This window comes from Peromyscus californicus, unplaced genomic scaffold (assembly GCF_007827085.1).
Source record: "Peromyscus californicus insignis strain IS unplaced genomic scaffold, ASM782708v3 Scaffold_39__1_contigs__length_375310, whole genome shotgun sequence".
NCBI lineage: Eukaryota > Metazoa > Chordata > Mammalia > Rodentia > Cricetidae > Peromyscus > Peromyscus californicus.
The window spans coordinates 96-71,666 of NW_026294550.1; the positions used below are offsets into that span (position 1 = coordinate 96).

The 71,571-nt window shown below is 43.8% G+C and overlaps 2 protein-coding genes and 1 pseudogene across 2 annotated transcripts; all 3 read left to right on the plus strand.

The window, feature by feature from the left end:
• Window positions 1–1,098: 1,098 nt before the first annotated feature.
• On the plus strand, window positions 1,099–31,971 carry LOC128121207 (BLOC-2 complex member HPS5-like). The gene is made up of 10 exons (XM_052755620.1): window positions 1,099–1,342; window positions 5,682–5,837; window positions 10,193–10,303; window positions 10,429–10,493; window positions 11,181–11,373; window positions 12,815–12,948; window positions 16,403–16,615; window positions 27,567–27,680; window positions 30,428–30,534; window positions 31,779–31,971. The coding sequence occupies exons 2-10, from the start codon at window positions 5,730–5,732 to the stop codon at window positions 31,955–31,957; spliced, it is 1,224 nt and encodes a 407-aa protein (XP_052611580.1). The 5' UTR covers window positions 1,099–1,342; window positions 5,682–5,729; the 3' UTR covers window positions 31,958–31,971.
• Window positions 31,972–42,125: 10,154 nt separating this feature from the next.
• On the plus strand, window positions 42,126–46,829 carry LOC128121209 (serum amyloid A-5 protein-like; annotated as a pseudogene).
• Window positions 46,830–70,376: 23,547 nt separating this feature from the next.
• Window positions 70,377–71,295, plus strand: LOC128121210 (serum amyloid A-3 protein). The gene is made up of 2 exons (XM_052755621.1): window positions 70,377–70,631; window positions 70,984–71,295. Exons 1-2 carry the CDS (start codon window positions 70,504–70,506, stop codon window positions 71,120–71,122), a joined length of 267 nt encoding a protein of 88 aa, XP_052611581.1. The 5' UTR covers window positions 70,377–70,503; the 3' UTR covers window positions 71,123–71,295.
• Window positions 71,296–71,571: the final 276 nt, after the last annotated feature.

Below are 71,571 nucleotides of genomic sequence, written 5' to 3' on the forward strand. Positions count from 1 at the left end.
TTACTAAATTCAAGCATGAAAATCATCACGGAGTTATATTTCACGGAGAGTGGATGTGAGGATGTCAGCATGCTGCAAGTGTGGCAGCTGGTACCCAGATGCGAGTTTCTACATGGTCTTCCAGCCACAACCAAAAGAGAAATATGTCAAATTATAGACTCTCAAAGTTTTATTTTCCTAATTAGTAGAATCAAAGCAGTCTGTTCCACCTCATACAGTTATCATGGGAGTAAGACACAGTAAAATCTTTGTAAGATGTGCAATTGTAGCTTGACATCATGGTGGTTGTAATTCACAATACGACTGATTTATGCTGATAATCTCAACTAGTTGTTGAAGATGTTGGTACCTATAAAATTGAATATATTTCACTGGTCATACAAAATACTTTCCTCAGTAGAAGAAAAAGAAAAAAGAAAAAAAGAAAAAAGAAAAGGAAGGAAGGAAGATGCAAATAATTGAGGGCAGGAAACACACACATATGCTATATATATATATATATATATATATATATATATATATATACACACATATGTATATATATGTGTGTATATATATATATATATATATATGTACGGGATCTGCAGTCCTATATATTTAGTACATATAGTATACACTTTAAAGATTAGAGATAAGGGACTGGAGAGATAGTTTATCAGTTAAGAGCACTAACTGCTCATGTAGAGAACAGGAGTTTGGGTCTCAGCATCACAGGATAGCTCACAAACCCCTGTCATTCTAGCTCCAGGGGATTTAACAGCCATTTACAATTTCAATTCTGAAATACTATGAAATAGAGTGACTTCAGAGAGTGAATGACTAATCAAGATTTATAGTTTCCTAGAATAAGTCTTTTTTCAAAGATTTGTTTTTACTTATGTGCGTGAGTATGTGTCTGTGTGAGCACTGGCCATGTGAGTACACTGTGCACAGTAGCTAGAAGATGTCCAATCACCTGGAGCTGGAGTCCCAGGTGGTTATGAATGCCCGTAATGTAGGTGCTGAGTCTTTTGGAGGCGCCCCTGGATGACGTTTCAAGGGCGGGGCGGGGCGACAGCGATTCTGAAGTTCAGGTTCTGCTGTCAGTGTTGGGTGTGTGCGGGGCCTGCTTAGGGAAGTGGCCGCCTGGCTTTGGGGGCGCCGCAGCTGGCTTGTCAGCCTGCGGTTCTGTGAGCCTAGCTTGGAAAACCTGCTTCCCAGACTCCTATCCTCCACAGCGACAGATGCAGTTTAAAGTCATGGCGGCTTAAAAGGTAGTTGTGATTTACTAGGAGCTTCTTGTGGTAAGGGACTGCTCTGTTCATCCTGCATCTCCAGCGGCGCCTCCAGGGCCTAGAACACGGTAGGCACTCACAATATTGAATGGATGAATGAATGCATGAGTGAGTCGTTAATTTTTCTGAGACAGATTTTCCTAATCATTATTTCTTGAATAAGAAGATTCTCTTCTGGAAATAAAGTCTATTAATTTCCCTTTGCATAAAATTTCTTCAATTTTTGTTACCTTTGTCGAGTCTTTCCTCCCATGCATCTAGTGGGACTAAGCACGTTGTGATTTGCATTGGCTGTGTGAGCAGCAACCATTGTCTGCCATTTTTGAATTATCATCAAAATAATCCCGGGAAGTGGAAAAAAACGTTTTGATGTTTTGTGTGTTCTACTTTCATTTATTATTGGGGGAAGAGGTGACATGACACGGCACACACTTTGTGTAGTTGTTCTGTCTTTCCATTTTCTGTGAGTTCTTGGGACCAAAGTCACCAGGCCTGCACAGCAATAAACCATCTCTTGGGCCCTCCCTTTTTTCCCCTTCTTTTCTCTCGTGTATTCTGCTTTCAAACCTACATTTTGTGAGCGTTGTGACCCTTGGGAAAGCCAATCTTTTAAAAGATGTTAGAAAAAAAAAAAACAACCCAGGTGCTGTTGGCGCACGCCTTTAATCCCAGCACTTGGGGGGGCAAAACCAGGCGGATCTCTGTGAGTTCGAGGCCAACCTGATCTACAGAGCAAGATCCAGGACAGGCACCAAAACTACACAGAGAAACGCTGTCTTGAATAACCAAAAAAAAAAAAAAAAAAAAAAGATGTCAGATGTTCACTGATTTTTGGCAAGCATTTGCTGCCATCTTTTATGAGGTTAGCATCTTTAAAAGTTTGTTTTGTTTTGTTTTTAAATCTGCCAGCACACAGAAGTAATGTTTAAACTCAGCTTTTTAGAAAAGTAGAGCTTATTGGTCTGAGAATATTCAATGAACAGCATAACTAAAACTACAGTAGTTCATATTTATGGAAGGAAAGCAGAACAGGGTATTTGAATAATAGGAGAAAGTAAGATGGGAGATGAAACTAAAAAGGAAGTACAGGTGAGATCACATTATATGGAAAAGGAAGCTATTCTTTGCTTTTAGATACTACTAGTTACAAATCAGTTTTAAGTCTTCTCTACTCAGAATGTCAAGAGAGAGGCTTTCTTCTTTCCTGTGGACTTTCTAGGTAATGGGAATGCTTCATCGTAACTTCTTTATAGCTCACTCCTTACTTTTAAATCCGTGTTTTCTAGCATCTGCCCATAGTACTTTATAGGAATTGTATAAACTCTCCACACTACATCCTTTGGTTACTTTCTGCAGCCTACCAAATTAAGTTTAAGTTCCTTGGCTTAAGGTTGGAAGTGTTTTGTACCTTGAGCCCTATATGGCTACAGCTTTATTATTCCATTATTTATATTTTATATTTAACTGAGGACAAAACTTGTATTCTCTGAATACCTTCAGCCCTTTTCCACCCCTACTGTTTCAGCTGTCTGTCCCCTTTTCTCATGAGAAAGGCTGGCTTGGGAATAGTGTTACTCCTTTTAGGACATTTTCTTTGACTTACTGTGATCCCTTACGAGAGCTATGTGTGTATTTACATATGTATGGTATTTGTGATTTTTTTTTATTTGACTAGAACTGATTTCTGGAATTCTTTTATTTATCATGTCCTCACAACTGTCCCTGTTATTTTACTAACCACTTAATAAGGTAAATGACTTGGGGCTGGAGAAACGGCTTTGTGGTTAAGAGCTCTGTCTGCCCTTCCAGAGGATGCTCTTCCAGATGACTCAGGTTCTATTCCCACTCACATGGCAGCTCACAACTGTCTATAGCTCTACTTCCAGGGGATCTGACAAAACACCAATGCATATAAAATAAAAACAAATTAATTAAAAAGAGATAAATGACTGAAATTTTTTTCTTGGGTAGGGAATTGTCAAATATTTTGAGTATAGTCATGCTAAATTTTGTTTGCTTGTTTTAGAATACAATTCTTATAGAGGTCAAGTTATATTAAGAACATATTACTACTAGTAGAGACTAAAGCTGTATTACATGTATATAATTTAAAAAAATATCACAAGGGAGGGCAGTGATAGAACACATGTCAAGTATTAAAGATTTTGGGTTTGATTGTTTCACACCACAAAAATAAGAGAAACCTCTACATATTTCTGTATGTTTTACCACTGGAAGGTATGCTCTGAGAAAGTTAGGACTTTTTTTTTCCTTTTTTGTTTTTTCCTAGAACAATGTCCAGCATATGAGTGATGCTCAGTATGTACTTGCTGATGGAATGAATGTGCTTCTAAAATAGTGTCAAAAATATAAAGCATAGACAAAAATACAAATAGATGCTTCTGAATTTTTTTCATGGTATCTGTTTGCTTTAGGATTTTTAATTCGTTTTTGTGTATGTTGTTGTTGTTGTTGTGTGTGTGTGTGTGTGTGTGTGTGTGTGTGTGTGTGTGTTCAAGCCCATTTGCATGTGGAGGCCAAAGGTAAAAATATCATCATGTGTCTTCCTTGATGTGTTACCATGTCAGGCTTTTATGTGGGTGCTGGAGATCCAAACTGAGGTCCTCATGTCTGTGCAGCAAACCCCTTACCTGTAGCACAAATTCTAATTGGTCTTAATAATAAAAACCTGTAGCCAGATATTGGGGGTAAATGCTGAAAGTTCAGTAAAGGAGCCAGCCACTACAGAGACTTTTTTTTAAAAAAAAAAAAAACTTTTTCCAGACAGGGTTTCTCTGTTTAGCTTTGGAGCCTGTCCTGGAACTCACTCTGTAGACCAGGCTGGCCTTGAACGTACAGAGATCCACCTGCCTCTGCCTCCCAAGTGCTGGGATCAAAGGCGTGCACCACCACCGCCCGGCTGGAGAGACTTCTTACCTCTATCAAATCCTCAGCCTGAAAGGGCTTGAGCTCCTGTCTCCTCCCGCCTTATATTCCTCTCTCAGCCCAACCATATCACTTCCTGTCTCCACCTCCTTAATGCTGGGATTAAAGGTATGTGCCACCATGGCCTGGCCTCTGTGGCTAACTAGTGACTTGGCTCCATACTCTGATTTTCAGGCAATCTTTATTTGTTACATCACAGACAAAATATTACCCCATTTACCCCCTGTGCCATATTCTCAGCTGCTGCTGCTGTTCATCCTTCTTCACTAACTTGGTAATGAAGATTGAGAAGTTAAAATTAATGAGTAGCAGGTTTTGAAGCTACCGATGTGCCTTGTAGCTGCTTGACATCTGCCATGGTCAATTCCACTGTATTCTTTGACATTGCCATTGATTGGCAGGACCTTGAGCCCATCTCTTTCAAGCTGTTTACAGATAAAGTTCAAAAGACAGCAGAAAACTTTTGCACTCTGATCACTGAAGTGATTTGGTTATAAGGGCTCCTGCTTTCACAGAGTTGTACCAGGACTCAAGTGCACAAGTGATGACCTCATGTACCATCATGGCACTGGTGACAAGTCCATCTGTGGAGTAAAACCTCCTGAGGATGGTAAGAACCTCAACTTGAAGCCTGCAGGTCCTGGCATCATGTCCGTGGTGAATGCTGCACTGAACACAAGTGCTTTTTTGTCTGTCATGTGTACTGTCCAGACTGACTGGATGGCAAGCATACGGTTTTTGATCATATGAATGATGAGAATTTTTAAGTCCAACAAAGACCAACAAGATCACCAACTTCTTTTCTCTTTTCCCACGTAAATTGGTGACATTTGATAACAACCCCCCAAAAAATGTACTTGAGAGTAGTTAAATAGATAAAATGTTTCATTTGGCCTTTACTGCCTTATATTCTTACCTTACTCATTCCTCTATGGTTTCTTTTATTAAAGCCTTTGTTCTTTATTGTTTTTTGAGACAGCTTTGGAGCCTGTCCTGGAACTCACTCTGTAGACCAGGCTGGACTTGAACTCATGGAGCGATCTGCCTCCCGAGTGCTGGAATTAAAGGTGTGCGCCATCACTCCCAGCTCGAGGTAGCTTCTTAATGAAAGCTTCCTATAGACAGGTGATTCATGACACAAAGAAACACAGTGGGATTGCTACCTTACCTTTGAGGAGCTTGGCCAGTTTTCAAGTCCTACTTTTTTTCCTTCCTTAAATTGCTCCATAGTATAGTGGGATAGGACTATGGAGGGACTTGCAAATCCTGACCTAAGAGAGTCGGGGAATGACACAGTGTGAATAAACTTTTTCGTATAATTGGGACCTAGGTGTGGCCCCGCCCCCCGCCCCCCCAACACCCGACTTCCAGGGATGGGCCGCCTTTTTCTCTGTTGATTGTTATTATATGTTGAATGGGTGGTAATTAATATTTTGCAGTTTTTTTGTTTGTTTTTTTCAGTGAGAAATCCTGTGTCAATTACAGAACAACCTTCGTCTTTCTGGCTAAATGACTTTTGTGCCAGTGATACCAGAAGCCTACAGCCATGTTCTTGCAGAGTTTGAGTCCTTGGATCAGTTACTCACAGCTTTGCGGCTGGATTCCAGTCGTCTAAAGGTGCTTCTGCTTTGAGACAGTCTCATGTAGCACATTACTTTCACTTCATATCCATGTGCTTGTGTGCTCTGCTATTCTTGCCCCTGCTCTGTTCTTGCCTCTGCTCTTTGTTTTGTGGACTCCTGGGGCTTTTGCCTGTTTTACCTTACGTGAAAGTAGCTCATTCTTTATTTTTTGAGCTATCACTTGAATTTTTTTCACTTCTGGAATACACTACTGTTGATTTTTTCCTCCTTCCTGGTGATCTTGCTGTCTTCTCTCAGGAAGTAATGTAGGTTATTGGCATTAAAATAGTATAAATGAGCATACCCCATTACATTTTGAACAACATGAGCCACAGCAGTTACTTCAAGAGGAGGACTTTGATACAACCCTGTATAGGGAATAAAGCAAAAGCCAGTTAGCTCTGTGGAAAGGACATGGCTCCCTGAAACCTTAGATTCTTGATTAAACGCAGGGAATTCACAGTGAAGAATAAAGTTTTAATCACATATGATTTTATTCTTTTTTTTTTTTTTGGTTTTTCAAGACAGGGTTTCTCTGTGTAGCTTTGCACCTTTCCTGGAACTCACTTGGTAGCCCAGGCCAGCCTCGAAATCACAGAGATCCGCCTGGCTCTGCCTCCCGAGTGCTGGGATTAAAAGCGTGCGCCACCACCGCCCGGCATGATTTTATTCTTAAACTTTTGCTGTTGCCTTGAATTACCCCCTTCTCCCCTCCCCTCCCCTCCTTCCCTTTCTCTTCCCTCCCCTCCCTTTCTTCCCTTTCTCTTCCCTCCCCTCCCCTCCTTTCCCTTTCTCTTCCCTCCCTCCCCTCCCCCCTCTCCTCCCCGTACTCTTCCTCTTCTTTCTCTTTTTGGAGACAGAATCTCACTCTATAGCCCAGACTTGTTGGAAACTCACTGTGCAGCCCAGGCTGGCCCCACATTCCTGGTGAAATGCCCGCCTCAGCTTCCTCAGTGCTGGGATTGCAGGCCTAAGCCTGATGTGCCAGTACAGATTTCTGTCTTCTGAGAAAAGGGAGAAGAGGAAACAGCAGTCAGGCTAGTGCAGTCAACAGTGGTGAAGATCAGTATCAGAAATGTTTTCAGCTGCAAGTTATACCATACCTTACTGTTGGACACAGTCTAAGAGTGGAGTTGTGTGAGAATTCTGAGTGTTTGTGAGAACACACCAAGAAAACATGACAGTTTTTTCAAAGCACAGAATAGTTCTTGGAATGTATTTTTGTGCTCCTCCCAGGTGTAGCAGATAGAAATGAGTTTCCTTCAGCTGTTATTATTCCTGTGCCTCTATGGAAACATGTTTTTACATGTGTGGCTTGTCCTTGTGATTGAACATCTTACTCATATTATTCTTTTTAACCCTCAGAGTAAAAATTGTCTGATGCTCTGAATAAAGTTGGCTAATGCATGAGACTTTAAGTCCTCCTCATTTGTAGGTCCAGCTCTTCCAGGTTCGTGCTGCCAACTAGAGTAGTAAACACTTTACAAATAGAAGTTAATGCAGGGAGGCAGAGGCAGGAGGATCTCTGTGAGTTCGAGGCTACTCTGGCCTACAGAGTGAATTCCAGGATAGGCTCCAAGGGTGCACAGAGAAACCCTGTCTCAAAAAACCAAAACAAACAAACAAACAACAAAAAAAAACGCCTATTGGACCTCAGCATTACTAGGTTTAGGGTAGTGGCCCATTGAGGGTACTGAGGACACAGCGTTCTTCATCTTCCTTCTCCCATCATACATGTTGGCTTAATTACAGTAGTAGTAGTATAATATCCTGCCTGATCTTATCAGCTTGTCTACATTAGTAACTGCAGCAGGAATGAGGGGCCAAGAACAAAGTTTTGGACATTTTCTTGTCTCTACTTTTCATTAGAGAAGACAAAGCTTCCAAGAAGTTCCTAGCAGCTGAGTCTGCTGGCTGGGACTGAGTCCCTTGGCCACCCAAGTCAGCAAAGGAACCTACAAAAGCGAATATTTGGACTCATCAACTTCTGTGTTGGAAAGACACAAAGTTGAAGAGGATTAGGAAAGAAATGAGCAGGCTGAGGTTTTGAAGAGACATGGTGATGTGGGACCTGCCTCTGAGTCCTCCCAGTCTCATTTGCTATAAGGGCTTTGGATGTATCTGATGGTTCTGCAGATAGAAATGATTTGAGTAGCTGTTTTGTCCCTCATAGTTATTCAGTTTTACCTCTATTGTGGTCATCACTGGAATGACCTGGCCAAATTATACAAACTATGAACCGTTTAATAACTGGCTTGTAGCAAAGAAATTACTCATTTATACAAGTGAGCCTATTCACCTTTTATCAAAAACAATAGAGGTCCAGCCCTTATTTGTTTTCTGTCAGGGTCCCTGGAAGACTCTAACAACCAGCTGGGAATCTAATTTGAGGAGTATCAAATGAATCTAAGCACACTGAGTTCTTTAGTCCATACACTTTATTCTTCTAAATCAATTCTCTCTACACAGCTTCTTTTCTGTTCTCATACTTAGCTCCTCTCAGTCCCTCCTGCTGTTCTCTCATTTCTATCTAGTTCTTTCCATCTTCATTCTCATCTTTGTTCCTCTAAATCAATTCCTCCAGTGCTGTGGGGGCACCAGTTTATAAACACAAGCAGTAATTCTTTGGCAGTGCAGTGCGAGGCTTGAAGTTTTCAGGGTTGCAGAGAGAGTTGATAAGATCCCCACATAGAGCAATAGTTGTCAGCTTCGATTAACACCCCAAAGAAGGAGTGACAAAATGGGAGTTATCTGGTAGGTTCAACTAAAGGCTAAGATCAATTAGGGAATCCTAAAAAGGAATTTGTGTGCTCAAACTATAATCTAGAAGTGGTTAGGTAAAATATTAGGAGTCTATATATGTCAGCATAAGCCACTAGTAAAACTATTTTATTCTTAGGTGCTGCCCCCACCCCCACCCCTGCCCCCACCCCCATCCCCAAGCTGCTTTCTAGTAGGGCAGGGGATGTATGCTCGGTTGCTAGGCATACGTCATTGCATGTAGCATTTGGTTAGTAAAATCACTTTCGCTCTGAGTAATTGCTAAGGAGGAAATCTAGGAATAGCATCTGGCTGAGATAAAGGACATAGGACAAAGCTTGGCACCTATCATCTTCCTGGCCTAGCCAGAAATCTCCTTGGGTCAGTCAGTGGGAAATAACTACTTTAACTCAGTAACTAGAGGGTGGCTAAAACACCATCCCAGAAATGTGAGCAATAAATCTCTTAAATTAGGGTCTTGTGTAAATAAACCAGGATGAAGGTAAGGAGTTGAGGACTTAATTGTTAGTGGTCATTTTCTCTATTTGTGGGTGAGATGAGCTAATGTTTATCTATGTGCAGCTTGTCCTTAGATAAAAAAATATCTTTGAACCAGGCAGTGGTGGCACATGCCTTTAAACCCAGCACTCGGGAGGCAGAGCCAGGCGGATCTCTGTGAGTTCGAGACCAGCCTGGTCTACAGAGCAAGATCCAGGACAGGCACCAAAACAACACAGAGAAACCCTGACTCGAAAAGCCAAAAAAAAAAAAGTATCTTTGTTGAAATACTTTTGTCCAGAGAATGGCCCTGGCCAGATGTAAGCTAATGAAGAATAAATACAGCTGGGGAAAGTTATCCAATTACCCCAAAAGTATAGGGGAAGTTGTGCTCAATTAATGATCAACCACACTGTTATAAGTTCTTTGTTTGTTTGTTTGTTTTGGTTTTGGTTTTTTGAGACAGGGTTTCTCTGTGTAGTTTTGGTGCCTGTCCTGGATCTCGCTCTGTAGACCAGGCTGGACTCGAACTCACAGAGATCCGCCTGGCTCTGCCTCCTGAGTGCTGAGATTAAAGGTGTGCGCTGCCCAGCTCTGTTATAAGTTCTTGAGGGAAGAGTCAAATGGGGAAACTACAATAGCACATAAGAAATTCATTGCAGGATACAGCTAATACATTCAAAAGCCAATATCACCAAGACTCCTTACGTCTTGGTTTTCCTCTGGAAAAGTCCATAACTTTTTCCTTACCAATATCAGCTGAATTCCTACTTCATATCTTTGTGGCTCATAGAAGCTTTTTGAGATTCCACTAAAAGTTTAAAAGCCAAATGTTCTTTGGTATAGTTCAGTATTCTAGAATTATAAATGAGTGCTGTCACATTGTGCCCTTCTAGGCAGGGTAAAGAAGGAAGGCAGGCAGTGAACACAGACTTGCAGTACTTATTCCAGTGGCTAGGTTATTTTTAACAGTGTTGGGAATGCAGCCTAGGTTCTTGACCATGCCAGGCAGGTGTCCTGCAACCAAGCTGCATCCCCAGTGCATAGTGGGTGTGGCACAATCATCTCAGACTTGTCTCTTCATGCTCTTAGTGTACCAGCATAGCTGTGTCTCGGAAATGGTTGGCATTAGGCAGCACAGGAGGAGGACTCAACCTTATTCAGAAAGATGGCTGGAAGCAAAGGCTGTTTCTCTCTCACCGGGTAAGAACAAGGACATTCACACGTTGGTTGGAGTATGCTTCATGAATGTGAATTTTTCCAATGTCATCGATCATGTAGAGTAAAAAAAAGAATGGAAACAAACTGTTAATTGTCTGATGTCCTAGGAAGGTGCAATCTCTCAGATTGCCTGCTGTTCTCATGATGATGATTATGTCGCTGTAGCTACCAGGTAAAACACTCTTAGAATGATGATCTTTTCTAAATGCATGTTAAACTGACAAGTGTGCTTGTTAGGATGACTAACCGTTTCATTTCACCTAGCACTGTACTGGTTTAGTACTGAAAGTTGTATCCTGGGGAACCAAATCTGCTCAGTGCTCAAGCCATCTGGGAGGGTTAGTTGGTCACCTTAGTGTTTGTGGAAAATGCTGATTCAAGGCAACAACATCTAAAAGGCCGTAAAAGAGAATGGGAACAGGCACCTCTCCTTGAGGAGCCCCTACTCACACCTGGGTATGTCTTACTTTTCTCTCAGAGCCTCCTTTTCCTAATCTTCATGCATAAGCCTATATTAAAAGATTTTTAACAGTATCTCCAATCTTGCACACACACACACACACACACACACACACACACACACACACACACACACATACATGCACATGCACACACAGAGAGAGAGACAGAGAGAGGGAAAACAGAAAGAAAATTTAGAACATTTAGATTCTCCTAATTTATTGATTTGATGGCTAAAACAAGGAAGTGAATGCTTTGATTTGTACCTTTTTCCCCTTACGAACAAGAGTTTACATTGTATTTAATATGGTTAATATTATGCTGTAATTCAATTGTATCTTTTTTGTCATTGCCATAACTCTTTTTGTGGTAATTTGATTTGCCTGAAACTTATCTGCAGTCAAGGTGTTGTAGTTGTTTGGGAGTTAAATCAAGAGCGTCGTGGGAAACCAGAGCGAATTCATGTGTCTTCAGAACACAAAGGCCGAAAAGTTACTGCCCTCTGTTGGGACACAGCTGTTCTGAGAGTCTTTATAGGTGACCATGTGGGCAAAGTATCTGCCATCAAACTCAACAGTTTGAAACAAGCAAAGGTAAGGAACCACTCCAGCTCCTTGTGCATGTGCTGTGATGTAAGGTGTTAGCTTGTAGAACTTTGAATGGAAAAGGATACAGTTTTATTTGCTGTATTTCCTAAGCCTTGGAGAATTTCTCTCTTACTGACTGCTTCAGTGTAGAGTCCTGGCAGAAGAAATATAACTTCTATTGTCTAAATGGACATACCAGAATATTCTGACTTGTCCCTCATGATCCATCAAAGTTATTATTTGTTTCCCGATACATATTTGATTCAAAATACAACTGAGCCAGACAGTAGTGGTGCACTCTTTAATGCTAGCACTCAGGAGTCAGAGGCAGACAGATCTCTGAGTTCAAGGCCAGCTTGGTCTACTGAGCAAGATCCAGGACAGCTAGGGCTACACAGAGAAATCCTGTCTTAAAAAACCAAAAAGAAAAATACAATTGAAGCTCTACATATAGCATCGACTTAATTTGCTTTTTATTCAAAAGGAGAAATACTGTCAATGGGTGAAGAATTCTCTTACATATTTCAAAATTAATACTTTTTTTTCCATTCCAAGTTCACAAATAATTACGAACAGAACATTGAGAAATTTCTGTAGTTAGGTATCATTATTTCACGGATTTTTATTTATTTATTTATTTTGTTCTTTTGAGACAGGGTTTCTCTGTGTAGTCTTGGCTGTTTTGGAACTTAATAGGTAGACCAGACTGGCCTTGAACTCAGAGATCCCCTGCCTCTGCCTCCTGAGTGCTGGGATCAAAGGTGTGTGCCACCACATCCAGCCTCACAAATTTTAAGTGAGGGAAACTTTAATGTCATTGTAGACAAATTAAATTCTGGTTTATTTATTTTTAAATTTTTAAGATTTATTTATTTTATTGCAAGTGTATGAGTATTTTACTCAAATGTCTATGTGTTGTGCATTCTGGGATTGGAGTTATGGACAGTTGTGAAGAACCATGTGGGTTCTGGGAATGAAAACTAGTCCTCCACAAGAACAACAAGTACTCTTAACTGCTGTCTGTCTGTATGTCTGTCTATCTATCTTTCTATCTATCTTTCTATCTATCTTTCTATCTTCTATCTATCTATCTATCTATCTATCTATCAATTATCTATCTACTTATTTGAGACAGGGTCTCTCTACGTAGCCTGACTGTCCTGGAACTCATTTGTAGACCAGGCTGGCCTCAACTCACAGAGATCTGTCTGCCTCTGGGATTAAAGGTGTAAGTCACCATGCCAGCTTCATTTTTAAGTTTTTTGAACTTTTTTTTTTCTCTTTTCTTGGTTTATCAAGACAGGGTCTTACTTTACAGCATGGGCTGACATTGATCTCACAGAAGTCCTCCTGTTTTGGTTTCCTGAGTACTGAGTATTTGAACAGGTCAGGCAGAAGAGATTGTGTGCATCATTGTGAATGTATTTCCTTCTCACACCCCTTTTAGGCAGCTGCTGCCTTTGTGATGTTTCCTGTTCAGACAATCACAACAGTCGACTCCTGTGTTGTCCAGTTAGATTATTTGGATGGAAGATTACTTGTGTCTTCACTGACTCGATGCTTTTTGTGTGACACTGAGAGGTATACTAACTGACCGCAACATCAGCTATCTAGAATTTCAGAATTTTCAGGTCAAGTACTGCTAGTCATGGAGTCAGAACCCTTCGAGTAATTTTGTAGATGTTAATAAGAAACGAGTTAAATACAAGCTAACGTTAGAAATAGGAGAAAGAGAAGACAAAGACAGTCTAGTGGGTGACTACGACAAGCAATCAGTGAACCCTACCCTGTGGCATCACCTAAATGCCATGAGATCGCCAAGCACTTGCTTCAGTGTGTGGAGTCAGAAAGGCTGCCCTGATTTTCTCTATTGCTCTTTTTAAAATTTGTTGTGTATTTAATGGCATTTTACTAGTGGGCAAAATTGGTTAAGGAATTACTAGAGGCTTTATGAAGCTGACAAAATCCCATTGAAGTCTAAAGGTGGAGACACAGGTGCAGTAAATGACAAAGGAATGTTTCAGAGGTGAAATATCAGAGCAGATTAGGAAACAGCTTAAACGAGTATTACCTTTCACTGCCAAAGTTCCTTAGCTGTTTTCCATGCTCAGAAGTCTTCAGTGGCCATTCTTTTCATCCTGGCCCTGGTTGGTTTGCTGGCCACCCTATTTCTTAGGATCATTCTTCTTTAAAAATTTGTTATGCATCCATCTTGATGAGGTCAACAGTCAAGCTGTTGGCCAACAACAGTTACTGAAAATTTTTGAACTTTGACCCAGCTGCCTCCCACAAACACACATGCATGCACATATGCATAACACCACACAGCCATGCATAGGCACAGGTGTACACAGAGGCACACACAGAGACACACAAATACAATTTGAAATTAAAGTAAATGTACAATAAAGTAATAGAAAAAGAAATTAAGGGCTGGAGAGGTGGCTCAGGGGTTAAGAGCACTGCCTGCTCTTCCAGATGGTACTGAGTTCAATTCCCAGAAACCACATGTGGCTCACAACCATCTGTAATGAGATCTGGTGCCCTCTTCTGGCCTCCAGGCATACATGCATGCAGAACACTGTATACATAATAAATAAATCTTAAAAAAAAAAGAAAAGAAAAGAAAAGAAAAATTAAAAACTGACAGTCAGAAAAACCTTCCTGGAGTTAAAGAAATAAAAGGAAACTGGGTGTGGTCATACATGCCTTTAATCCTGTCACTTAGGCAGAGGCAGGTGAATTGGAGGCAGGTCTTAATGAATAAATGAATGAATAGAAATAAGTAAATGAATAGAGAAAATTGTTATGGAAAACTTCAAGCATGCATAAAAAAGTGAGAATTATGCAATAAACAAGGCCTGAAATACTCATTTCATGGGGTACAGCTAGAGTTGAGTTGCAGTAATGTAGAACCTGATGCAGAAATAGTATGTTGAATTGCCTCCTTTTATTAGCTGGGATTCAGTTTGGAGAATCATGGATAGTATAATAATAATTTAAAAGTTCACATAATTTTTTTTTTTAGTTTTAACCCACATTCTGTCCAACAAATGGCATTCTCTAAAAATTGGGACTCCGATGGGCAGTGATGGCACACACCTTTAATCCCAGTACTCAGGAGGCAGAGGCAGACGGATCTCTGTGAGTTCGAGGCCAGCCTAGGCTACAGAGTGAGTTCCAGGACAGGCTCCAAAGCTATACAGAGAAACCTTGTCTTGAAACTGCACCCCCCCAAAAAAAGAAAAGAAAAAAATTGGGACTCCTAAGCTGGGCATGGTGGTACATACTGTAACTCTAGCACTTAAGTAATGGAGGCAGGAGAATTAGGAATTCAAGGCAACATAGCAAATAAGCAGCATAATAAATACAATTATAACTTCTTATAGTGCTCTGTATATTTCAAAGCATTTTTACATCCATGTTCTTACAGTAAAACAGTTTATTCACAAAGCAAATAAGTGGAAAAATATTTATTGATTCATTGAAGGTCTCAGAGTCGACTTCTGCTAAAGAGCATATTAAATCACTTTCCAAGAACAGACTGCCATCATGAGCTGAGTGAGCTGGAGCATGCCTGTAATCCTAGTACTTGAGGACAGAAGTGGGGACTAATGGACTGAGTTTGAAGCTATCCTGGACTGCATAGTGAGACCTTGCCTTAAACAAAACAAAACTACTGAGTGCTTTCTGTGGGCCAGACACTGTATTCATAATTCATAACCTACCATTCAAGTAGATACAAGTGTCATATGTAATGTGGTACTTGCTGTGAAAGCAGCATATAAGAAGCAGGTAATTGAGCAAACAGAGGCCTAGGGCATTTCTCAAAGGAAGAATGATGCAGCCAAGTCATGAAGAAGACTTATCAGGAAACAAATAGACAAGTGTAGAATCTAGACTTGAATAAAAATGTGTATGCACACATGCCTATACATGAATGACCTGAAGCAGAAGGGGGACTGTTAGAGGGGAGGAAAGGGACAAACACTGCAGTTTTCACTCATGTAGATTCTAGAATTATATAGAGATGTGTATTAAAGAAGCATATGTATTTGTTTAACTGCATCTGCATCATTTGACCTGATCGGTAGGTAGATGTCAAAGCAGCTGGGGAAGGGAACTAGTAGAAGAGGAAATCAGAGGCTGATGGGGAGGTAATTGCAAGCAAAGTACATGACAGACGTGTGTGAAATGTCAGAGTGAAACCCATTATTTTTTTTGCCAGCTAAAAACAATTGTAAAAAGAAAGTCATGCTTGTAATCTCAGCATTTGGGAGGCTGGGGCAAGAGAATTGCTGAGAGTTCAAGTCTAACCTGGCCACATAATAAGTTCTAGGTCAGCCTGGGCTACAGAGGGAGGTCCTGTTTCAACAAAGAAAACCAGAACCCAAACAGACAAGAAACAAAAAGAGAATAAGTAACAGGAGTTTTTAGGAAGAAGCAAGCTGGTCATTATCCCTCTGTATCCCATGCAGCTCAGCTCTCATATCTAACTCATGGACTGCTAAGGGAGCAGAATGTTCCAAGACACAGAATTTCAAAAGAACCTGGATTTTAAGAAAATGAAGAAGAGTTCATTGGAAGTTTGTAGGGTAGTAGGGTCTTGGAGACAGTTGGAAAGGTAGAGTAAGAGCTTGCATGGAATGTCCAAAGAATTGTGTTAAACATAGTGACTTGGAAAGCCAGTTGGAAAGGTTCACAGGTGAACGGAGTGGTTTTTAGCAGTAATGCCTTTTGGATCTGAAACAGGCCCTCCTTTTCTGTTGATAATAAACAGTACTGATGTGAAGACCTTGGCTTCCTGTCACAGAGTGGTTATGGTAACCGGCCCTATTTGGACCAGTCCGTGCCATTGTTTTCTGGTACAATACCAACAGACCAGAAAGAGGAAAGGGCGTTTGTCAGTGGGGGTGGAGGGGGGTGTTATATGGCTGTGCTGATTTGTAGTGGCACTTTCAGTTCTTTAATACAATTGTTTTTAACATTTTGTTTTTGTAAATAAACCTATTTTGTCTTTGTTTCTGGAAATTAGGGAAAAGTTTTGGAAAATTGGAAATAAGGAAAGAGATGGAGAATATGGAGCTTGTTTCTTCCCCGGAAAATTTGCTGGGGGCCAGCAGCCTTTGATCTACTGTGCACACCCAGGCTCCAGAATGTGGGAAGTGAACTTTGATGGAGAAGTGCTGAGTACACACCAGTTCAAGAAGCTCTTGGCATTGCCACCCCTTCCTGTGATCACTGCAAGGTAGCCACTCTCCGCATGGAACTTCCTGGAGGCATTGGGTTAAAATCTATAGTATTGTGGAATGTCCGAGATTTGATTAGATCTTTTAAGAATGAGGTGTAATTTTTATCAAAAGATTTAGAGATGCCAGAACAGTCCTTAAGCAGTTGTCTTTCTTGTGATTAAAATGATTGAATAAGGGGAATGGAATTTAGGCTCTTGAAGTTGCTTTCATGTTGAAATTTTCTCTATATTGCAAAAAGTACACTTGTAAGTTGTGATTAAATCGTCAGCAAGTGTGTTTACCTTCTAGCTTAGAGCCTCGGTACATCATACAGTTGGATCCTCCCAGTCTTTGTCATTCCCCAGACTCTTGCATCTTAGGTAAGTTTTTCCTTTGCCCTTTTCTCTTTATTCAGAAGCATTTGCTTTTATATTTATTTTTCAGTTTTTGTTGTTTTGTTTTTTTCAAGATGGTCTCACTGTGTAGCCCTGGCTGTTCTGGAACTCACTCACTCTGTAGTTCAGGCTGGCCTCGAACTCAGAGATCTGCCTGCCTTTGCCTCCCAAATGCTGCAATTAAAGGGGTATACCACCACTGCCTAGCCTATTTTTCAGTTTTTAAAAATGACATTAGAGTTTGAACACAGGGCCTTTTACAGCTGAGTGATTCTTCTACCCATAAGCTAGACACCAACCTGTCAGCTTAAATTTTTTTTGTGTGTTGCTGATAATCAAACTCGGTCTTATGCATGCTAGGCAAGCAGTCTACCACTGAGCTGAACCCCAGGATAGAATTTGTTATATTGTTCAGGCTGACCTCAAATTCTCGGGCCCAAGTAATCCTCCTTTCTCAATCTCCCAAGTAACTGGACCTATTGGTGCATGTTACTTCATCCAGGCCTTTCAACTTTAAAGTGTGTGTGTGTTCTTTAAAATTATTATTTTGTCTTATTTTACACATATGAGTGTTTTGCCTGCATATATGTCTGTACACCATTTGTGCCAGATCTCCTGGAACTGGAGTTACAGACAGTTATGAGCCACTATGTAGGTGCCAAGAATTGAACCTAGGTCCTCTAGAAGAGCAGCCAATACTTTTAACCACTGAGCTGTATCTCTAGCCCCACTTGCAGCTTTTAATGTTTTTATGTTAATTTATTTTGGGGAAGTTTGGAGATGACTATGTTGCATACAGTATTCAGTAATAAGAGAAATGAAGAGATCCTTTTCATTTTATAATTGTTAGGGAGATTTCTGGCAGGTTAGTACTCACTGGTGAAGGTACTCATTCTCTTATAAACTCCCTACTTGGTGGGGCACTGTAATGATCTAGTGTGTCCGTGTTAGTATACAGGACATAAACAGTTGTGGAGCCTGCTTTTGAAAGCTCAGTGAAACTTCAGCTTTCTGCCTTTAGGACTTCCAACAAGTAACTTGTATGAAAGATCTGCTCCATGCCTACTCAGTCCATTCTCACTTAGGATTAGCTCACCTAGTTGCATTAGGTCCAGAGTCAAATACTAAGCAGCATGGAATGCTATTGTGGAGTTTGTCAGCAGCTTATCCTGCATGAGCAGAGGTGCAGTGTGGGATCTGTGCTTGTGCTCTGCTTACTTTACAGTGAGAAGTTATTCCTAATATCCCTTCTGCCAGTTAATATAATCAAATGAAAACTCAGAGAATGATAGTGATTTTTATAGGCACCCTGCAGTGTGGTCTACTAATGGGCTTTTCAAAGGGTAACTAACTGCTTTTTTAAAATACAGTGAAAATGTTAACTTATTTCCCCCGAAGGTTAAATTAACTCATGTCACAACATCTATACCAAGGTATTTAAAGTGAATTATAGCTACTTTAACTCTTCAGTTTGCAATTTATTCTGAAAGTTGCTGGAGAACGGCAGCCACTTACTTGCTGATGCTTACATATAGCTTATTAAAAACTCCCTCTATTAGTGGTCTCCTTGCACAGCATTTATCACTGTTTATAATTTTATGTTCATAAAATATTTATACCTTCCTTACCCATAAACAGTAAGCTCCATGTGGACTTTGTGGCTACTTTATTCACTGCTCTGTTTGTAGTGCTTGACATAGTATCTGGTAGATGGTCGTCATTTCGTAAGTATTTTTTGAATATGTGATATGTGACACCATGGCCTAGTTACGTTAGAGATTGTATTCTTTCTCAGGTTAGGGGTTTAGCTCAGTGGTAGAGCACTTGCTAGACAAGCAGAAGGTCTTGGGTTTGGTCCTCAGCTCTGGGCGGGTGGTGGAGAGGGTGGGGGGAAGAATGTATCCTTTCTTAGGAACATGCTTGGTTCTCCAGGTCATGCTCTGCTTCCTCAGCTTATGCAGTAATTGATGCTGCTTTGCCTTCGTGACTGCTCTGGCATCGATTAGATACTTGTTTCTGCGTCCTTTCTTCAGACTACATCTATCCCTCACTCACTGCCACTGTCAGTACCTTTGGAGCTTCACAGTGCTAGGTACACATTAGACTGTCAGACAGTGGTTCCTTCAATGAAGACTGCTTTTGAAAAACAAGAGCAGGCAAGCTGCTTCTGTTCTGTTTGTTTATTCCTGCCCCCACATTTGTGTCCGACGGTGTTTTTACAGGTACAGTCTCCAAATCTCACAAGGAGACATTCTTTAAAAAAAATATTTTTGGATATATTTACTTTATGTATATGAGTGGTTTTTTGTTTTGTTTTGTTTTGTTTTTCGAGACAGGGTTTCTCTGTGTAGCTTTGTGTGCCTTTCCTGCAACTCACTCTGTAGCCCAGGCTGGCCTTGAACTCACAGAGATCCTCCTGCCTCTGCCTCCAGAGTGTTGGGATTAAAGGTGTGCACCACCATCGGCTGGATGACTGTTCTTTCTATATGGATGTATATGACCCACATGTGTGTCTGGGGCCTGCAGATATCCTGGAACTGGCGTTATGGATGTTTGCCAGCTTCTTATGTGTGATATTTTCTGAAGGTACATTGGTGTCATTTTCTTTTCTCTGACTTTGTTGTTGTTAATGTTTAAGATTGTTACATAGCCCTGCTTTGTCTGGTACTTGGTTTGTAGCACAGTCTGGCTTTGAACTTGTGGCAGTCCTCTTGCCTTAGTTTCCTTACTGCTGTAATCACAGGCATGTGTTATCATGCCTAGCTTCTTTGACTTTATTTATCTGTTTTTGAGACAGGCTTTCTTTATGTAGTCCTGGCTGGCCTAGAACTTGCTATGTAGACCAGGCTGGCCTCAAACTCACAGAGATCCACTTGCCCCTGCCTCCTGAGTGTTGGGATTAAAGATGTGAGACACAATGCCCAGACTTCTTTGTTTGTTTGTTATATATATATATATATATATATATATATATATATATATATATATATAAATTTATTTATTATATATATTTATTTATATAATTTATTATATATTTATATAATTTATTATATATATTTTTTGACTTTTTTTTGTTTATTTATTTTAATTTATTTTGCAATACAATTCAGTTCTACATATCAGTCACGGATTCCCTTGTTCTCCCCCCTCCCGTCCCCCTCACCTTCCCCCCAACGCCCCCCCCCCCCCATTCCCATCTCCTCCAGGGCAAAGCCTTCCCCACAGACTGAGGTCAACCTGGTAGACTCAGTCCAGGTAGGTCTAGTACCCTCCTCCCAGGCCAAGCCAAACAATCCTGCATAGGCCCCAGGTTTCAAACAGCCGACTCATGCAATGAGCACAAGATCTGGTCCCACTGCCTGGATGCCTCCCAAACAGATCAAGCCAATCAACTGTCTCACCCATTCGGAGGGCCTGATCCAGTGTGGACCCCTCAGCCATTGGTTCATAGTTCATGTGTTTCCATTCATTTGGCTATTTGTCCCTGTGCTTTATCCAACCTTGGTCTCAACAATTCTCGCTCATATAAACCCTCCTCATTCTCGTTGATTGGACTCCCAGAGCTCCACCCAGGGCCTAGTCATGGATCTCTGCATCCAGATCCCTCAGTAGTTGGATGAGGTTTCTAGCACAACAATTAGGGTGTTTGGCCATCCCATCACCAGAGTAGGTCAGTTCGGGCTGTCTCTCGACCATTGCCGGCAGTCTGTTGTGTGGGTATCTTTGTGGATTTCTGTGGGCCTCTCTAGCACTTTGCTTCTTCCTGTTCTCATGTGGTCTTCATTTACCATGGTCTCCTATTCCTTGTTCTCCCTCTCTGTTGTTGATCCAGCTGGGATCTCCCGCTCCCCCAAGCTCTCTTTCCCTCGACCCTCGCCTTTCATTACCCCCACTCATGTCCAGGCTGTTCATGTAGATCTCATTCCATTTCTCTGTCATTGGGCGATCCCTGTGTCTTTCTTGGGGTCCTGTTTTCTGGGTAGCCTCCCTGGTGATGTGAGTAGCAGACAATTCATCCTTGTTTCATGTCTAGTATCCTGCTATGAGTGAGTACATACCATGTTTGTCTTTCTGAGTCTGGGTTACCTCACTCAGGATGATTTTTTCTAGATCCATCCATTTGTCTGCAAACCTCATGATGCCATTGTTTTTTTCTGCTGAGTAGTATTCCATTGTGTATATGTACCACATTTTGTTTATCCATTCTTCAGTTGAAGGGCATCTGGGTTGTTTCCATGTTCTGGCTATTACAAACAATGCTGATATGAACATAGCTGAACAAGTGCTCTTATGGTGTGGTTGAGCATTTCTTGGGTATATGCCCAAGAGTGGTATAGCTGGATCTTGGGGGAGATTGATTCCCAGTTTTCTAAGAAAGCGCCATATTGATTTCCAAAGTGGTTGTACAAGCTTGCATTCCCACCAGCAGTGGAGGAGAGTTCCCCTAGCTCCACATCCTCTCCAGCATAAGGTGTCTTCAGTGTTTTTGATCTTAGCCATTCTTCCAGGCGTAAGGTGGTATCTCAGAGTTGTTTTGATTTGCAAAGCATTTAGACTCACATTCAACATTTACACTTTTTTACAAACTCACATATAACGTATTAATATCTACTTATTTATACTCCTTAAGGAAACTATAGAACTACTTTAGCAAATATATTTCTTATTACTTCTTATATACTTCTTATTTTATTTCTTATTTAAACTTACATTTACAACTAGTATCTTCACTTCTTACAAGCTTATTACTACATGTCTTAAGACTACTTAGATATTTCTTGCAAGCTTATATTCTTAAAGGAACTCTATAGATCTATTTTACAAACTTATATAGGGCTACCATTAGCATATATTTAACTTAGCAAATACCTAAAGATTTCTTAACACAGATCTAACAAGAGAATTTTTATAAACTCACATATCTTATTTTCATCTTTTTCTATTTCTTACTCTTAATTATTATCACTATCTCTATTAGAAAGATTCTCTTAACTAGACAGGAAGTACGTACATCATTTCTAAAGTTTAGAGTTTATAGTCAGCTTTGTTATAAAGCACTGGGAATTTAGTGAGTGGTGTTGTCATAGAATTGTGATAGTTGTTGCTAGGGGACTGTAACCTTCCCAGGATGATGCCACACTCCAAAGTTGCCAGTTCTCTCAGCTGTTCCGGAGCAGCAGAGATGCACTGTCAGCGGTAGACGGTTTTTAACTAGAGGCTGTCCCTTCACCCAGATTCATAATAGCTCCCCTAAGTATTCAATTCAGACAAACGTTTCTATTACAGCAGTACTTTTGGTTTGTTCTACCGAAAAACTTCACTTCACACTGAGGGTGAAATTACCGTATTTAGCTGCTGTAAAGCTCTTTGCCAAATACCGCACAGCTATTAGGTGATATAAAGTATTTTTCTAAAGGAGCTAGTAAAGCCAAAAGCAGCACAGCTCCTAACTCTGTTTCCTCACTGTTTGCATTAACCAGTGACAAAACCTCAGAAATACTAATCGAGCCACTTTCATTCTGGTTCCTTTATAGGAACATCATTGGAGCTGACCCTTCCTTAGTTCCACGCTCCTTACCAGACGCTCCGGTAACCACCGAGCTTCATTCTCCTCTTGTGAAAAAACACAAACATGTCCTCGACCCCATATTAACACAGGATCGGGACCCTTCCATAATCCCGAGCAGGGATCTTTCCATTTCGCATTACCCTCAGCTAAAGGACCAGGAAGATTGGAGAGAGCTCTAATATGGCCCACAAAGCATGGCAGCTTTCTTTTGTGGAATAGCATCTTGAATATATTGAAACATTTTGACTTGGTTGTTGTTAGTTCCAATATTTTTACTAATCAAAGGAGTCAAGAACATAGATGTTCTTTCATGAAACATATCCTTCATTAGCTTACTCAAAGCATTTTCAGGATTTAGTATTTTCACTTCATTAGCTTTAACTCCTGATATTATTAGCAGCTGTAATATTTATCATTGATTTTTTTACAAGGAACTTTCAGGTGAAGCAACTCTTTTGTAAGACAGCTAGATTTTCTGAAGTTTGTTTCCCATCTATAAAGCAGTCATTTCTTTTTGAATGCCTGTTTCCTTGTCTCCTTAATTAGATTTGCAAAGGAATCACTCATTGCAGGCAGTTTGTTCAAAAGGCAAAGAACTTTTTTAATTGCAACATAAGTTTCTTCATATCTAAGAAAACATTCAGTGTATAAACTGCTCTCTTGCTTTCTTAAGGATTTTAAAGTGGCTTGTTTGCTCTTAAAGGTAGCTTTTTGTCTTCCAACTACTGTAAAAACTTTGCACAGCTATTAGGGTAAATAAGGGATTTTACCAATGGAGCCCCAAACCAAGAAGCACCTAGCTCCGTATCCTTTCAATTTTTCATTGGAACTGACACTTAAACTCTTAGATGTTTTTCCTCCTTATTCTTTTAAAAGCTGTATTTTAAGTTTACCAGGAACGTATTTTCGAGCTGACAAAAAGTGTTTCAGGGCAATGTCGCCATCTTTAGCGGAAAAACTACCTTTCCCAGAATGCATTTCCCTTATATCAGTCCATAATAATATCAGTCCCTTTATATCATTTCCCTTATATCAGTCATTTCCCGTATTTTTTTGGGGTCTGAGAGTCAACTGGTTCTCTTTTACCAGACTTGCTTACAAATTCTTGCCCGGGAGGTTTGAACAAAGTTCTTTGCTTTTGCAATGGGAGATTTGAACAAGCATTTTACATTTTCAGCTTTGCCACGTTGGGAGATTGCCATTCTCTCCTCAGCTGGCTTCAACAGGTGTTTCTCCTTCATTTAACACTGGCCCCAGATCAGAACTGCACCTGCCTCGTTAGCGCGCATTGAGGTGGGCAATTTCTGATAGCAACTTTCCTCGGGGCTTGTGTTTGTCTTAGCCAGTCAGTGAAAAACAAGATCACATACAACAGCTTTTCCATAGCTCCTTCAGAGAGATTTTCTCCCACTGATTTTATTCTCATTTTGCTTGTTCCTCCCTTCCCCAGATGCAGAGCTTCAGGTATCTGTCTGTGGCTCTGTTCCTCTGCTAGCTGCCTTTGGAGGTAGGGGCTTTTTTCTCTCCCCAAATCTGCCTTAAATTCTAGCAGCTTTTTCAGGTCATATATTTCTGGGGAGGATTATGTCCCTTCTGTTTCTTCAGAGTCTTTCTCCCAGACAGTTCCCAGTTTGGTCTCAGTTTATCCCCTCTACCCCAGAAACAGTTTCCGACACTACAGAGATGGCTTTCCCAGCCACTGAAGGTAGGGGCTTTTTGTCTGTTTCTGTTTTTGGGGTCTGTGTGGTTTGCGTACAGACTGAAAATCTAGCAAGGGAGGTTTTTGCCATTTCTAAACCCCCATTAGGACAGGTGTTTTGCTTCATCAGGCCTTCACCTGGCCCAGTCCCCCAGTGGGTTGCATTTGCTTGTCTGGGTGCTCAAGGACAGAGCTTATGCCAGAGGCAATCACCCCTCAGGGCTACACTCCCTCATTTCACCAGGAGTTAGTTGAAACAAAGCTTTTCTCAAAGAGATGCTTTCTCTGACAGAAAAGAAAGCTTTACTCCTGGATAGTTCTGTTCTGCCCTGGCTGGGCTCTTTCCCCAGACAGCGTTCTGACTCAGCAGCACAACTGCTTCAGACACAGTTCAGCTTTACTGTTTTCCCAGAAAGGTCCTTACTCTGATAGGAAAGCTTTTTCTCAGATTTCCTTTTTACAGCTGTGGATCTATCAACCCGGGACTTGTAGGAAAGTGGATAACTGTGCCGTTCCCACCGGCTTTAGCTTTGGTTGTTCATTAGCAATCTTCCCCTGGGTCCTGCACCTTCCTGCCTCAGCTCTGTGCTCCAGGAAGTTTACCACTGCAGGAACCCTAGTATCCCTGAAATGCACTCCAACTCAGAGACGCTGGCCAGTCGCCTCTGGGTTTTTGGTCAGAAGCAAGGATACAATGCTAACAATTTGCATGCTTCAGGGGATCTTTGCATTAGGACAATTAGGAGCACCTTTTCATTCTGAAATGCTCAGAAACAAAACCCTTGTTGCCTCAGCTGGGCATAACTGAAAAGCTTGGCTTTTTTGCTTTTCTCAGGTAGAGTTTCAGGCCCTTTTGGGCTCTCTGTAGCTCTTTACCCACACTCTCCCAAGTGTTTCCCTCAGGGTACTCTGACCCACTGTCTTCTACTAGTTTGAAGAGACAGCTTAGAAAAGGTTTTTAGAAACTTGTCCCTGCCTCCTGCATTGCAGGGAGGATTTTTAAAGCTTGAAAGAGAACTTAGGTTTTGCTGTCTTAAGAGGTTTGTTGTTTTCCCTTTGAGCTAATCACAGGTGGTCCCCATACTAATATCTTCAGGTGATTCTAATTTTTGTCCTTCTGAGAAAGTTAAAGGCTTTAGTTTTTAAGTTTGAGAGCTTTTAGTTTGAGAAAGATTAAGGCTTTTTTAGAGAGATTTTCCCCCAAAATTTTCCAAGAAAAGCTTTATAGTTTGAGAAAGATTTTTTCCCCAGGAGGAAGACCAACTTTTCCCAAAACTTCCCAACTTTAAACTTTTTGGCTTTTTACACCCCCATTTTTGCCTCAGGGAGAAATCACTTTCTCCTGCCGCTTGGACTTAGCATTTCAGCTGTCCCCCAGGTCAAAAAGCTTCCATAGGAAACTTTTTCTTCCCCATAAGCTCAAAGAAGAGCTTTTTTACTACCCGTAAAGCCCAAAGAAAGATTTTTCCCCCCAGTTTGCATTCATAGCCCCCAAAGTTAGAATATTGGAGAGTTTTTCTGTCTAGTTGCCTTATTTTTTCCTACACAATCTTAAACTTCTAAGTTTTTCCTATACTATATTACTACCCTATGCCTTATACTTATTTTTCAGATAGAAATTGAGAAAGGGATAGAAGGTAGAAAATTTTGACAGAAGAGAATTTCGCTGCAGCATCGGACATCCTTCCAGTCCGCTTTCCTTTTCTCTCGAGGATAAAACCCCTGCCTCTCAATAATATATATAAAATATATATTTTCCATAACACCGGCATGCATTATCCACTGGCAGGGCTGAACTCAGCACTTTCGCCAAAAACTCTGTAATAAAACTATTATTTTCCTTTATCTTTAGTCCCTATTACTTTCTCTTTAGTCCCCGTTCATTTGTATTTAGTCCCCCCCTTTTTTAGGCGCCCTTTTTTTCTTTAGTCCCTGTTCGTGGCGCCATTCTGTGGGGCGTTTACCCAACCACCCCCACAGTTCCCCAGAGTTTTCTTGAGTGCGAGCAGCAGGAAATATTAGATAGAAGGATTTATTGCGGAGAATATCACGGAAATAAACAGATAGAAAATAAAGGATAGCCTCGAGAGGGCCTGGAACCTATTCCAACGGCCCCGACTGTCTCTGCCCCAGGGTTTTTATAGAGATGCCAAGGGGTGGAGCAAAAGACCTCCTCCCCCAGCACAGCCAAGTGCAGACCATCCCAGACACCTGCACTTAGGCCCGTGGTCTAATCATCCTCTATGCGGACCTGCTGGGTAAAGCCATGAGGAACCCGAGAACGGGCTCCCACAAAATGTGCCCTGAGGATTTAAAAAATAGAATCTGTGAAAAAATGAACACCAGTACATGACTCGGAAACAGTCCTGTATTCTCCTCTAAGGGAAGCCTTTTGAAAGCACTGCCTCTTGCCAAATGCCTATTTTATTTGATTTACTCCTCAGCAAAACCCTAGGAAGACAGCAGTGGCTGTGGGTGATGGAATCAAGGTATTAGGATTAAATTGAATTAAATCGGTACAGTAGTAGCATTAAATTTAGTACCTGCATGCTAGGCAGTCACTGAGTTACACCCCAGTCCCTATTTCTGTTTTGTTATTATTGTTGTTGTTTGTAACAAGAATTTCTAAATGGTCTTAATAAATAAATAACACGGAGCCAGAAATTTGGATTAAAGTCTGAGAGAAAGATCTGAGGAATAGGGCAAACTGTGAGCTAACCTCACCTTGCCAAGTCAGCAGCTTTCAAAGAAAGCTTCTTCCTGTATACTTACGTTTATATGTTTCTGTTCTGTTCTCTTATTGGCTCTTTTAGCCCAGCTACATCACTTCCTCTTCCTACACAGCTCTGTCACTTTCTGTCTGTCTGTACAGACCTCCAGACCTCTGTGGTTAGTACTGGGATTAAAGGCATGTTTAATACTGGGATTAAAGGCGTGTGTCACCACACCTGCCTCCATTCCCTAGTGTGGCCTTGAACACACCTGTGCTACAGCTCCCTGACTTCTTTACTTATAATGGCTGGCCTTTTTCCTCTGATCTCTAGGCAAGCTTTATTTATTAAAGCACAAATAAAATATCACCACATTTCAGCACAAATAAAATATCACCACAGTTGTTGTTTTTTCATTTTGAAATGAGCAAGTTATAAGAAAAGGAGCTATTTTTAATTTTTTAAAAAGCAAGATAGAAATATTTGGAAATTATAATAATGGTATACGCTTCAACTGTAGTCTCCCCATTAGATGACTACAAAGTACTTTCTAGAGATTTCCTATCTAATTATCTTTACTTTTTCATTTCATAGGCCACATTCACACTTGCTTTCCTGGGGTTATTGTCAGTTGATCCTTCTTCTGATTAAACTTCCTGCAGACTTTACAACCAAAGAGAAAATGACTGACATCTGTAAGTCCTATGGGTAAGTGAGGATGTTTACATATGCTGGTCTGGAGGTTGAGATCCACAAATAAGCTTCTAGTCAAGGTCCAGCATTGGTGTGCTTTATTATGCAAGGATTCAATATGATACTTAAACATCAATGCACTTTTTTTTAACACTATAGTTTTTACTTTCTGTGTATGGCCATTTTGCCTACATGAATGTCTGCACTACAGAGGTCAGAAGAGGACATCAAGACTTGCTGGGACTGGAGTTATAGACAGTTGTGAGTCACCACGTGGGTGCTAAGTGGAACCCAGGTCGTCAGCAAGAGCAGCCAACAATCTTTTTTTGTTTTGTTTTGTTTTTTTGAGACAGAGTTTCTCTGTGTAACTTTGCACCTTTCCTGGAACTCGCTTTATAGACCAGGCTGGCCTCGAACTCACAGAGATCCGCCTGCCTCTGCCTCCCTAGTGCTGGGATTAAAGGTGTGCGCCACCACTGCCTGGCTCAGCCAGTGATCTTAACTCCTGAGCCATCTCTCCAGCCCTATGTTTTAAGTGATAGTAACCATTATCTTTCTTTGAAATTTTATTCCTGTATTGTAAGGAGAGGATGGCCCATGTGAGTTCTTTGTATTCCTTCTGCCCAGTTGCTAGAGCCAGTTAGTTCTCAGGCCATTACATATTGTTTCCACACCAGTTAGAATAGATAAAAGATTTGCAAGAAGGGGGAGATCAGAGTAGGTTTTCTGGTGAAGGGCTCCGGAGGAAGGGAGATTGGGAGTCAGCCCTGAAGGCTGTGGAGTGGGGAGGGTCTGCTGAGGGAGGCAGCAGGAGGATGAAAAACTGACACCACTGATGAGAGGGTCAGTCACTGTCTGGTAGTCTTGACTTCTGCTCCACCTGAAACAGTGTCTTTTAGAGGGACCTTTGTCTTTCTTTTCCCTTAGAGGGAATTCATGCAATGGCAACTATGTGGTACTTATTTATTCATTGATAATGAAGGATGAGACTGGTGGCAGGTGGTGAGATCATGAGATACTCTTTGGACTTAAATAATAAATAGTAGTTTGTTTTATTTTTAATTTAATTTTGAGGAGGGGGCAGGTGCATGCATGTCGTCTGTGTGGAGGTCAGAGAACAGTCTTCTAGAGTTTATTCTCTTCTCTGCCCTACGGGTCCCGGGGATAGGACTTGGATTGTCAAGGTTGGCAGCAATGCCGTAACCTGCTGAACTATCTCTGGCCCTCTTTTAGACTCTCCTGAGATGATTCCTAGTGTCATCCACGAGAAAGGAAATCCTACAGGAAGAGATTGTGTGAATTATTACAGGATGAGGGGTTGGTGATTAGGGAGCCCCCCAAGGAGAAAGTCCATGGAATGAGATTTGGAGACAAACATTCTTTTTTTGTATTGAATGGTAAAACTTAAAAAGGAGGGACTAACGATATGGTTCAGGGGTTAAGAGCACTGGCTTTTCTTCCAGAGGATCCAGGTTTAATTCTCAGCACAACCATCTGTAGCTCCAATTCCAGTGGATCTGACATCCTCTTCCAGCCTCCCGAGGCACCAGACTCACATGTGGTACATATATGTATACATGCAGGCAAAGCAGCCATAGACATAAAGCAAATAAAATTAAAAAACGAAACTATTTGCAAAGTACATAAAGCTTTATTTATTAAGTGCACTAGATCAAGGCTCTGGAGTAGAAGTTTGTGTGATAATGGAAATATTCTACTGCACTGCCTCCTAGCCACTAGCCACATGCAATCACCAATTTTTAACTACAAAACTGATTTTTAGGGACTGGAGAGGTGGCTCAGTGATTAAGAACACTTGTTGCTCTTGCTAAGGATCTAGGTTCAATTCCTAGCATCTACATGAAGATTCACAACTGATGTAATTCTAGTTCCAGGGGATCTGATGCCCTCTTCTGGCCTTTGGGAACACCAGGCTTGTACATTATGCACATATATGTAGACAAACGCACATACAAAATATAAAAATAAATCTTGGGCTGGGCTGGGGTGGTGCACACCTTTAATCCCAGTACTTGGGAGGCAGAGGGAGGTGGATCTTTGTGAGTTTGAGACCAGGTCTACACAGTGAGTTCTAGACACTCAAGGGCTACACAGAGAAACCCTATCTCAAAACAAAACAAAAAAACCAACAAAGCAAAAAATAAATGAATAAATACATACTTAAGTAAATCTTGGGATTGGGAAGATGGCTGAGGGGTGAAGAGTACTTTCTAGAGGACCCAGGTTCAATTCCCAGCACTCACATGGCAGCTCACAACTCTATAACTCTAGTTCCAGGGGATCCATTACCTATTTCTGGGCTTGTTGGACAACAGGCATACATTTGATACACAGACATTCGTGTAGGCAAAATACCCATATCCATAAAAAATTTAAAGTTCCTTTAAATAAATAAATCTTTTAAAAAAGACTTAACACTAGCTGGTGGTAGTGCATGCCTTTAATCCCAGCACTTAGGAAGCAGAGACAGGCAGAATTTGAGTTCAAGGCCAAACTGGTCTACAGAGGGAGTTCCAGGATAGCCAGGCCTACACAGTGAAACTGTTTTGAAAAAATCCAAAAAAAAAAAAAAAGAAAAGAAAAAAGAAAAGGATTGTCTTAACAACAACAAATTACCTCTGAGTTTTAATTTTTATTTACTTTGACCTTAAGCTTTAATGACCACATGTGGCTAATATGGTCAGTGCAGTTCATGCACATCCACTGCACTTACTCCTTTTATCAACTTTGTTCCCTTTAAGTTTCTGGCCTGGATATCTGACACTCTGTCTGGAGCTGGAGAGGAGGAGGGAGGCCTTCACCAACATTGTGTATCTGAATGACATAAGCCTGATGGAAGGGGACAATGGTATGTAAATTCCAAATGTAACTCCTCATTGTGGTGTTCTGGAAGTCTCTCCTCACTTTTCAGTAAGCAAATTTGAACATTTTAGAGGTTGTCTACATAGTTTAGATAACTGTTAAAATTGTGGGGGCCTTGCCTAGTCTTTGGTATATTATGGTTTTGTTTCTATTTAACAACTGCTTACTGTTTTAAGCACTATACTCCATGTTTTTACATGCTGTTGTGAGATAACTCTTGGGATAGGTAGTCTCAGAACTGCACATCTGCCTTTCATTCTTGCCCACTTTAAAGCTCTTTCTGTTCAGCAGCTAGAATGAGTCTTTAAAAAAAAAAAAAAGAAAAGAAAAGAAAAAGAGGGCTGGCAAGATGGCTGAGCAGGGAAGAACACTTGGTGTTCTTGCAGAAGGCCAGAGTGGTTTCCATCACCTCATGTTGGGTGGATCATACTTGCCTATAATCCTAGTTCCATGGACTTTAACACCCTTTTCTGGCTTCTGTGGACACCTGCACACATGCTCTCATATACACATGCACGCACGTGTGCGTGCGCGCACACACACACACAAAACAGTAAATTAAATCTTAGAAACAACTGAGCGATGTAGCTTCCTCCCTGAAAGCCCTTGTATGAACTCATATACAGTTTATACTGTTAAGTATTCTCGTGGACCTGACCTATCGTCTTATCCTCACTGCACACTCTTACCTTTATGCACTGCAGCTTTTCAGATATCCCCTGAACTCAGCAGGTTCTTTGCTGTGTCCCATCATCTTCCATGTCTCCTGGGTCAGAAATGCAGCCCTCTCCCCTCCCCGCTTGCCCCTGCTCCAAGTTTAGATGTCATGCAGGCTGCATGCATGTGCCCTCTTGCCTGTCTCATTCTTTAGCTTTTGTTTGGATGTTGCTTCCACGTTAGAACCTCTCTCAGATCCTCTGAACCACGCCTGCAGTTCTATAGTTCCTTATTATTTTCCTTCATATACTTAACATGATTCATAAGTAGTGATTTGTTCATCTATGTAAGCCTTTATAACCTGATTGCTGCAGGAGTGTGGAGGTTGATTCTGTTTTGTTCCTTGTTGCATATCCAGGAAGCTTGAGGGTGATTTTAACTCTGTGTGTTCGAAAGGTTTGTGCTGAAGTGAAGAGACTCTGTTCTTGAATGTCTTTGTTTGGTCTTAAGTGTTCTTACAGTTCTCATGTTTCATGTATGGAGCCTGTATGCGCGCTGTGTTTCTGCGTGCAGGGTGGATCCCTGAGACCTTGGAGGAATGGAAGCTTCTCCTACATCTACTACAGAACAAGAGCACGAGGCCAATTCCTCAGGAGTCACTGAATGCGAGCCTCAGTGATGGGCCTGCCCCCATCAATGTGGAGAATGTGGCACTCTTGTTAGCTAAGGCCATGGGCCCAGATCGGGCTTAGTCACTGCTACAGGAATGTGGTCTAGCCCTTGAGTTGTCTGCAAAGTTTACCAGAGCCTGTGACATCCTGAGGATCACTGAGAGAAGATAGAGGTAATGCCAGGCTGCCGTACACTGTCTGTGGTGCCTGCACATGTAAGCTTGCACAGACTTTCAGCAGTAGGTAGATGGGAGTGCAGAGATCATGTAGTCTCAACCCCTCACTAGCACACGAGGAGACTGAGACACATCTGCTGATTATGGTTTAAATGAAGAGGCCAAAGTAAAATTTTACTCATCAGCATGATCAAGGTACTCTTCAGCTTAGTGTGAGTGTCCCACTACCATACATCCTCAGTTCTCTAAGAATGGTATTGATACAGGTCTGTGAGCTTGCTGCCTAGTAGGCCAAGGCAGGAGAACCATGAGTTCAAAGACACAGGGGATTTAGTGAAATCCCATCTCAAAAGTAAAAAGAGGCGGGGCATGTGGCTCAGTGGCAGAGCATTTATTTATCATGCATGAAGCCCTGAATTCAATATCCAGTTTAAAACACAAAGCAAAACTATTTACTTAAATATTACACACACACACACACACACACACACACACACACACACACACACACACTTATTTTACTCAAGTTTTTCTTTTTCTATTTGTGTTAAAATAGATGTTGTAGAAAAAAAAACAAAACAACAACAACAAACCATAGGCAAGTGTGATGGCACACACCTGTAATCTCAGCTCTGGGGCGGCTGAGACAGGAGGATCAGCAGTTCAAGGCCAGCCTGGTCTGTATAGCATTAACTACCTGTCTTTTTTTTTTTTCTTTTTTTTTTCGAGACAGGGTTTCTCTGTGTAGCTTTGCGCCTTTCCTGGGACTCACTTGGTAGCCCAGGCTGGCCTCGAACTCACAGAGATCCGCCTGCTTCTGCCTCCCGAGTGCTGGGATTAAAGGCGTGCGCCACCACCACCCGGCAACTACCTGTCTTAAAAAAAAGGAAAAGAAAGAAGCATGTGAAATTTGCTGTCTAGAGCATTTAGTGATTCAGTGTGTGCAGGTTGCTGTGCAGCCAGTTTCTAGTCTATTTTCCTCTGAATTGATGGGCCAGAGCTATTAAACAGGCCTTCATTCCCATACCCCTGACAACCATCATTCGACTTTCTGTTGAGTTGGAGCATCCCAGATGCCTCATCAAAGTAGAATGATAACAATATAGGTTGAGTATCCCATAGCTAATAGACCTGGGAACGGAAGTATTCCAGGTTTCAGAGGTTTTAGATTTGAGAAGAGCTTCTCAACTGGTAGTGATGCTGAATAAATATTTGTGCTTACCAGCTTTGAAATCATCCTTGGAGAAATAGCTAAGTCTATTGCCATTTTAGAGTCAGGTTGCTAATTTAGCTGTGGAATTCCACCATATTCTAAATATCTAGATGCCTCTTACCAGGTAGGATTTGCATGTACTTTCTCCCATTCCAGATTGCTTGTTCATTTTGTTGATCACTTCCTTGTTTCCCAACACTGGGCATTGAACCCGAGACCTCATCTATGCCTGGCAACATTCCAGTTCCCGAATGATGATGTTCCCAGCTCTCTGCTGGTTTCAGCCTTTGTCTTTTATCACAGTGTTTTGAGTCCTCTTTAGTCTTTAGAGTTTTTGCTTTGCTATTAAGAATGAACTAGGACAACTGAATTTGCTTGTTTCCTTCTGTGGAATTTCAGAGCGCTGATACAAGCCATGCTTGAGAAGTGTGACCGGTTCCTCTGGTCACAGCAGGCCTAGTGGGAGATCTGTCAGGACATGGTATCATTTTGACCAAGTGGAATCCTGCTCCGGAAACTTCAGAGGACTTTGCCACAGAAGGAAAAGGGATACCTCAAACCATGCCAGGAACAGAACCTGCCATGCTGCTGCAGTTGCTCTTGCCACCATCTCCACCTTGGCACTTGACTCTTGTGGCTCTGTGACCTCAGTTTGTCAACCACAGTCGTCTCTTGGGAGAAGTTGGTCATGGTTCAGTGGCCCGAGCATGGGACTGCTCACCGCCATGTGGTGTTCAGTGCGTACACAGTAGTGATTGCGATGTTAGTGCATCAGGGAATCGTTTTCTACTGTGGCAGATCTGTTGGGGGCAGACGCTTTGCTCCATGAGGACAGATAATATTGTGAACTGGAGTTCAGTACTATTTACACTTGTCTGAGGCCATCTAGAAATTACCGAGTTAAGACTTAGAACAATGACATTGTTTTTGTTGACATATGTAATAAACATTGAAAAGCACAGCTAGGTTGTGATCTCTGCTCTGCCCCCTGCTGTATGCAGTGCATTTCAGGAAGTCTTGCCAGAGTCCCTGGTCCATCCTGACAAGCAGGACAGTGAGTCCAGCTCTTCTGAATGCTCGGGTGTTGTATAACAGGTGGTGTTAATGAGGGTCCATGGAATGAAGACACAGAAGCACCTCAAGGATGAATCTTAGCCTTTTCCAACTGCAAGGTGGATTCATCTCTCTGGACTGAACCACTGTAGCTTAGCAAAGGGCCCTTTTATTGTTATACAATTTACACCTTAGTAAGTCAATTCCATTTACCAAAACCTCTTATCTAAGCCCCCTAAAGGGACAATGCCAAATGCAAATTCTCAGTAAAGGAATACCACAGTGTTTTGGCTTGGTCCTAACCAAGTTTGCATAGGCTTTAAACCCCTTAGGAAACTCTCAGATAAGACTTCAAACAGAGGGTACCAGAGACAGGAGCTAGCAATCACAAAAGGCAGATCAAAGCTAGGTGCTAACACTCCGGAATCTGCAGGAATTCTCCCAACACTCAGGAGACCCCTAGAGGCTGTGCCTCTCTGCCCCCAAAGCCTTACCATGGTAAGCCTCGCTAAGGAATGAAAACCAGCTTTCACTGCTGACTCCCAGGACCAAGGAGCAGAAAATGAGTCCAGTGAGAAGCTTCATCCTGCTGAAATGAAAGGACAGGCTGAAGGAGACGCCCACAGTCTGGCGCCTCCTTCTCGGGTGTCTCATCCACAGACACCCTGGTTGTTCTGTCTTACTGATGTTCAGTAGTGTCCTAGCAGTGGCCCCTGGAGACCTCACAGCAGGACCCCGCTCAGAGCCACAAGGTCTCAGTTCTGACCCCATCCTGCCTGCTGAACTGTTTATGAAGGCAGCAGGCAGCTCTGATGAAGCTGCAGGAGCAGAGATCACCACTCCCTCCAGGAGCCTCTGATTCAGCAAGAAGCATTGTGCCCCCTCAGCCGGCACAAATCCCACACCCGGTGAATGAAAGTGAGGAATTCCCTTGGGAGGAAAGCACACTTGCTGAAACCCAGCACACACTAAGTATCTGTGCATAGGTTTGTCCCTCACCTGATGTCTGATGGGCAGAGATGGGTGGCTGTGGCTGTCAGTGAGAGGAGGCTGGTATTTATGCTGAGCCTCCCTGCTGGGGTCAGGGGCAGAGAGAGACTGGCATGGTGCTTGGGGAAACTCCCAGCAGGTCATTTCTTCTAAAAGGCTGCAACAGAAATCTTGCTCCATCCACAGGTCATTTCCTGTAATTGTGCAATGTGAACACACTATACACCTTTGTCTTTTCAGTCTTCTGGGTCAGAGTACATACTTTTTAATACTGATGGAACTGAGGATGCTGAGAGTCAAGGAGTGGCCATCTCAGTAGAGGATCAGGACTCCTAAGGATAGGAGACTAATTCCTGTAGCCAACACTTGTTTTCCCAGGCATTGCCTCAGGTTGGTTTTTATTTTTTTAACCTGGAACTGACACTTTACCTTCAGTCAGTCAGTCTGTCAGTCTGTCTGTCTGTCTGTCTCTCTCTCCCCCTCTCTAGTTTTTGAGACAGGGGTTCACTGTGTAGCCCTGGCTCTCTTGGAACCTACTCTGTCAACCAAGCTGGCCTAAAACTCACAGATTCACCTGCCTCAGCTTCCCGAGTGCTGGGATTAAAGGCCTGTGCCACCACCACCCAGCTGGCCATAAGTCTCTTTTTCATGTCTAAACTAAAATTGCAAAACTGACCAGCCAGCCCCACCAGACATTGCGTGTTTCCAAGGCACCTGTAGCATTTTCACTAGCATACTCCGCTCTCAGCTCTTAGGGAGGCACCTCTGTCTGTACGTTCTTTGTGATGTGACAAAAAGATTAACTAAACTGTCTCACAGGGACAAGGTACTAGAGGGGCCCTGCTCCTTCCTTAACTCAGTCCTAGGAAGGAGCATAAGGTCAGGGCTAAGGCTTTGGGGAGTAAGGAACTAGGAAACCCATAGAAGGGAGGAAGGAAGTACCATTTCTCACAGAGAAGAGCAGCCAGCAGAGGTGGTGGTGGTGGGGTGAGGGAAAGCTAGGTCAGGCACTGAAAGATGAACCCAGCTCTCAGGGCTGTATTTCCCAGAGGATCACTCTTAGCCCTCTCATCAGTGTGAGTTGGAAATCTCAGGGTCAGCAGGGGTAGGAGATGAGGGCTGGCATTACACCAGCCTGTACATGTAGGAACACAGCCTGCTGCCATCCAGAAAATAAGCTCTCTTGCTCTTCTTAAGCAGAAATATTCTAGGGAGAGGGTTCTGGACACCACAGGCAGCCTAGACAAGGTGACATCATTACAAACTGAAGATGGATGGAGGAGACGGACTGATTCTCTGCCTGAAACTAGTTTCTCGTTCCTCCTCCTCTTGCTGGGCTCGGTTCATCCCAGCAGAAAAGCTCATTTAGTCTCTTCTTTCTGATGTTCACTCTCCTGTCATCCTGCTCTTCTTCCTTGGTATGAGTTTGAAACAGACTTTCAAACTCCCCAGGGTATGTAGCATGTGGGAGGCGAAGAGGGGGCATCAAGATTCTATCTGACTTTACAGATGTCTTATGTGCACACATGCCATTAGCGAATAAAAGAGGTCAGTTACGGCTCCTGTGGCCTGGCCAGCAAGTTAGGAATCTGACCAATCTACCTTCTTTGTTTGAGGTTAAAGATTCAGAAAGTAGTAACAAAACAAAAAGTCAAACCCAACTATAGCCTTATGACAGATGATGTTTTGTTTACATAATGATTCCAAGGACTCCCACATTGTAACTTCAGAGTGACAGCAGAAGTTGGGTCTGTACTGTCCCTGCATGTATGTGGTGTTTGTCACACCACCTGGAGGGTGGTCAGCAGCCACTCCTCACCACGTTTGTCCTGGTGGGACTTGCAAAACTGGTACACTGGGCTAACACATTCCCTGTACTGAAAGGTCCAGCCTCGTGGTGTTTACATTGCACAGACCAATAAATAAGCACACGACACAAAGCAGGCCACCCTCAGTGTCTGGATTTAAATTATCCCTGGTGATTGTTGGGAAGAAATGGTTTTATGATCAGCCATAGCAACTTTTTGAATACCAATCATTTTCACTCTTTCACAAGATAAAATAATAATAATCTCAGGCTGCAATGATGGCCCAACAGTTAAGAGCATTTGCTGCCATTTCAGAGGACCTGAGTTTGGTTCCCAGCATCCATGTTAGGCATCTCACAACTGCCCATAATTCAGTTTCAGGGTATCAGCACTCTCCTGTCTCAGCAGGCTCCTGCATGTGTATGATGTACATAAACTCACACAGACATACATACGTACATATTAAATAATAAAAACAAATCTTTAAAAATAATCTCTAGTAAATTTTTACAAATATTATCAGAATCAATTTTTACAAATATCAGAATGACTTGAAAATACATTCAACAATCCACCAAGGATTTTTATATAATAAAATGACTAACTACCCTAATTGTCATCAGAGAGCTTTTATCCAGTAATTGATGGAAGCAGATGAAGAGATCCACAGCCAAGCACTGGGCTGAGCTCCTGGAGTACTGCTGAAGAAAGGGAGGAGGGATTATATGAGCCAGGGGGGTTAAAGTCATGAGGGGGGAACCCACAGAGACAGCTGACCAGAGCTTGTGGGAGCTCATGGACTCTGGACCAACAGTTAGGGAGCCTGCATGGGACCGACCTAGGTCCTCTGCATGTGTGTGACAGCTGTGTGGCTTGGTCTGTTTGTGAGGAGGCTCCTAGCAGTGAGATCATGACCTGTCCCTGGTGCTTAGCTGGCTTTTGGGAAACTGTTCCCCATGCTGGGATTACTTCATCCAGCCTTGATGCTTTCAGAGGAGCCCGGTCCTTCCTCAACTTGATGTGCCATGATTATTCATGCCCAAGGGAAGCCTGCCCCTTTCTGAATGGAGATAGAGGAGGAGTGGATGGGGAGGGGGGTAGATGGGAGGCTGGGGGTTCGGAACGGGAGGTGAGGAGGGAGGGGAAACTGTGGTTGGTATGTAAAATAAATAAATAAAATAATAAAAATAAATAAATAAAATGACTAAAATAGTAATTACCTAATTACTGACCAATGAACTCACTGATGAATGTTTTGTGTACAATCCACCTTAACACAGAGAGGGAGGGGCTAATTCCATCTTCTCTCAATGATACAACAACTATGCATGATAAATTCCAAAAGTAAAAAATTGCCTCATTTATCTATGTCTGTGTGCCACATGAATGCCTAGTGCTTCTGGGCCAGAAGAGGGTGTCAGATACCCTGAAACTGGAGGGAGAGATGGTTGTGACCCACCATCTGAGTGCTGCTAACTGAACCCAAATCCTCGGAACAGCAGCCAGTGCTCTTAACTGCTGAGCCATTTCTCCAGCCTAGGTGGGTGCCTGGCTCCAGGAACAGAAAGTTTAGTTCGAGTGCATAGGATGGAGTTATTCTTGATCCTTTGACTTTTAACAAAGCTTCAAAAATGACTTGATAAATTGTATCTGTAGCCTGGCACTGGTGGTGTTCTGCAGTGCAAGTTCCAGGACAGCCAAGGCTACACAGAGAAACCTGTCTTGAAAGAACCCCAAAAAAATATGTCTAGAAGTGAGTTTTTATTTGAACCAATTTTTATGGTTTCATAGAACAATTTGGTTTGAGCACTCTGTAACGCACTATCCCTTTCACATATGTTTTCAGAGGAGAGTACCAGCAATTTGTGTATAGGACGCAGTTATCTGCTGGCCCACACTGCAGGTGGACTCCAGATTCCAGTCACTGTTGCAGACAGTAGGGTGGAGACTGAATCTTCCCTCTCTCTGTGGTGTCCTTTGTTCTGATTCTTTCCATCACATAAAGCCCAGCAGGCTGCAGAAGGCAGGAGGACTGTGGAGAAGAGAGAAGTGCAGAGTTGTGCACACAGGGTCTGCTGGTTTCTTCTGATGCTCCTGGGTACTTCTCACTCACCAGGTCAAAAGGATTTACCCTTCACTGTGGGTGCCAGCTTTGGAAGGGACACGTCTCAACAGAGCTAGGAGTCTATTCCCTTCACCACGTCCTTTAGAACAGCACACATGTGACTGGCTTGTGAGAAGAGGCTCAAGAGGGACACCCTTCCCTCTGTCCCTCATGGCTGTAATGGGCTGCCTGCTGCCAAGAAGGGGGGAGGAAATGGACAGTGGACTTGACTGCTAAGCCCCTGCTCTGAATTATTTTATTTCTTGTTTTTTCTTCATGGGAGATAGCAATCTTAGGCTGTATGTATCCTCTGGTATAATAGTTCCTTAACTGAACTTTTATATATACACTCCTTCATATATTTTTCTATTTATTACCCATTTTGTTATTAAATACCTAGGAGAGTTATCTTAAGCAAGCATCACCATCCCCTCATTATAAGTCTCACATTCATGAAATCATAGACTGGACTTGGCCTCCACTGTCTGTCCAACATCTACTTCAGTGACTGTTAAATAAAAGACCAGTGAATACTTGTCCTGTGATTAAACAGCCATGGGATAAAACCCAACACCTTAGTCACTGACACCCATGAAAGTATAATGGAGCAGAAGAACTCCTGTTGCTGACACCATAGCCTTGGGATCGCCATATACCAGGGTACTGCTCACATGTGGATGGCACTGCTGTATGGAAAACTACTGTGCTGCCATTCACATGAAACCGCAGCACACAGAATTCTATACAGGCTTTGATGGTGGTAAAGAATCTCTCCATTCCTGGTTTGTACTTACTCCAACACACTTCTTTTGGTTAACCACGTTAGTGTACAAGAGTGTTCCCTGTTGTGCCAGCAACAGCCTCATGCACCTGATACTCACTCTTTCTTTGTTGTACTTGGAGACAACATGGGTGAATTAGCCTGTATTGTCTAGCTGTGTGCAGGTGCATGTTCACACGATGACCTGGGTGCCTTCTGCCATATTGTGATATTGAGGAGCTATGCCCTCCATGAGTAACCAAGATGGTAGAGCTGTTAGGACAATTGTGGGTCCTTTGAGAGTTGGAGCCTTACTATAGAAAGTGTGTCACTGGGGGTGGGTTTTGAGTTTTTATATCTCATTTGCTGTTTACTCTCTGCTTCCTGCCTGCCTTTGAACTTCCTGTCACTTCCTGCCATGTCTTCCCGCCATGATGGATTCTTATTCCTTTGAAACCATAAGTACAAAACCATTCTTTTGTAAGTTTCTAAGTTATGGTATTTTTGTCTTGGCAATAGAAGAGTAACTAAGATTCTGCGTCTCTCAGAGCACATCCGGGTCTTTAAGCAGTGCATGCATGTAGGTGAACATGCCACTGGTGCAAATTCAGAAGGCCCAGGAGTACAGAGGCATGGACCCCTGGATGCACACTTTCTTGGCTGTGAAAACAGCAGAAATGCTACCGAACATCACTGGGGCCACTCCATCCTACACTTTTTCTTAGACACTATCCCCTCTACCCAGGACTTTGAGGGTCTCCCAGTTTCACTATGGGGCATAGCTGAAGTCACTCTAGGTCCTGGAACCCAAGGTGACTCTTCCCCTACGGACCATGCTGTTTCCAAGCCCAAGGTGCTGGATTTTAAGATCTATGATGGGAACTCAGGTTCAAGGCCTCTCCTGGACAGATCCTCTGGTGTTTTGTAACAGGGCTTTCACATACGGAGAAGTATGGCAGGGTACCAAAGGGACAATGTCCAGGTTTTTGTCTGAAGCTGGATTGCTGTGACCCATGGCCTTTTTCCAAACTAAGCCACCCACCCTAGAATTCCTGTAAGCCACCATTCATTTTTATAATGGATGGGCCAATTGCCAGAAAGTCTTCTTAGGGAGTTCTGAGGTAGAGCTGGAGTAGGCAGAGTGCTGGCTGAGGGCTGCTATGTTCTGGGTGCTGGTCATTGAATGACTCTTACAGACTCTTAGGCTCTCTGTAGACTCTCTACAGGCTCTTTCAGAGAAATGGATTTGGACATAGATGGTTTCTTCTTCCTGTGTAACAGCATTCTTCCCAGAAGGGGTCCTGCTCATGACAGAAGGAATGGGCTGACTGTGGCTCTCTGATACATGGATCCCATTCCTTCGGGTGAAACTCGAACCCTCTGTCCTGTATTTAAGGTTTTCCAAGTTCAGAATTAGTCTGCAATTCCTAATGTGTGTGCTTTTGTTTTGTTTATATTGCATTGTTTCAAACTACTCAGGACTTCACACATGCGAGCAAGTACTATACCAATGAGCCACATTCCTAGCCCCACATTCACTTTTGTGTGCTGTATGTTATCTCTAAAAAGAAAATCTTGTTTATAAGCACTTTTTATGAGAATGCCTCAAAAATATATTATAGACATATCTATTCCTACTAGTCAGACTTTTTAGTTTTTTTTCACTCTTGACCCTCCATTCCCTCCCCCACTCTCTCTCTCTCTCTCTCTCCCTCTGTCTCTCCCTTTCTCTCTCCTTCTCTGTCTCCCTCCCTTTCTATCTCTCTCTTCCTCTCCCTCTCTCCCTCTTCCTCCCTCTCTCTCATCTCTCTTCTTCCTCTTTTCTCAATAGATTGAAGCCTGTTGGGAAAAACCAGCAAGACATCCCCATGATTCACCTTACAGTCTACTTGGTCTTTAGGAGAGAGTGTCATCCTGGTTTCTGGGTATCAGCCACTCCACAGAGCCCCCAACTAGCGAAGAGGGGAGGCTGCTGCCTCTGTCTAGAGTTCTGAATATTCCATTCCTAGGCTCCCTCGCTTGGATTGGCTTTCAGTGCACAGCCTTCATTCAGTGACCAGAACCAAGCCTCCCAGGATCTTCCCTCTGCGAACAAGATCTCACTAGTCCACCTTACCATGCTAACCATGCCAGCATCACTGACAATCCTTGGTGCTCTACATGCAGCTTTCCTAGTGTTCTGCCAGAGCATGATTTATGGTCCATCCAAAGCTCTCTGTGCTGGATCAACAGCATTGGCTGCTGCTGTAGACTGGTTCTAGCAAAACCTCTCCCTGCAGTTGTGAATCAGCACCCTCACCCATTCAAATGTACTCATAGGAATCTTGACATCTTCAAAAACAATTCCTCTCATATCGAACATATCTGGCCTTTGTGCCATTCATTTTCCCCACTAATCCATCCTACTGGGTGCCTGCTTCCAAGTTTCCTAACATGAGCTTAGCTTCTGCATTGGAATTTGACAATGAAAAAAACCCCCAGCAATTATGCATCTTCTGACCATTCACAATGCACCATCCCCTTACCTCTCTATTCTGGTCTTTAGCCACATCAGAATCTGCTTCACAGTATGTACACATCATCATCTCCTCACCCGTCCCTTCAAAACTCTTGTAATTTGATGATCATTTCCACAAATAATAACAGACATTTGTAAGAAAAAAGACAAAAAAGAAAGAAGGAAAGAAAGAAAAAAGGAAAGGAAGAAAGGACTGCAGCATCATTCTGAACAAATGTACATCCACAAGCCATTATCCAATCATCAAATAACCAAAAGTTCAAGACCCCCTAAATTCAGGTGGTTTCAATGGGTGGGAAATGGTGTCCACCAATTGGATCATACTCTGCAGCCACCTGGGTTTTTTCCCTGATTCACAGATTACCAGCTGTGGCTTAAAATTCTTTCTGCTGTTTACTGTCTTAATTCTGGATATTGTGTTTGAGAAACTTAACATGTTGTAATCTTTGCTGCAGAGGGGAAAATTCTCAGGCCCCACAGCTCCTGAACTCTGCTGCCAGGTTGACTCTCCAGACTGCAGGCTACTGGCTGCAAGTGGGTGTGTCTGTGAGGTTTGCTCTAACTCAGGCTCATAGGTTCCCACACAGTGGGGGACCCATGGACACATAAAATAATAATTTCAATCACAAACTATCATAATTTTCTATATATTAGCAATGTCCATTATGACTTCTGAATAAATGAATACTCATAAGAAATCTACCAACTTTATTGCATTTCAATCATTCTGACAGCCTTCAAATATACCACCTTTGCAGGTTACTTCTCTTCCTGGCTATGTGCATTGACTGACTGATCAAACATTAGAAAAACTGTCCCCACCCCATCACAGACAGGAGCATTGTTAGGGAGCAGAGATTCAAGACATCTGACTCTACCTACCAAAGTTCCCCATAGGCCAACAGCAAGGAAAGCTAGATGCTGGATAGATGACACCTGTCTCTGCACACCTTAAGGAACCTCCTTACCCCAGCGAACCCTTCCTAACCCAACAGGCAATCAAAAAAATCAAAACTGTCCTGTGTCCTCTGGTTAAGCTGACCTGTGAATAAAGAGTATCCTGGAGTCCAGGGAGATTCCTTTGTAGTCTTTCATGGGAAATGACATGGTGGGACTTTCTCCAGGAACCCAGCCAGGCACACATGCCATTGGCCTCAATGGGGAGTCTCAACATAAATACCAGCATCCTCTCCCTGACAGACACAGACTATCACCTACTCTCCAGGACTCAGGTGAGAGATGACTCCATGGACTGACCTACACAAACACTTCTGCTCTTTCTGTCCCAGAGTGTGATTTCCTTTTAAAGTAACCTTTGTGTTCTAAGTATATACGGTGTGAAGTTTGTGCTGTGCTGCAGGGACATGTGGGAAATGCCTCTCAGTGAATTGTGGGTTCCTGTAGGGGGAGACAATCTGTTCTTGAAGTCTCTCTTCCTCCATCAGTGCTGTCTTGCTGTCCTCCCAGACAGACTTGGATCAGGGCTGATGGGATCATAACTGAAGGTTTGTGATTTTGAAGAAGGTCCTGTTGCAAGGTAACTTAGGCGTCCCACTGGGATTCTAGTGAGTTGCAGTGGGAATGGACAACTAGCCTCTTCCTGGATTACAGATGTTTAAGGAGGAGGTACAAATTTGGGTGTGACTCCTAGATTCTCTTTTGATTTCCACAGGATGAAGCTTCTCACTGGCCTCATTTTCTGCTCCCTGGCCCTGGGGGTCAGCAGTTGGTTTTCATTTATTGGTGAGGCTTACCGAGGTAAGGCTGATGCATGAAGTATGGCTTGTGGGGTTCAGCCAACCATTTCGAAACTTTTCCCCACTGCCTTGGTATGTAATTTCTTGGGTTTTTGTAGGGTGCCATACAAATACAAATCTTGTACTAGTGACTGTAATGGTCTGAACACAGCAGGTGGCAGAGCTGTGTTTGAACTTGGCTGAGCCTGAGACCAGTCTAGCCTGGTTGATGTGTCTGCTTGCTGTCTCCCATGTGAACTTGTTAGGTGCCTGTGAAATCCCCCATAGGCTTCAATGCTACTGAAGCCTGTGTCCTCTTAATCCCAGAGTCTCAGGAATTGATCTTGGGTGTGGCTGTCATGGCAGCTTTCAGCAAATCCCTATGTGATTGAACCTACAGCCACCACTGAGGACTGTAGCTCTAGTGCCTCCTCAAGCATCCACCCCACTGCAAGGTCTGTTTAGAAGGACTAGAAATGCCTGTTTACAGTGATGTGCATGCACACTGTCGAGATGGATTGCTTAGAAATCAGTACAGAAGTGCTCCCCATGTTCAGCCTTTCTCCCCCTTTCCTGTGTTTTCTGCATTTGGAAGTCCCTCAGAAACTCAAATTCATTCTTGAACACTCATTGTGGATTAAGGTTAATGTGACAGTGGCTCGGGACATTTTCAATTTGGGAAGATACATTAGACGACTACTAGGGGATTGTGCTGTTGGGAGGAGGGCCGGATGCTGGAAACATATTCAGTGCTCAGATCAGCCCTGGAAACGAGGGGCCCAACACAGCAGTAGGGCCAAGGCTGAGAAATTCTGTTCTGTGATGATAGCTCCCGTGTTTCTTTTCCACATTCCCATTGTGTAAAAGGAGGCAGCTCACACGTGCACAGTGTTTCTCACACTAACACATCACAGGTGGACCATCTTGTTTTTAAGGATTTTTAATTCATTAGTTTTTAAAAACATTTCTTTATCAATTCTTTGGAAATTTCACATCGTGCCCCCCAGTCTCTCTCACCTCCCAGTCCCTCCATACCCACCATCACCCCTGCAGTATGCTCCCCCCCAATTAATTCAAAACAAAGCAAAACAAAAAAACTCACCTCACTCCTCCGTCTTTCAACACGTCCTCCTTCATCCTAGTGGTATCAGGAGCTGCAGTGTGTCACGAAGTATGCCCCTTTTGTCCAGTCAGCCCCACCCACCAAATATTCATTGTAATGAGTCATTGGTCTGGTTCAAGGCTTCTGATCTGGTACACCATCAACCCTGGGCCCCCACTGAAACTCCTCTTGGTCATCCTGTTGTTGCCCCGAGTCATGGAGATCCTGCAGTCATTGTTCTGAAGGTCCAGTGCCCTTGTGCTCTCTAGCAGGTCATAGATGGGGCAGCTACTAGGGTGGGCCAACCCAAGGCCCGGCAGGTGGGTCTGGATGGTAGATAATCTGGTCAGTCTGGGCCACTGGAACCACCCCCTTAGGGAAGGGTCAGAGCCAGCACTCCTAAGCCCATGCCATCTGAGCCAGCTCTCCCTTGCCAGAGGCGGGGCCATCTCTCCCATGGGGGGCGGGAGTTGTGGCACCAGCTCTCACAGGAGCACCTTCTAAGAACTCTCAGTAGTAACCTGGAGAGACCAACTAGGGTTAGAAAATGTTCTTCTCCACCATGTCTCAGGCTGCTCTGACCACAGGCTCAAGCCATGAGTTTTTCCATCTCTGTCTTCCTCTCATGTTGTCTTTCCCACCCAGGGGCTGGGGACATGTGACAAGTCTACTCTGACATGAAGGAGGCCAACTGGAAAGATTCAGACAAATACTTCCATGCTAGAGGGAACTATGATGCTGCCCAAAGGGGTCCTGGGAGAGACTGGGTTGCTGAAGTCATCAGGTAAACATAGACCGTTGGGACACTGGGCCTGGTTAAAAGGTATTGACTGTGCTAGGAGACCAGGGGCAGATGAGCCCCAGAGAAGGTCATGCCAATCTGTGGCCCCTCCCCCTCCTGCTCATGCAGTTACTTCCTCCATTCATGCTCAGTGTGGATCCTGGGCTGTGGGCAGAGCCAGCTCTCAGCTCATGCTGGGTAGGCCTGTTTCCAAATGCAGACAGGGAGTGACTCATCCCTGCCTGTCTGGTGATGGTCATTCAGTGTAGGGTGGCCAGACTGGCCTAAGCATTGCTGGGCTTGGCAGGGTCACTGTTTCAGGCCCTCTTTCCTGGCCCTTCCTAGTTTCCTCCTAAAGCCATTCCATGCAAATGAGAGAATTGAGGGTGTCAACTGTGGCGATGAAGCTTGGTGATAGATCTCCTCCATGTCTGCTTCTCCTAGTGATGCAAGAGAGGGCTTTCAGAGTCTCATGGGCTGTGGACATGAGATACCATGGCTGACCAGGAAGCCAACAGATGGGGCCTCAGTGGCAAGGACCCCAATCACTACAGACCTGCAAGACTGCCTGACGAATACTGAGCATCCTCCTTACTGCCTCAGGAGGCTGTGCTGCGGGCTCCGGGGTCAGGACATGGGGTTCTTCACTTTAGTGTCCACTGTGGGTGTGGAGGGCATACAGTGCACAAATAATAAATTCGTAAGAGATGAAGTTTCCTGTCATTGTGTTTTAGTGGGTGAAGCTGTTTGGTATAAAGGGTCAATACTAAACATAGTCCGGAATAGAATATTTAGGCTTAGGACTGATGTTCTCAGAAGTTACATAGAGAGATAGTTCTTGATGACGGCCCCATTCCCCATTTAGGCTCATGTGACTATTCCAGTCCCTGAAGTTACAGAGATACTGTTTTCAGACCTTTCCATATCGTGACCTCCACCCTCTGTGCCTACTGTTCCAGAAATTTCTCTTCTCTCGCTGCATTAGTCTGATATTTCTCTGCCTCTATGGACAGCAACACAACTGTGGGAAAATTGCCGTGGTGAATTCTGCCTCAGCCACTGCCATTTTGATCCTCTGTCTCAAATATACATTTCTCTCCCTTCTTCCCTCCCTTCCTCTTTCTCTCCCTCCTTCTCTTTTTCTTTCTTTCTTTCTTTATTTCTTTCTTCCTTCCTTCCTTCCTTCCTTCCTTTCTTTCTTTCTTTCTTTCTCCCTTATTTCCTTCCTTCCTTCCTTTCTTTCTTTCGTTTGTTTCTTTCTAGATTTATTTATTTATTATATATATAGTGTTTTGTCTGCATATATGCCTGCATGCCAGAAGAGGGCACCAGATCTCATTACAGGTGGTTGTGAGCCACCATGTGGTTGCTGGAAATTGAACTCAGGACTTCTGGAAGAGCAGCCAGTGCTTTTAACCTCTGAGCCATCTCTCCAGCTCCCCAGGGTTTTCTGTATAGGTATGCCACTCTGCTTTATCCATCATGTCATGGGTCTGACTCAAGGCTTTTTCATTATGACCCCTTTTCATAGAGAGAAGAACATCACTTTGAGAAAGCCTTATCTTAACCTTAGGAATCCTAACCTAGACACTGCACTGGGGACCAGGGATATAGCTCAGTTGACAGAGTGTTTGCTTAGCTTTCATGAACCCTTAGGGGATCCTTAGAACTGTGTAAACCTGGTGATGGAGCACATTTATATTCCTTGCACTGGGGAAGTAGGGGCTGTCAGACCAGGTTCAAGACCAGTGCTGCCTATATAGTGAGAGTTGAGGCTAGCCTGGGATAAATGAGACCCTGTGTCACAATAAAACACACACACACACACACACACACACACACACACACGCATGCGCAGATATGGATACATATGGATATATATCCCTCACATTAAAATAATAGTAGCATTGTAATTTCTAAAGTACTGGGGGTATAGATCAGTTGGTAGAGTGCTTACCAATATGAATGAAACCCTGGGTTCTATTCCAAGCACTGCATAAATTGGGTTTAGTGTTTCTTACAAAGTGCAGGCAGGAGGATCAGAAGTTCAAAGTCCTCCGTGGATACATAGGGAGTTGTAGATCAGCCTTTGATAGTTGAGACAATGCCTCAAAAACAAAAACATTTCAGGTAAATGGATGGAGCTGTAAACAATCATCCCAAGTGACCTAACCTGGTCTCAGAAAGCCAACATCACATGCTTTATCTCTTTTGTGGATGTTATCTCTGAATTTCTGTTGCAGTTAGAATTCCTACAGAGGGGAGGGATAGGAAGGCACAACAGGTGGGGGTAACTTTCAAGGGAAGGGGGCAGTCAGTTTTCTCTGAGGGTGTGAACCATGGTAGGTGGAAGAACACACATCCGAGATTTGGAGGACACAAACGGGACATGGTGACTTTAAAAAGAGAGAGAGCATGGAGATGGGTGCACAGGGAGGTGGGAGGTGGATCTGGGAGAAGCTGGGGGGGGGGAATATGATCAAATAAATTCTGTGAAATTCTCAAAGATTTCATAAAAATATTACTTTAAAAAGAAGAAGAGCAGGTTGGATGGATGAGCAGATGAAGATTCCTGGCACACAAGTCTTACAGCCTGAGTTCGATCCCCAGAGCCCATGCACAGGTGGAAGAGGAGAACTGACCCCACTAGATACCCTTGGATCTCCACAGCTGTGTGGTGGTGTGTGCCACACATACACTGGCCACCAATAAAAATGGTGGGGTCTGGAGAGATGGCTCAGTGCTTAAGAATGTAGTGTGTTGCTCTTCCAGAAGACCTGAGTTTGGTTCCCAGCACCACATTGGGAGGCTCAGAACCACCTGTGATTCTAGCTCCAGAGGATCTGGCTTCCCCTCTGACCTCAGTGGGAAGCTGCATTCATGTGTTCTCCCACATCCATGTAATTAAAAATAAAATAATAACAAAGGAGAAAATGAACCTGTTTCAGGCTTTAGTGAGGCACAGTTTTAAATGTGTCTCTAAGGAAGTTTCCAGAGAAGAAGAGGGAAAGTTTCTCCCTAAATGTGGGTGACACCATAGCATGATCTCAGATGGGCACACATAAAAATAAACAATGAAATAAATCTAGTTTAGGTAAGTAAATCTTAGTGTGCTTCTGTTGTTGTATATAATATTACCCTCTGGAAACTTTATAAAATGTAGAAATGTATTTACCTCATGATGCTACAGGCTGGGAAGTCCAAGGATGGAATCTGGTCCCTGGTGAGAGTCTTGTATCTCAGTCCCTCTGAGAACATCATACTGAGAGACAGATCAGGTCTGGTAGCTCAGGTCCCTTCCTCTTCTCACAAAGACATTAAAGCCATCATGGGGTCCCATCTTTATGAACTTTTCTGATCCCTACTTACCTCTAAACCTCCAAAACCCACTGCTGGCTGAAGCTGGGCATGAAATTTCTAACATGTGGACTTGTAGGGGAGACATCCACATCACAGAGGCTTCTGTCTCTGTTGGGATTCTGTCAGGAGAGAACCCAGTGAGACAAGGTGGCAACAGCAGCGTTCCCCAAGGGGTGACAAGGTGCAGAGACACTGGGGCACCCCTGGACACAAAACACTGAATCCTATCAAAGGCTCTCTCATTTTCTGCACATTAGCAATAGAACAAGGCTAGAGGAAGGACAGAGAAGTATGTCCCTGGGACTGGGTGTTGAGTGTCTAAGGTCTCATTCCACTTTTTGTTCTCTCTGTTTCCTGCTTGGGTTTGAGCTGTCTCCTCCCGCTGCCATGCCTTCCACTAGCTGCCATGTCTCCCCAGAACAATGGAATTTTTTAAAACCTTCTTTATTCTTCACGTCTTTCACATCATGCCTCCAAACCCCCCCCCCCATCTCCCTCTCCCACCAAAACAAAATAAAATAAAATTTTAGAGAAAAAAGGGGGAAATGGAACAAAGTGAAAATCCAGTCATGGAAGCTGCATTGTGACACAGTGAGTCATGAAGCAAACCCTTTATCCATACATTTTTACATGTGGGTGTTCATCATAAAGAATTGTTGGTCTGGTTCAAGGTCCCTGGTCTCTGCTACATCATTGACACTGGGCCATCACTGGGATTCTTCCCGGATATCCGTTTCTACCCTGTCTCCTGGAGATCCTGCAGCTCTGCATCTGCCAGATTGTCGACCCCCGTCCCGGTTGGGGTGGTTGTTGGGCTTGATGTTGGGCTTGGCCAACCCTGGTTCTGGGCCTAGGTAGTTCCAGGGTTGGTCAGCCTGCCAGCTCTCCCCTGTCTTTCCCACCAGGGGGAGCTCTTCAGCACTGTCCTGACTAGTTCACCCCTTGCAACAAGGAACAATGGCCAAGGCCAGTTCTCCAGCCTTCAAGTCCTCAGGGTCAGTTCTCCCACACCTACATCTTCAGGCCCAGCTCTACTGTGTTGCCCAGGTGAGGTATAGGGGCCACTCTCCTGAGTGCTGCAGCTGATGAGGGGACAGGGACAGCTCTCCTACTATTATGACCTCAGGGCAATCTGTTCCATGAACCTCAGGTGTTGATGGGTGTGAGGTGGGGGCATCTTTCCTCAACCCCTGCCAGTATATGACAGATGAGTAATGGGGACAGCTCTCCCATGCACACAACATTAGGACTGGCTCACCCACACCTCTGCCAGAAGGAATGATGGATTCTTATTCCTCTGGAATTATAACTAAAAATAATTTTTCTTCAAGAAGTTTCTTTGTTTAAAATATTTGTTATAGCAATAGAAAGTAACTAAGAATCTGCATCTCTCAGAACACATTCCTGTCTTGTAACAGGCTCCCAGACCAAGCTTGGCACAACTATCTCCATGATGGAAGCACCATTCAGGCCATAAAAACTTAGCACATTGACAGCATCATCTACCAAATCGAAAACAAAGACCTAATTCATCAAAGTTCTGGGAAAGTCTCTAAATGTACTAACCTTGCCTTTTGGTTTCTGCAGTTCTGCCTTTAGTTAACTACTGTTCTTGTTAAATAACTGAAGTGTGTTGACCCAGAACATGGTATTTGTGATGACCCTGAGAAAGGTTTGGAGCTTCAATGGGATTCCAAAACACCAAATGTGGTCACCATCTAGCTACTAAAGACTTATTTTCTTGGCTTTTGGTTTTTCATGAGACAGGTTCTTACTATCAAGAAAGGGTCTCACTATATAGCTCTGGAACTCACTATGAAGACTAGGTTGTCCACAACCTTACTGAGATCCACCTGGTCTGCCTTCCAAGTGCTGATATTAAAAGTGTGCACCAACACTCCTTATTTAAGAAAGACTTTCTACTTAGACCTGTCTCTGGTAGTCTTCTCTGGTGGACAACCACAACATTCTTTAGTCAATGTACGAGTGCAGGTGAACTCTCCAGTGGAGGAAATTGTGAGGTGGCAGGTGAACAGAAGCATGGATCTATTGAGGCACAATTTCCTAGGTTGTTTCCTAGGATTTCACAAATCCGTAGTTTCACAATGGAGCTGTGAGTGAACATAAATAGGCCTGTTGCATCCCACCCTTTCCTTTATTCATTATCTCTCCTTTTCCAGGACACTGAATGTCTTCCACAGAATCAATTCAGCGCATAGCTGAAGTCACTGTAGGTTTAGGACCCAAGGAACTAAGTGACCCGTCACCTCAGGACCATGCTCTTTGCAAATCCACTTTGCAAATGATCTATGATGGGAACTCAGGGTCAAGGCCTCTCCTGGACAGGTTCTCTGGTGTTTCGTAATAGGGATTTCTCTTGGAGATAAGCATGGCAGGGTACCATAGGGACAATGTTCAGGTTTTTGTTGCCTGGAGCTGGATTGCTGTGACCCATGGCCTTCTTCCAAACTAAGCCACCCATCCTAGAATTCCCATAAGCCACCCTTCATCTTTTCTAGGGGTGGACCAATTTCCAGAAAGTACACTGATGGAGTTCTGAAATAGAGAGCTGGAGTAATCATAGCACTGGCTGAGGGCTGCTATGTTCTGGGTGTTTGTCCTTGAATGACTCCTACAGACTCTCTTAGGCTCTCTGTAGACAGACGCTCCACATCTCTTTCAGAGAAATGGACTTTGACATAGACTGTTCCTTCTTCCTGGGCAACTGCATCCTTCCTTGGGTGGGTAATGATCATGACAGAAGGAATGGGTTGACTGTGGCTCTCTGACACATGGCTCTCATTCCTTAGGGTGAAACTTGAACCAACTGTCCTGTATTTAAGGATCTCTGAGGGCAGAGTTGCCTGAAGGGACTTACGTACAGTCTTTTGTTTTGTTTGTTTTGTATAGTTTTAAATCACTCAGACCTCACATGTGCAAAGCAAGCAATACACCACTGAGCCATGTCCCTAGCACAACACCCACATTTGCATGGTGGGTGTCATCTCTGAAAACAAATTCTTGCTTATAAGCACTTTTTATTAGAGCTATTTCAGAAAACATGTTATATCCATATCTATCCACGCTAACCAACATTTCTCTTTTCTTCACATCTTGACACCTTCACACTTCTCTCCTAACAGCTTTTAAGAGTAAACTGAGCCCTGTTGGAGAAAACCAGCAAGGCATTCCCATGATTCACCTTACAGTCTACTTGATCTTTGGGGAGGGTGTCATGCTGGCCTGTGAGTATCAACCACTCTAAGGAGCCCCCAAACTGTGAAGAAGGGAGGCTGTTGCCTCGGTCCAGAGGTCTGAATATTTATTTCCTTAGCTCCCTCTCTCGGATTGGCTTTCAGTGCACAGCCTTCATTCAGTGACCAGAACCAGCCTCCCTGGATCCTCTCCCTGGTAACATGATCTCACTAGTCCCCCTTCCCTTGCTAACCCTGCCAGCATCACTGACAGTCCTTGGTGCTCTACAGGCTGCTTTCCCAGTGTTCTGTCCAGAGCACAGTTCAGAACTCCATCCAAAGCTCTCTGTGTTGATCTAATAGCACTGGCTGCTGCTGTGGACTGGTTCCATGAAAAGATTTCACCATAGTTCTGAAACCAGCACCCTCACCCATGTCTTAGGCATCATGACATCTTAAAAAATAATTCATCTTATATCAAACACAGCTGTCCTGTGTGTCATTCATTTTCCCCACTAATCTGTCCTAGGGGTGTCTGCTTCCAAGACAAATGCTGTAAAAGTTTCCTAGCATGAGCTTAGCTTCTGCATTGGAATTTGCAGGTGAAAAAAAAATCCCAGCAATTAGCACATTGTGCCTTGGCTATATGCATCTTCTGGCCATTCCTAATGCACCATCTCCTTACCTTTCCGATTTGGTCTTTATTCCAGCAATTTCAGAGCTTGTTCCACAGTACGTACACATCACTGTCTTCTCACCCATCCCTTCAAAACTCTTTTTTTGTTTATCATTTCCACCAATAATAACAGACATTTGCAGTTTAAACAAGTAGAAGAAAAACAAATTAGTAAGTAAAGAAAGAAAGGGAGGGAGGAAAAAAGGAAGGAAGGAAGGAAGGAGGGAAGGAAGGAAGGAGGGAAGGAAGGAAGGAAGAAAGGAAGGAAGGAAGGAAGGAGGGAAGGAAGGAAGGAAGGAAGGAGGGAAGGAAGGAGGACAGAAATGACTGCAGCAGCATCTGTACACATGTACACCAGCAAACCAACTACCCAGTCAAACATCCAACAGTTCAAGGACTTTCCAAGTCTCTAGAATGTACCTTGATTGAACTAAGTTCCAGGGTGTTTTAATGTGAAGGAACTGGTGTCCACCAAATGGATTATATTCTGAAGCCATGTGTCCAGGTTGAGCACTAGTTTGTGTGTGGGATTCTTTCTGGGTGGGATTAGCATTAGAATTGGTGAACTCAGCAAAGTAGATTGTCCTCTTCTGTGTCTGGGCATCAGCTAAGCCAATGAGAACCTGAGCCCATCAGCTACCTAGGACTCCAGCAGAGAGAAGGGGGAGGAGGGAAGAGGAGGAGGAAGGGAGGGAGAGAGAGAGAGAGAGAGAGAGAGAGAGAGAGAGAGAGAGAGAGAGAGAGAGAGAGCATGGCTTCAATACATATGCCTCACCATTTAGACAAGTGGAGATACTTGCCCTTTTTGCTTTACAAGAGTTTCTAGTGTAGCCCTGGTTAACCTGGTACTTGTTCACTCTACAGACCAGACTGGCCTTGAACTCAGTGATGCACCTGCCTCTGCCTCCTGAGTGCTGGAATTAAAAGGCATGTACCACCTTAATACCTGCCTGCTTTTTGCCTTTTATTTGTTTTGAGACAGGTTCTCATTATGTAGCCAAGGCTATCTCAGAACTCATGTACCTCCCATCTCAGCCTCCTAAATGTTGGGTTAGCACCATTTCTTGACTGCTACTTGTCATTTTAACCATACATCACATGAGGAAATATTTAGTACCCTCGGTTAGGTCCTTCCATGTGTTCTGTTGGCAAATATTTATACAGACTTACTGTGTGCTAGGTGGGCTGGTAAGTTCTAAACGTCAAGTTTTCATAACCTAGAATTACCTGAGCTGGAAGTCTGAACTGAAGAATTGCCTAGACCAGATTGGCTTGTGGGCTTGTCTGGGGGGGTTTTCTTGATTGTTGACTGAGGTGGGAAGACCCACCCAGAAAATGAGATGTTCCCTTTTATGTGCTGGCCCCAACTGTGTAAGAGTGAAGAAAGCTAACGGAGAGCAGAGGCAAGCAGGCAACATGGCTGCATTCATTCTCTCTGCCCTTGACCAGATGTGGTGTGACGAGATGTCTCACATTCCTACTGCTGTGACTCCCCTGCAATCATGAAGTGTCACCTAGAACTGTGAGCCAAATAAACCCTTTCCTCCTCTGAGTCTCTCTTCATCAGGGTGTTTTAGAAGCCTGGGTGGGCATTGTTTCAAGGAACAGGGATTCCTTGTACGAAACTACTGTGAACAAGACCTTGGCCTTCAGGAGTCTGGCCTTTTGGAACTGTGTCCATGTCCTATTAGGGTTTCTACTGCTATGACAAAATGTCATGACCAAAAACAAGTTTGGGAAGAAAGGGTTCATTTCAGCTTACAGCTTGCAGTGTATCAACCAGGGAAGTTAGGGCAGTGAGGTAAGAAAACTTGCCAAAATACAAGCATTTTACGTTATTTAGAACAAAACTATTATGGACAAGGAAACACTTGTCCATATGCTCTCTCTCTCTTCTTTCTTTCTTTCTTTCTTTCTTTCTTTCTTTCTTTCTTTCTTTCTTTCTTTCTTTCTTTCTTTCTTGTGCAGGATATTGAACTCAGAGCCTCACTCATGCTAGACAAACACTCTACTGCTGAACTATAGCCTCAACCTGTAACAGTTTATTTACCAGGAAGGATTGAGCAAGACGGATTCTGACAAAGCTTGTTGGATTTAACAGCTCTCTTCTCACCAATGTTAAGTAGAGAGAGAGCAGCTACTCCATGGCAGCAAGGTCCTAGCAGCCCTACCTCCTCTGGGACCTCAGCTAGAGAAAGGGACAGAGCTGGCACTCTTTTCCAGGGAGTGCTGCTCTCGCTGTACTCCTGAGATCCATTTCATATATGGTTGGTAAGTTCTAGTGGGGGACAATTACATTTTCTGATAGTTTGCTCTCTAGAGATAGGGACTCATGCCGCCCACACTGGCCTGGAACCAGCTTTGTAGCCATGGATGACCTTAAACTTCTGATCCTTCTGCCTCCACCTCCCGAGTGCTGGGAATACAAGCCTATGCTGCTGGGCTAGCTTTGTGTGGTTGTGCTGGGGATGGAAACCATGGTTGCAGACACTCTGGGAATGTGGACTATTGCTTGACTTCCAGTTCCAGCATTTCTGTATCTTTGGGGTCTGAGGTAAGTGGAAGAGGGACTCGGAAAAGGCTAGTTGATCAGCTTTAGTCGGCTTCACTAGGTACAAATGGGCTGCAAGCCAGCAATTCCCTGGAACTCTTGGTTATGCAGTGATCTGGCAGAGAGTCCTAAAGCCCGTTATTCTTATCCTTGCAGCAGAGATTCGGAGATGAAGAAGGAATGCAGGTTAGATTGTCTGTACCAGTCAAAGTGTGGGTCTGTCTTTTTTTTTTTTTTTTGTTTGATACAAAGCTCATCTATGTAGCCTTGGCTGGTCTAGAATTTGCCTAGTAGACCAGGTTGGCCTCAGAATCAGAGATCCACCTGTCTCTGCCTTGGAGTTCTGGGATTGAAGGTGTGTGCCCCATGCCCCACCTGTGGGTCTGTTTTGACTGCTCTTTCTGGTCCTGCAGCACCATGAGGCTTGCCACAATCCTTGTCTTTTGCTCTTCATTTGTGGGAGTCAGTGGTGATGGCTGGTATTCGTTCTTCAAGGAAGCCATACAAGGTAAGAATTTGGAGATAATGGGCACATTTAACAGTGCCAGAGATGCCCTCTGAGCAGAGGCCACATATCTGTAGGGTGCACATACACCTTTAAAAATTACAAATGAGTCAGGGCAGGGGTGTGGCTTTATGTGACTTCCTCCTTCTACACTGGTCACTTGGCACCCTCTGAGGGATCTTTAGACACAGTTGACAAGGTCCAGCCTGTATTGCTGATGCTGATCTAAAGGGATTAGGATTTCCAGAGAGTGTGCTCCACAGAGGGAATTCACAGACAGCAAATTCCCCAGTCTCAGAGTGTTAGTGGACACTCAGTGTGTCTCCAGAGGCACATGAACTTAGTAAATGTGCACATGACTACAGATAGTACTTCCTATAAAATTCCCATCCTATTCTAGACTAACAGCCAAGAGCAAGCATGCAGAACTCCTGGAAATTCATCATTGCCATGTCATGTATTTCGATACCACAGTCTACTTGTAGTCAACACTGGTCACCCCAGCACCGTGTGTTCCCCTCAAACTGAAGCCAAAATACAGCCTCTTCCCTGTGTTGCTTATGAGGGATTTTGTCACTGGGGTGAGAAAAGTCGTGTTTTCCTAGTGGCCATAGTTAAAGTGCTTTATCCTTCTCTTCTCACTGCACAAACTGTCCCCACATCTTCCCCTGGGATGTCATTGTCCCTTGTTTGTGCTCCTACTTGACAGCTCCCTCTTTTCTTTGTGCAGAGCACACACAGCTCCATACAAGTCACGGCCCAGGACACAGAAACTGTCAATCAGTCCCCCCGAATCTAATCCTTGGAGAAGTGCCCTCCTTATGGTCACCAGGGAAGCCCTCCCTGGGGACATACACTCACCTCCATGGACCATTTCAAAGGATTATGCTGTCAAGGGTGGAAATGTGAAAAGCCACGGGCTTGCATTCCTCCACCTCTGCAATGACCCCAGGTTCACCTTTGTAAGTTTCCTTCCTTTGTAGGGACTTGGGACTTGTGGAGAGCCCATCGGGACAATCTAGAAGCCAATTATCAAAATTCAGACAGATACTTCTATGCTCGGGGCAACTTTGAGGCCCAACAAAGAGGAGCTGGGGGCATCTGGGCTGCTAAAATAATCAGGTGATGGTCCTGCTGCGTCACGCCTCTCTCACTATTCCTGCCTGTGGCCTCTCCTACTCTCTGTGCTTACAAGGTCTGAGTGGTCTGGAGAGGAAGAAAGGGAGGGAAAGGATGGAGAGTGGGGATGGATCCACACACAAAGAAAAAGTGAAACCCAAGAAGGGCTCTCAAATGCATCTTGTCACAGGGTGTGGAAAGGACAAGGAGGCTGAGGTCCTTGGCCAAGAGGTTGATATTTCCTCTTCCCTGTGCCTAAGTTTTTACTCCTCCAGTATTTTCTGGGTCATTTTCTGGTAGGAGAAGAGGAGAAAGCTTGGAGGTGGGGCTGTCTCACTCTGGTATTCATCTCTTGTCTCCCTTCCTTGGATTTCAGCACCGGCAGGAAATACTTTCAGGGTCTCCTAAACCGGTATTATTTTGGAATGAAGGACCATGGATTGGAGCCTCTGGGATAGAGAACTGGGGACCTGGGGAGTCAGTTGCGCCTGCTTTTATTACAGATTGCTACCTTTAGGATTCAGCACACTTCACTATATTGGCCTATGTGTCTATGCGCCTACAGAGAAAATATAAAAAAATCAAAGGACAATAATGTCCATTTTGCTGTATGCCATCTTTGTACCCACAGTACCTGTTTTAACTCCTGCCACGAGTAGATGCTCTACAAACATGAGCTGAAAGAAGACAATGAAACAGTGTGTATTCCCCAGAAGTCAACACATTTGGAGGAGCGTCTAGAAGCTGTATAATGTATGAATGTTTCATTCAAGTTTTATTTGCAGATCATGGTGATGAGTCACCTTGAGATGAATCTGTAATTCTACACCAAAATCAATGCTCAAATTCTAGCCAGATGAGAAAGTCTTACTGTGGCATAGAACATGTTGGATTTTCTCAGCAATGCTTTGCAGCTCTCACAGAAATGAAAATTATGAAGTATAAGTAAATTATGAAGAGCCTCAGAAGAACTTAATAAGTATTTTGATACTAAGTGTGGTGACATATTCTTAAATTGAAGCACATAGGAAGTAGAGACAGAAATATGGCTGCAAGTTTGAGGCCAGCCAGGGCGATATATCTATATAGCAGATCTTGTCTCTGTCTCTCTTTCTCTGTCTTTGTGTCTCTCTTACACTCTCTCTAACACACACACACACACACACACACACACACACACACACACACACACTGAAATACTGTTTTCTCACAGGGAGCATTAGCAGAAAACATACCATGTAGTAGTGGCACACTGTATTTCTTTAAAGGACAAAACACCATATCCTGAAAGATGTACACCTATGTACACACTGCCAAGATAAACATGGTTCCAATTAAACTGAGATAATGGTCTCTTATCATTCAGATCCTTATACTCAATGAAAATGTTGTAGCCTTATTAAGATGGTTTTTGTCTTGTTTTTGAGTATGTTCAAAAAGAAAGGGAATAATTTATTCCTATAGGTGTGACTAGTTCCATCAATGCTGTCTTGTTATTAGTAAACTTAAGGCATATCCTAATTTAGGAAATTCATAATCAGTACATGTATGTTTGAGATTTGACAAAGCATGAAATGAAGCTTGATCTCCATTTTGGCTACCGAGAAGAAACAATAAAGTTCAGTTACGGTGATGCTTAATTGTGGTTCCACTTGACTCAGTATTGACATACCTGGGTGAGGCGATGTGAAGAGGGCTCAGCCTGTAAAGTACCTTCTGCACAAGCATATAGACCTGACTTTGGACCCACAGCACCCACACAAAAGCTGAGCATTGGGCATGCATCTATAACCCAGGTGCTGAGGAGGGACACAGAGATGCACAGATCCCCGGGTTTGGAGGCTAGCCATCCAAGCCCAAAGAGTGAGTTTCTGGTGCAGTGAGAGCTTCTGCTTTAAAAAGAGAAGAAGACACCAGATATCAACATTTGTCTTTCATTTGCATATGTACACATGTGTACCTCTACCTGTGCTCATGCGCACGTGCGCGCACACACACACCGATACATATGTATCTCTCACATTAAAATAATGTTTAAATATGAATTTTTAAGGTACTGGGGGTACACTAGTTCCTTTGGTAAAGTCTTGCCAAGATGTGTGATGCCCTGGGTTCTATTCCCAGCACTGCATAAATTGGGTTTAGTGTCTCTTACAAGGTGCAGGCAGGAGGATCAGAAGTTCAAAGTCCTCCGTGGATACATAGGGAGTTGTAGATCAGCCTTTGATAGTTGAGACAATGCCTCAAAAACAAAAACATTTCAGGTGAATGATGGGCTGTAAACAATCATCCCAAGTGGCCTAACCTGGCTCAGAAAGGCAAACATCACATGCTTTATCTCTTTTGTGGATTTTATCTCTGAATTTGTGTTTCAGTTAGAATTCCCACAGAGGGGAGGGATCAGGAAGGCACAACAGGTGGGGGTAACTTTCAAGGGGGAGGGGGCAGTCAGCTTTCTCTGAGGGTGTGAACCATGGTAGGTGGAAGAACACACATCCGAGATTTGGAGGACACAAATGGGACTTGGTGACTTTAAAAAGAGAGAGAGAGCGTGGAGATGGGTGCACAGGGAGGTGGGAGGTGGATCTGGGAGAAGCTGGGGGGGATATGATCAAATAAATTCTGTGAAATTCTCAAAGATTTCATAAAAATATTACTTTAAAAAGAAGAAGAGCAGGTTGGATGGATGAGCAGATGAAGATTCCTGGCACACAAGTCTCACAGCCTGAGTTCGATCCCCAGAGCCCATGCACAGGTGGAAGAGGAGAACTGACCCCACTAGATACCCTTGGATCTCCACAGCTGTGTGGTGGTGTGTGCCACACATACACTGGCCACCAATAAAAAATGCTGGGGTCTGGAGAGATGGCTCAGTGCTTAAGAATGTAGTGTGTTGCTCTTCCAGAAGACCTGAGTTTGGTTGCCAGCACCACATTGGGAGGCTCAGAACCACCTGTGATTCTAGCTCCAGAGGATCTGGCTTCCCCTCTGACCTCAGTGGGAAGCTGCATTCATGTGTTCTCCCACATCCATGTAATTAAAAATAAAATAATAACAAAGGAGAAAATGAACCTGTTTCAGGCTTTAGTGAGGCACAGTTTTAAATGTGTCTCTAAGGAAGTTTCCAGAGAAGATGAGGAAAAGGTCCTCCATAAATGTGGGTGACACCATGGCATGATCTCAGATGGGCACACATAAAAATAAACAATGAAATAAATCTAGTTTAGGTAAGTAAATCTTAGTGTGCTTCTGTTGCTGTATATAATATTACCCTCTGGAAACTTTATAAAATGTAGAAGTGTATTTAACTCATGATGCTACAGGCTGGGAAGTCCAAGGATGGAATCTGATCCCTGGTGAGGGTCTTGTATCTCATCCCCTCTGAGAACATCACACTGAGAGACAGATCAGGTCTGGTAGCTCAGGTCCCTTCCTCTTCTCACAAAGACATTAAAGTCATCATGGGGTCCCATCTTTATGACATTTTCTGATCTCTACTTACCTCTAAACATCCAAAGCCCACTGCCGGCTGAAGCTGGGGATGAAATTTCTAACCTGTGGACTTGTAGGGGAGACATCCACATCACAGAGGCTTTTGTCTCTGTTGGGATTCTGTCAGGAAAGAACCCAGTGAGACAAGGTGGCAACAGCAGTGTTCCCCAGGGGGTGACAAGGTGCCGACAGTGTAGAGAAATGAGGCCAGGCAACCCATTCACTGAAGCAGAAATTACTGTGGGTGGGTTGTCAGTATCTCATCAAGACCCTAAAGACAGGTGGTCCCTGTACGCAATGTGGAGGACAGGGAAGGGCAAAGGGGAATGACAGACAGGCAATGGCAGAAATTTTTGCAGAGGCATTAATGACATGAGTTAGGACCTTTGGATGAGGGACAAGCTGGGGTTTGGTGACCCCTCTTTGAAGGAGTTATATGAACAAATCATTAAATCTCTCTCTCTTCCCTCCCCGCAGCTCCTTCTAGGGCTCCCCACTGGCCAAACTAAACTGGAAGGGACACAGAGCAGAGTCAGGGCATCTGTGCAGGCCAGCCTCCTAGAGCAGAATGCAGAGGGAAGAAGGGCAGAGAGTCTCCGGGGAAGTGAAGGGGAGGTACCTCAGGTTGGGGCAGATTTCCCAATCAGAGTGCTTGGCCTAGCTAACAGCAGCCAAGTGTTGCTGAAAGAGTGAAACAGTGACCCGAGGGGTGCCATCCAAATCCCCTCTCCCCGATCTCAAAGTCCATGTTTGAAAAAGTCCTAGATGCTACAGGCACTGGGAGAGCAAGGGGTGTGTGTGTGTGTGTGTGTGTGCATGCGTGCGTGCGTGCGTGTGTGTGTCTGTGTGTGTGTGTGCATGTGTGTGTGTAAACGCATGCCTGGCAAAGTTAGATGAGCAGACTGGAACTTAGTTCTCTTTTTCCCTCCCTTTTTATTATTTCTTTGAGAATTTCCAATAAAGTACTTTATCACTTTCACCCTCTTCCTGGTTAGCCTTTTGTCAACTAGACACAAGCTAGAGGTACCAGGGAAGAGGAGCCTGGATCGAGAAATCTCTGTCTCTCTCTCTCTCTCTCTCTCTCTCTCTCCCTCTCTCTCTCTCTCTCTCTCTCACACACACACACACACACACACACACACACACACACACCTTTTCTCTTTCAAGCAGGTTCTCACTATGTAGCCCTGGTTGGCATGGGACTGGCTATGTAGACTAGGTTGTCCCCAAACTCACAAATATTCTCTGGAATGCTGGAACTAAAGGTATGAGTCATCTCGCCCTGCCTTGTTGGGTATTTTCTTGATTAATGATTGATGTGGGAGGTCCTAGGCCACTGGGACAGTGCTGCCCTTTGGTAGTTGGTACTAGGTTGTATAAGAAAATGGGGCTGGGCAGGGCAGTGGTGCTGCATACACTTAATCCCAGCACTCTGGAGGCAGAGGCAGGCAAATCTCTGAGTTCAAGGCCAATGTGGTCTACAGAGTGAGTTCCAGGATAGCCAGGTCTACACAGAGAAACCCTGTCTCAAAAAACAAAAACAAAAGACAAAACAACCAAACAAACAAAAGAAAATGAGGCTGAGCAAGCCATGGAGAATAAGAGGGTAAGCAGCATCCCTCCATGGCCTCTGATTCCAGGTTACTGCCTTGAGTTCCTGCCTTGGTTTCCCCTGATGATGGACTGTATGTGACCCACAAGCCATGTAAACTCTTTCCACCACAAGTTACTTTTGGTCATTGCCTTAGTAACTTTTCTATTGTTGTGACAAAACATCGTGATCAAGACAACTTATAGAAGAAAGCATTTAATTGGGAGCTGGTTTACAGTTCAGAGGGTGAGTCCACCATGGCAGGGAGCATGGCAGCAGGCTGACAGGCATGGTGCTGGAGCAGTAGCCGAGAGCTTACATGTTAAGGTAACAACCACGAGGCAGAGAGAGAAAGGTCAAGATGGAGATTGAGAGTGAGGGAGGGAGAAGGAGAGAGAGAGAGAGAGCACTAACTGGTGGTGTGTGGGCTTTTGAAATCTCAAAGCCCAACCCTAGTGACACACCTCTTCCAACGAAGCCACATCTCCTAACACTCCCCAAACAGTTCTAGCAACTGTGGACCAAGCATTCAAATGTTTGAGCCTATGGGACCATTTTCATTCCAGCCACCCCAGTCACGGCGTTTATTACAGCAATAGCAGACATGATAATTCTCTCCCCCACTCCTCCCAGGTCTACCCTGCCTTCTCTACCCACCCACCTTTGTGGTCTCTTAGATTTTTTTAATCTACCAATCTAATTTTTCTGCTCATATACCCTTGGGTGTGTGGCCTTTCATCGCAGCATGGCTAACTTGCTAGACCTGAACCCTTAAAGAAAAGCCACTCTCCCTCTCCCAGCAGCTATCAACTGCCAATGGTTCCTTGGCTAGGGGCGGGACTTTGTGCCCATCTCCCTTCTCCATGCTGGGATGCGGTCTGGCCTGAGCTTGTGCAGATGCTGTGCACTGTCACGATTGCTGTGCTGTGAGTCCACACGTGTGAGCAGGGGCTGTGTCTGGAAAACAACTTCCCTGTAGTCATCCGCCATGTCTGCCTCTTGCAGTTCTTCTCTCTCCTCTTCTGCAGTGGTCTGTGAGCCCTGGGGGAAGAGGATGTGGTACAGATGTCCCAAGTGCAAAGGAACATAGTCCGAAAAATGACACATGCTGCCTAAACACAGCCAGTTTAGAGTGCTGGTTTAGGAGGCTTCACCACAAACTGCCTTTGTTTTCCCAACCCTGGTTTGACTGTGAAGGTAAAATTCCCTTCTCTGTCCTTAGCACTGGGTCACTGTTGGCCATTGGAAGTCCCTGCAGTCCTGTTTCAACTGCAGTGGCAGGTCTGCTTTAATGTGACCCTCCCACATTACAGGCTAGTTGGCTGTTTGGACACTTGGAGGAGTGAGGACCAGAGGGTCCTCCCATGCAAGTGACTTGGAGGTGTCTTTTCACCATGGCTCCCAGCCTCAGGACTGGGGGAGGGGAATGCTGTAGGGAGGGAGTACCACCAGGGCCTCGGCAGAGTCTGAAGCACTCCTAATCACGCTAACATTCTCTGTTGACCTGGGGGTCTCTGCAGAAATGGTGTGCATGGCTGCTCCTGAGAGGAATTTCACCTCCTCATGAGCCCCCTCAGCAGTGGAGGTTATTACCAGAAAGAGGAGCAGCTGCACCCACTGCTCCCTGAGGAAGGGTTTGCCTACCTTCACCTACCCAATGTTTCCAACCCAAGTGACCAAGTGGCAGAGATGAATAGAACATCACCCTATTTGTCTGGCACACTGCCAGTACCCTTCAAACTCTGATGATATGGACTGTTCCATCCTTCCAAAGTACCAAGATGAGGAGCAAGCACCAGGGTGTTCAGGGGTTTCCCCCAGGACCCCCTCACCACACTCCTGTCTGCCAGGCAGGGTGTGGGGTCAGCTGGCAGGCTGTATCACCTGCTGTGCAACCTGCTGAGACTCAGGAGACTTGTCCTTTTCTTCTGGGCACCTGAACCCACATGAAGACATCTAACTCTGCAACTACTTTTTTTCCTCACAGAAGAGCAACTCTAGTCCAAGTCCCTGCAGTCTCGGTCAGCTCTAAGGCCCCCCTCAAGCAGTGTGGGTTAGCTGTCCTGTCCACTCCCTGAGTTCTTTCCACATGCACAAAAGCAGGAGTGAGAGGCGAAGGAGAGGTTGGGACTGAGAGCCTGCACTCTGCCTCCTCCCAGACTTTGGGGGCTCTGAGGTCGGGCTCAGCTTCTTACACAAATTCTCCGGGGTGTGGAACAATCAGAGCCTCTTCATTCTCTCAGGTGCAGGCAACAGGAGAAAGGGGTTCATCAGAAAAATTTCAAACTCAGCTGCCAAAGAAGGCATTGTGCAATTTATGACTTTTTCAGGTTTACATTTTGAAATTTCTAGTTACGTGAAAGAAAATCTAGACTCACACTCCGAGAACATGTATTTAGACCCAAGTTCCTTGTTGGTGGAGTCCTTGCAAACTTGCAGGCAATAATCCAGTGCTATGGAGTAATCTATGAGAAATGCAGGTTGGGCCCATTTATAAGTTAGTGTTGGGTCTGATGTGGGTTGTTCCTGCATGTGCTGGAGAGATGCAATGAACTGTGGATCAATCTGTGTTTATTCAATGTGGGCTAGACTCAGAACCATCCAAAATGGCATGCTTCTCTCAAACATTTAGAGTCCTCTAAAATCCTCTTCCAGTTTAAGTAAATAAGCTTGCAGAATGCACTGATGAGTGCATTTTTATATTTACTCACCACCTGCTTAAGGAACCAAGAGAAATGTCTGGATGATAGCGAGACAAAACAGACAGTGGTCTTCTCGTGAGATCCCGTTCCATGGAGACACATTAGGAATGAACAAGGGGCAACTTTGTGTGATAATAAAATGAACAATAAAGAAAAACGTCCCTGGATACACCTATCACACCCCATCCCCCAGGCTCAGGCCTCTTCTTGGAATAGGGGCAGAAAGAATGTAAGAGGTAGGGGTGGTGGATGACTTTAAGGACAGAGTGTTTTCCAGACACAGGTGAACTCACAGGGATTGTGACAGCATGAACAAGACCTGTGCAAGCTCAAAGCACACAAAATCTCAGCATGGAGGGGGCGAGGAGGACACAAAATCCCACCCCTAGCTGAGAAGTTATTGGCATTGGATTGCTGGTAGGAGAGGAAGAGTCAACTTTCTTTAATGGTATGACCCTTGTTGACCAACCTCTAGGCCAGACCCCATCGCCAAGACCAGTTGGCTCATTCAAACTGGACTTGATGAAGGGAAAAAAAGAAGAAAGCTTAAAGTTGGGCAGGTAGGGAGGTGAGAATGGAGTTGGAGATGAGGAGTGAATACAATCAAAATACACTGGATAAAATCCTCAAAGAATTAGTTAAATTATTAATAAAGAAAAAGTTCATGTAAAGAGCTCTTCTTAATGTCTAGGAAAGAACTCACTTGTCTTCTAATGTTTCTATCAAAGAAGAGGGCAGGGACTGGAGAGATGGTTCAGCGGTTAATTGAATCTGGTTCAATTCCCAGATCTCACATGTTGGCTCACAACCATCTCTAACACCAGTTCCAGGGGAACTGTCATGCTCTTCTGACCTTCACAGGCACCAGGCATGCATGTGGTTCATGTACATACATCCAGGCAAAATACACATAAAGCAAAACCAAAGTAAATGAGGAGGAGAAGGGTGGATTGAAAGAGTGGACATGTGGGAAGTGAATTTTGAGTCTAGAATGGCTGAGGAGGTCAGTACATAACCACTGGCAACAAATGTCTGTCCAAGGAAGTCAGGACAGAAGAGGGGCTGCTTTTATGTGCAGTCTTCTGTGAAGCACCTCCCCAAGCAGGTCCACAACCAGGGCATGTGGGAGGTTGTAGCTGCTACCCACTGCCTACTGTTAGAACAATGTGAGCCAAGCCAGCCGGACCCCAGGCACTAAAGAATCCCTTTCCCAAGGGATGGAAGTCGTGTGAGGAGTAGCCAAATGTGGCTTGGCAGTGCCTTGGCTAAGGACCAAGAGACTAAAGAGACATCATTTGGCAGTTTTTCTCATTACAGCTCTCATGCCATAGGGCCCCAAACAACTAAAACAAAGGACAAACCTAGAAAGAGGCTTCATTCCCAAGCAGCTCTAATCTAGGACGATTCTCAAACATGGTGCCCACCCTGGCCTGACCTGCTTCATCCTGCACCACTTTTGCCCACATCCTCCACCACCATACCGCCCTCTGGTTTGTAGTCCAACAAAAAGCTCTTCACATCCATTCTCTTCGGCTGTTACTCCTTCTTCCTGGCTATTAGTCACCATCTTCCAGCTTACACGGTTTGTCTACATCAACTTGTTTCTCCACTGAAATATTAACATTCCTCTTCTAGTAACAAACAATTTCAGGCAAAACAAACAAACAAACAAAAATAAAACAAACCCCAAGCTATTTCTTTCTGGGTGGGTCTTTTGGCCTTACTGCTGTCCTCAGGCTTCCAGCCCCGGGTCCCTTAGAACAGAGGAACAAATGTGATGCCCTTATCGTATCCACCATCTTGTAGCTATCTATATCCCTTCCTTCTCTAGAGAAGTCAGCGTATTTAATTTTTTCTGTTGAATAAAGGGGTGGGGATACAAAATGAATTGTTGTACCCTCATTGCGTGAATGGATTTTCTTTACAAGATAAATGAATGTAGCAAAACCTAGTGTTGCTTTTCTAGCTCCAAAAGCTGTTTCCTGGTACTACCTCCCAGCATTCCTCTGCTGTGCTCTGCAGCTTTCTGCCTGAACCCACTGTTAGCACAATTTCACAGCCAGTGGGCCTTCCTCATGCTTGCTTATGGTGTGTTATTTCTTCACGACTTTCAAGCAAATTTCTGTACTATTGCTCTCCTAGTTTATCACAGTATCTGAATTTAATCTGTTCCCTTATCTTCCATACCAACTGCTCATGAGTAAATACACTTGAGTCAGGAGAAGTCTTTTCCAGTATTGAGTTTACCCATGTCGATGCTAAAAGTCAGTTTCTGCCTTCTTTCCTGTTTCCTAGGCCCAGCTTAATTCTGAACTATGCTTTGAAAGGACTTTAGCTCAGCCTTTGGAGTTGCTGGGCACCTCCGTGATTCATTACGTATTCGGATTTCTTTTTCCAATATGAATGTCCCTCCCTTAGAAATTAGCACTACATGATTGGATGGAAAGTACTCATTGTGATTATTCCCAGTCAGGACGGGGAAGACTGAAAATCCTAACTTGCCACATTCCTGAAAATGGCCAGATTGTGCAATCTGGGAAAAATCAGACCTGTGTGAAGAGAAATCTTTATGTTGTGAAAGATAAACTATGGCCAAGTGGGATTATGCAAGATGAAAAAGGGGATTTTGCTCCACTAACTGAGTGACAGTATATATAGATAACCCCAGCCACATCTCCTCAACAAGTGACACAAGCCACTCACCAGGAGTCTCAGCAGGAACTGACCGCCTAGGGTGAGTTGTCAGAACTTTCTGACATTTGCTCTTTGCAGATTCTTTTCCCTGCTAGCATTCACTTGTTGTGTTTTCCTGCTCTGTCTCTTTCCTGAATCTACTGGATGGATTAGAATTCACTGGAGGCAGTACTTTTATCATGGAGATTTGTTGTATGCTTCTGTGTGAATTCAGGGGAGGGTGGAGTCAGCCCTCTACAGATAGACTGCAGAGGTCTATGATGGTTATAAAGCCCCTACACGCCTCTCTGGAAACTTCCTATACGGTTGGGTTTTGGCTGGCAAGATTGGAATGCAATGTGCTTTATGCTAATGGTCCATTTGCAAATTCTCAGTCAGTGGGAGTCTAATGAAACATGTGGAAATGGGGAGCTAGATGGCTGTCTGGAATCCACTTATATCATCCACCTCTACACGTGTGTGGTTTTATGTATAAAATCCAGAGGGATTGGTTACTGGCATAAAAGGACAGCTCAACATTACAGAAGCATCCGCCGCCCCAAGAAATGGTATATTCATCCTTGTGTTTTCCCGGCCCTACAGCAGGATGAAGCCATCCATTGCTATCATTTGTTGCTTCTTGGTCCTGGGAGTTGACAGCCAAAGCTGGTTTGAGTTCATTAAAGAGGCTGGTCAAGGTAAGAGCAAAGGATGGGGACCAGAGGTTGTATTTGTGAGTTCCAAGTAGTTACCAGAGCAGGGACCACATAATTAAGGGATAACGTGCTTGTGAAGTCTCCATGGATAGACAAGCTGCGTTGCTCTTCCCATGTAGTTCTGAACTCTTCTGGTCAGTGTTTACCTTTTTCTGTGAGGATCCCAAGCCTGAGATCATGTAATGTTTGTACAGAAGCTTTCCCACAGGAGTGCAGGAACAATCTGTATTTGAAAGTTGCAGATTCGCCAACAGAAGAGGGGATCTGCTGCCGCCTTGTGGCAGTTCACGTCTATGTCTGGTGACTGTGAAATGAAGTGCATTCCAAGGGTAGTGTTCTAGGCCAGGCACAGGAGAACCACTGCAGTCCCCAGTCCACAGTGACAGCAGCCAAGGATAACTGAACTTTTCACACAATGAAAACGCATTGTCCAATATGTGTGGAAATGAATTAGTTTTTAAATTAATCTTTTAAGGAAACAAAGCACAATAAGCTATCTAACAACAACAAAAAACCCCTGGAAGAACACAGGTTAGCCCAGGTTGACCCGCTCCTCAAAATCCACAACACAGCTCCCCGGACAGAGAGGACTTCATGAGCACACACTCACTGTTGACCTGAGAAGCAGCAGGTCATGGGTTGGGGAAGGCAGCTGCCTGTGAAGGACGCTCCAGATCCTCTGCCACCCACAGAAGACAGTGACTTTCTTACCTGGAATATAGGTCTTCTGGGGCTGAGACATGGACAAGAAACTGTCACCAAGGGAAGTACATCCTGCCAGCCACAGCATAATAAAAATTAAATGAACCTAGATATTGGGCTTTCCCTTTTCTCCTAACTTGTCACTTTTGAAGACATTTCCCATTTAATGTTAGCTGGATCTGTCCTTCAGTGCACAGTTCACCACAGCTGCCCTTACTTTACACCTTTTGCTGTTTGTGGTACCTTCCTGAGAAGCAGAGAAATGAGATGATAAATTGAGCATCTTCCATGAACATCCCACGTTCATTTTCTCAGGTTTTCTGCGTAACCACCAAGGTGGCTAGTACTCTTCCCTGTTCTTGGGGAGGATGTAGATGTTTCAAACCTAGTGTGCCCTTTGCCACCTAGAGTCTCTGATCATCCAGCTTGTTTCTGTCTGTATCAGAGAACTCACTATTGTCTCCGCTGATGGAGAGCTGAGAACAGCTCAGGTTACAATAGATCCTGGACATTCCGTGGGGTCAGAGCAGAACTGCACTCACTCTGCCCGGAGAGCAGTTTCTCCCATGGCCTGTGCTAGGAGAGAGCTGTGGCTGCAGTGGTGATTGTAGCACTTGGGAGGCTGAGGCAGAAGGATTGTGAGTTTCAGGCTGGCCAGGGTTATATAGAGATGCATGCTGTCTCTAAAGGAAGAGAACATAAGAGAAAGGAACGAAATGGAAGAAGAAGAGAGGGGGCGGAGGAAGGGAAGAGGCCTCACGTCTCACACCATAGACAAACGTTTCCCTGGGCCATTTCAGAGAGAGCTTCATCATCACATGATGAACATCCCCTAGAGAGCTTCTCTCCTCTATATGCTTTTGGAGCAGCCAAAGACCAACAGCAACAGAGTTAAGACAGGAATCCCCTAGAATAAAATTCGTCCCAAAGCACTTCTCCTTGCAAGGCATGGGGAAGTAAGAACTATTCTTTTGAAGCCAGCGACATTTCTGTGGTTTGTGAAAGGCTGAAGTCATTGGGATGAGTTGGACGGAAGTTTTAACCCTCTCTTCTGCCTAAATGCAACCTTCCTCATCATTCTCCTAACTCTCCAGGGACTAGAGACATGTGGCGCGCTTACTCTGACATGAAGGAGGCCAATTGGAAAAACTCAGACAAATACTTCCATGCTAGAGGGAACTATGATGCTGCCCAAAGGGGACCAGGAGGAGCCTGGGCTGCTAAAGTGATCAGGTAACAGAGGTCTCAGTGAGCAGAGCTTGACTGCTCTGGACAGTCAGGAGGTCTCTCCTCTGTATCCTGTGCACACTGCCCATTAACCGTCCTCTTTTCTGTACATAGTACTGGGAGTGGTTGGCAATGATGGTTGATACCCCACCCTCTCTCCCCTGGTGCTGCTCATTCAGCATGAGGGTGACTTCCTGGGCTGAGCAGGTGTTTATTCAGGTGGGATCAGTACCATCCTCTCCTTCCCTGGTGTTCCTGGACTCCTTTTACAGTCATCTCTTGAAGAAGGGAGTCCAGAGGGTGGGGCCATTGCCATCATTTTGGTTACAGGTCTTCTTCTTGTCTATCTTGATTGCAGTGATGCCAGAGAGGGTATTCAGAGGTTCACAGGACGTGGAGCAGAGGACTCAAGAGCTGACCAGTTTGCCAATGAATGGGGTCGGAGTGGTAGAGACCCCAACCACTTCCGACCTGCTGGCCTGCCTAGTAAATACTGAGTTTTCTCTTCATGTTGTTCCCAGCCATGCAGACCCCAAGGAAAGAGGCAATTACTGAATTGAATTAGTTCCTAAACTCTGGATCCCTAAGCACCCCAAAATGTTGAATAAATACTTGTGAAATGTAACTTGTCACTGTCATTTGAAAGAGCACAGGGTAGTCATATTGAGGATTGTGGGCCATGGGAATGACCAAAAAACACCACTGTTTTTGTTTTTTAAAGAAAGATATGAAAAGATAGGAATTGGAGTATAACTTTATATGTCCATACATGGACCAAAACATGTATTATGTATCCCCTCAAACACAGGCAGATAGCAAGAAAGTGCTGTGTACTGTTTTGGTTATGAAGTTAAAAACTAGATAAAAACCAACACATTCTGGGCTGAGGATATAGCCTAATAACAGAGTGATTGCCTGGCATGCATGAGGCCTTTCCTTCCAACCC

Bases quoted from the DNA above. Each gene is read 5' to 3' on its own strand.
- LOC128121207 (XM_052755620.1), top strand. From the start codon at position 5,730: ATGACTTTTGTGCCAGTGATACCAGAAGCCTACAGCCATGTTCTTGCA. The intron at 11,374-12,814 runs GTAAGGAACCAC...CACCCCTTTTAG, and splicing joins ACAGTTTGAAACAAGCAAAG to GCAGCTGCTGCCTTTGTGAT. The intron at 27,681-30,427 runs GTAAGTGAGGAT...GTTCCCTTTAAG, and splicing joins GACATCTGTAAGTCCTATGG to TTTCTGGCCTGGATATCTGA.
- LOC128121210 (XM_052755621.1), top strand. From the start codon at position 70,504: ATGTGGCGCGCTTACTCTGACATGAAGGAGGCCAATTGGAAAAACTCA. The intron at 70,632-70,983 runs GTAACAGAGGTC...TCTTGATTGCAG, and splicing joins TGGGCTGCTAAAGTGATCAG to TGATGCCAGAGAGGGTATTC.